The 72,089-nt window shown below is 32.8% G+C and overlaps 4 protein-coding genes, 4 long non-coding RNA genes and 1 pseudogene across 9 annotated transcripts; 6 read left to right on the top strand and 3 right to left on the bottom strand.

Annotated features, from left to right (window-relative positions):
• The first annotated feature begins 5,706 nt into the window (after positions 1 to 5,706).
• Positions 5,707 to 7,194, top strand: LOC146925569 (F-box/kelch-repeat protein At3g06240-like; annotated as a pseudogene).
• A 2,045-nt stretch (positions 7,195 to 9,239) lies between these two features.
• On the bottom strand, positions 9,240 to 10,134 carry LOC146925568 (ribonuclease MC-like). Its single transcript, XM_085711991.1, has 3 exons — positions 9,889 to 10,134; positions 9,384 to 9,785; positions 9,240 to 9,260 (listed from the first exon to the last, which is right to left on the bottom strand). The coding sequence occupies exons 1-3, from the start codon at positions 10,132 to 10,134 to the stop codon at positions 9,240 to 9,242; spliced, it is 669 nt and encodes a 222-aa protein (XP_085568117.1).
• Positions 10,135 to 16,995: 6,861 nt separating this feature from the next.
• LOC146925567 (uncharacterized) lies at positions 16,996 to 19,667 on the top strand. The gene is made up of 2 exons (XR_015010617.1): positions 16,996 to 17,440; positions 19,368 to 19,667. It is a non-coding gene; the product is annotated as an uncharacterized LOC146925567 (long non-coding RNA).
• A 4,314-nt stretch (positions 19,668 to 23,981) lies between these two features.
• On the top strand, positions 23,982 to 25,334 carry LOC146925566 (F-box/kelch-repeat protein At3g06240-like). Its single transcript, XM_085711024.1, has one exon. It carries the CDS (start codon positions 23,982 to 23,984, stop codon positions 25,245 to 25,247), a length of 1,266 nt encoding a protein of 421 aa, XP_085567150.1. The 3' UTR covers positions 25,248 to 25,334.
• Positions 25,335 to 32,249: 6,915 nt separating this feature from the next.
• LOC146925565 (uncharacterized) lies at positions 32,250 to 32,998 on the top strand. The gene is made up of 2 exons (XR_015011059.1): positions 32,250 to 32,337; positions 32,761 to 32,998. It is a non-coding gene; the product is annotated as an uncharacterized LOC146925565 (long non-coding RNA).
• Positions 32,999 to 38,575: 5,577 nt separating this feature from the next.
• LOC146925564 (uncharacterized) lies at positions 38,576 to 51,315 on the top strand. The gene is made up of 2 exons (XM_085711990.1): positions 38,576 to 40,402; positions 51,263 to 51,315. Exons 1-2 carry the CDS (start codon positions 38,803 to 38,805, stop codon positions 51,313 to 51,315), a joined length of 1,653 nt encoding a protein of 550 aa, XP_085568116.1. The 5' UTR covers positions 38,576 to 38,802.
• Positions 51,316 to 54,246: 2,931 nt separating this feature from the next.
• On the bottom strand, positions 54,247 to 59,067 carry LOC146925563 (uncharacterized). Of its 2 annotated transcripts, none has more exons than XR_015010615.1 (5): positions 58,748 to 59,065; positions 58,507 to 58,591; positions 57,596 to 57,682; positions 57,158 to 57,227; positions 54,247 to 54,563 (listed from the first exon to the last, which is right to left on the bottom strand). It is a non-coding gene; the product is annotated as an uncharacterized LOC146925563 (long non-coding RNA). The 2 variants fall into 2 exon arrangements; XR_015010616.1 differs by having other exon boundaries at positions 54,425 to 54,563; positions 57,596 to 57,675; positions 58,748 to 59,067.
• A 2,237-nt stretch (positions 59,068 to 61,304) lies between these two features.
• On the top strand, positions 61,305 to 62,634 carry LOC146925562 (F-box/kelch-repeat protein At3g23880-like). Its single transcript, XM_085710447.1, has one exon. The coding sequence runs from the start codon at positions 61,305 to 61,307 to the stop codon at positions 62,568 to 62,570; it is 1,266 nt and encodes a 421-aa protein (XP_085566573.1). The 3' UTR covers positions 62,571 to 62,634.
• A 5,246-nt stretch (positions 62,635 to 67,880) lies between these two features.
• On the bottom strand, positions 67,881 to 70,456 carry LOC146925561 (uncharacterized). The gene is made up of 2 exons (XR_015011058.1): positions 69,922 to 70,456; positions 67,881 to 68,157 (listed from the first exon to the last, which is right to left on the bottom strand). It is a non-coding gene; the product is annotated as an uncharacterized LOC146925561 (long non-coding RNA).
• Positions 70,457 to 72,089: the final 1,633 nt, after the last annotated feature.

The following is a 72,089-nucleotide window of genomic DNA, read 5'->3' as shown; positions in this document are numbered from 1 at the left end:
ATCTCCTCCATTGAAAAATTCATAATTTCCATTTCAAGATATCTATTCTTCATTGATTTCCTTTAGAATTCGGTTCTTATCACACCATAGAAATACACATCCATCCCTTTCTTTGATTTCAATTTTTTTTCCTTCTAAATTGTTGTCTTTTGTAACCATTTTTTTATTCTATTTTGTCGTGATCCAGTTTGATCCATGAGGAAGAAGCTTGATACTCACTAGAACCATGACCCGTGCTGACGCACTGGTCTTATTTTCATGTAGAAACTCACAATGTTACCTAAGCCAGTATTATACCATAGTAGAACAGCCCTCCTGATGCAACAACATACACGATTAGAACCATTACAGATAACATAATTTTTTTTGAAACATGTTAGACAAAATCTTCTTCACCTCTTCAAGATCATACTCAACTATGTATGTCCTAAACTTCACACAATACTTGTTGACAGCACTTTCAAAGGATGAAGTTGATTTTTTGAGCAAAGGACCTGCAACATCATAATAGGAAACGATATTAAAATACGCCGTAATTGTGAGAAAAAATAATCGTATTACCTGTCAAGCAGTGATAGGCCAGCAGAGTTTCAATACCACGGCCCTCCATTTGAATCAACGATAGAATAATGGAAGGAGAAAGGAGACTGATTTTAATATGCAAACCCTTTTTTTTTTTAACATGCAAACGGTGCTGTTTTTTTTTTTTTTTTTTATAATATGCAACCTTGTGGCCCTTTTTTTTAAAGAAATTTTCAACCGTGTGGTTTTAATGCTAGTTAATGTACAATTGATTGGGCGTTATTTTATTTCCATTATGTAAACCGTGTGGTTTTCTTTTAATATGCAAAAGGTACTGCTTTTTTTAATATGCAACCGTGTGGCCTCTTTTGTTTTTTTAATAAATTTAAACCTTGTGGTTTAAATGCTAATCAATATACAATTGATTGTGTCTTATTTTATTTCCATTATACAATGCAATCATGTGGCCTCTTTTGTTTTTTTTAAAAAAAAACGTTCAACCTTGTGGTTTAAATGCTAATCAATATACAATTGATTGTGTCTTATTTTATTTCCATTATACAATGCAACCGTGTGGTCTCTTTTCTTTTTAATTTTTTTTTCAACCTTGTGGTTTAAATGCTAATCATTATACAATTGAATGTGTCTTATTTTATTTCCATTATACAATGCAAGCAAGTGGCCTCTTTTGTTTTTAATTTTTTTTTCAACTAATGCTAATCAATATACAATTGATTGTGTCTTATTTTTTATTTTTTTTGAAGATACTAATTTTATTAGATCAAAGGTGGCATTATATCAAGAGCCACAACTGTTGAAATACATGAAGGGGTTTCTTCAACCCAAACAAAATTAATGTCAGATTTTAATGCAAATTTGGCCAAATAGTGAGCAACTTGATTCGCCTCTCGACGAATATGAAAGAAATTTAAACTATGAAAACTTGAGGCGAAACTCTTGCAGTCTTCCACAATTGATCCCAAATAGGATTGTTGGTGTTGAGTCTTATTGATGGAGCTGATCACATTAGATGAATCTGACTCTACAATCAACTTTAAAAACGACATATCCCTTGCAAATTCAAGTCCCTTAAGTACTGCCAAACCTTCTGCTACATCTGCCTCTTGCAACGCCAATATGCACCAACACTGAGCTGCAACAACCACGCCCTCTTGAATGTGTCTTATTTTATTTCCATTATACAATTTTGTACGTAATTCACAGGTCTAATTTGAGATGACAATTAATACAACAATCGTGTGTTATTCTATTTCAAAAATTAAAATAATATGCAATCGTGTTATAAATAGCAGTTACTACAACCTGTAATGAAATGACTTTATGGCATGTCTTTAAGGTGAGAAGGTCAAGCGTCGACATAAATGCTTTAGAATGAGCGGGAAAATGCTAGCTTTAGGGTTAGGGTTAGGGTTAGGGTTAGTTTGACCTAACAAGCTTTAGTAAGTAAGATTTCACTGTTCTAAGTCTTTTTTATAAAAAAGATATGTTCTAAGAAGCATTTTTTTTAAGCAAATGTTCTATGAAGTTTGATTAATGAGGATTCAGAATTATATTTTAGGAATGTTCAAAAAAGGAATACTAATGACACAACATAATTATATAATGATATCAATGATAAATGACTCATTTAGGAATGTTTTAATCTCAACCAATGTTTTTTAATCTCATGGCTCTTATTCATTCTCACTATTCTCATAAATGTTATACACACACACACACACACACACACACACACACACACACACACACACACACTCCCTATGGTCACATTTATAAGCAAAAAAACAACTTTTTAGGTAGATTGAATAATCAATGTATCTAACATACAAATGTGACCGGATACATTAATTATTCAATGAACCTAAAAATGTGTTTTTTGCTTATAAATATATGGGGAAAATACACTCACCTCCCCTCAAGTATGGGTAAATAACACAAACATCCCCTTTAGTTTTGAAAAAACAACAACCTCCCTTTGGGCTGTAACGGTGTTAAAAATCAGTTTGACACAGACCTCCTTGCTTTCATTTGCTTCTCTTTCCGAAATTAGGTTCAGCTGCTGTCAGTCACCATTTCTTAATAGTTGTTTCAAAAGCATAATTGTAAAATCGACAAAGCACTAAGTTGCTGCAAAATATAATCTAACAACCTTCTTTAGATTACAATTTCACTTTCCAATCCATACATTTATCTATCTAGAAAAACATGCACAATGCACAATTCTTTTTCATGAAGTTTCAGGAGTTTGCAATTATTTCATTCGATTACTTCAAAACAAATTTTCATTCTCGTCAATCTTAGATCCTTATAACCCTTCCCTTTGCTCTTCTATCATTCTAAGTTCTAAACTACCATTGGGTTAAACGTCTATCAGAAATACAAAAATGAAAACTCATTATTTTCTCCACTTTTATTTTTGCAAACAATGGTCTAATGCTGTTCTATCTCGTGAAATCCCTGGAGAAACCATGAATATGTAACAAAATTACCATTATAATTTTCTGTCAAAATAGACACCGTTAACTTGAGAGGGGGTAGTGAGTGTCTATTTTTTTAAGATACAAGGGTGGTTATTGTTTAATTAAAAACTAGAGGGGGGGTAAATGCTATTGAGTCAAACTTCGGGGGAGGTGAGTGTAATTTCCTCTAAATATATATATATATATAACGCGCATTGCTAAATTGTACGAATCAAATGACACAAGAATAGCAAGAATATAACTTGTGGTATTTAAAAAAAAAAAGGTAAAAGACTAATAAGTCCTACTTTGATGGAAATCATGGCTGGGTGATGATGAAATTCAACGGCCGTATCATTTCGTGTGTTTCGTTTGTCAAGTCTTCGTAATAAGGAGCATTATCCTTTTTTTTTTTGTCTCTTCTATTGGTTAAGTGGAGCTTGTTAGCTTTTTTAATACAATTTATTGAATTATAAAAAATTATAGGCATGAAAGAAAGACCACAAATAGATAGTGATCATTATTTTTCGAAAAAAAAAAATAGTGATCGTTATTAAAAAAAAGGGTCATGCTAACTTGTACTCTTATGACACATATTAAAGAGTTTATAAATGGTAAATATTTATTATAAAATATTAATTTTGAAGAATCAATTGACACAATTTCTTAGACAAAATTTCCATTTTAAGTTCCTTAACATGTACCCTAAGGACACAAGTTGGCATTTCTAAAAAAAATATCAATCAATCATGATGAATAGTGAGGGACACAAGCATCCATAAGTATGAGTTGTTATTTGTCTTTTTTGTCAAGTAGCCTAGTGGTTGTAACTCACACATTTTAAATGCGGAGAAGTGCGATGTCTGGGGTTCAAACCTCAGCCCCTGCATATATCATGCATTGTCCTACCAATTAAGTTAAGCTCACGGAGACAAATGTCATTTCGTCTATCACGCCTATAATTTTTTAAATGATAAAAGTTATAATTAAATTTTTTAAATGATAAAAAAATATATAGATTGTTTCTAATTTTTACACGAGCTATCAAATTTTGTACCCCAATTTTGCACGCATGGTCAGAACACCGCTTAAAAATTCCAAAATTTCATGATGGATGTTCTTATGTGTTTCAAACATGACTGTAAACTTGGAGAACAATATTTAACTAGTGACTATATACTTACTCAGAACAAAATGACTATTTTGCAAGTTATGATTGAAAAATAAAAAAAAATGGGGAATATTCTAATTATATGAAACTTTACAGATCTGTTATGTTTTTTTTTTATAAAATTCTCTGTAAAAAGAATCAACTAAGAATTTTATTTATAGGTCAATGTTTCCGCTGTTTTATTTTTTAGTTTTTAGTGCTTTAAAAATTCATAATTAATTCGTCTCTTTTAAGAAAATTCTAATTTTATGTGGGAGACTTTATGTTGACGTTCTAAATAAGTCTAAAAAAATCATGAAAAAGTTCGACCTCCAGGTCACTTTTATAAACTTTATGTCGACCTAGCAATTTTGACATTTTTTTAAGTTTAACTAGGAATTTTGGACATAGATCAAAGTTTTTTTTTTTTAAATATTTGATAACCTAAACGGGTATAATTTAAATTAAGATATTTAGGTGGGTGCGGTTATTCCGATACCGCAGACCATCTCATTGTTAGCTGTGATCATTTTGGTTTGGTGTGGCATCGCATTTACCAGTGGCTAGGCATCTCATTTATTGCTCCAGCATCCATTAGCGCCCATCTTCATTAGTTTGGTCACTTGGCAGGGTTACCTCGCTCTACTCACTATTTCCTCACAATAATCTGGATGGCTACTGTCTGGGCTATTTGGAAGGAAAGAAACAACAATATTTTTAACCAGCAGATCGACAACTTGGATCATATAACAGATAACGTCAATTTTTTGTCTTTTTCTTGGATAAAGGCGGATATGTCTACTTCTATTTTCAGTTACAACGAATGGTGGCGGCACCCTTTACCTTGTATGTATGGGTATTATTATGTAGATTTACTTTCTGTCTTTCTTACGGTGTGTTTTTGTTTCGCACCAGACTTATAACTTTGTTTGTTTTGGTGGGTGGTTCTCTGTTGCACGCCTTGTGCGAGATGAATCACGTTTTGTAATCTAATATATTCCATTTTGGCTTGTTTAAAAAAAAAAAGATATTATAAGATGACCATTAATATCAGCGTATTTTTTACTTATTAATAATAAAGTTTTTTTAGAGTAGTTATCAATAAAGTTGAGAAATACAATTTTATTTTTGAAAAGAAGAAATACAATTTAGTTGTATAAAAACTCTTTTGTAATTTTTATTTTTATTAATTAATTATAAATAATTGTACCAAGAATTACTTCTTTTTTTGAAAGACTTATCTATTGAGTTAAGAAATAATCTTTACTTTGTTGTGAAACTTATCTATTAAGTTGAAAGACTCAGAAAATTACTTTCAAGAATTACTTATCTATTAAGTTAAGAAATAATTTATTTTTTTAATGAAGAAATAATATGTTATAATACAAATAAGTTAAGAAATAATATGTTATAATACTAATTAATCATAATTATTATATTTGACTTTCACATAAATGCATATCCGGTTCTTGCATATCTCTTAAAAAATGAAAAATCAAAAAACCGTGGCACTCTAATCACTATTGCATATCTCTAGTCTCTTTGGAGTGGCAGATGGAGAAATCTATGGCAGTGGCTGCGACGATTGAAGAGTTAAAGTTAAAGGTAAGAAACAATTTTCATGTTCATGACGATCTTGCCCTTTTCATTTTATCAAAATTACCTCTCAAATCTTTGAAGCGGTTTGGATGCGTACGCAAATCATGGTCTCTATTGTTTCAAAACCCTCATTTCATGAACATGCTCCGCACTCATTTCTCATCTTGGAACAGTTCCGATCACGGCGGTGGTGATACGTTTCTTTTCCTACAGGAGCCTGAACTGCCTGTGACACCTGAATACCGTTACCACAGTCCGTTCTATTTGCTCCCCAATGAGAGGTTTGAAGATAGGATCAAATTAAATTTGCCACCTCAGTTTCAAGAGGATGACAGCAATGTTTATGTTTTAAGTTCCGTTAGTGTCAATGGTATTCTTTGTCTCGGTCAAGATCGGAGGAGAGGGATTGTAAATAGCTTCCGAGCTGTATTATGGAACCCGGCAACAGCGGAATCCAGAGTCATCCCTCCCAGTCCTGATGAATTTGTACCACCTTATCGGAACCCTTTTTTTTCATGGATTTGGTTATGACCGTGTTAGAGATGACTATAAAGTGATTCGATATATGTCATTTTACCCTACAACCGACGAAGATGAAGATGTGCCATGGGAAGATAGATCGTATGACCCCGTGTTGGAGATATATAGTCTTAGAAGTAACTCTTGGAGGATATTCGAGATCGAGAAGTGTGATATGCCCGATTGTGTTTATGATGAGCCGCGGACCAGTTCCGGAGTGTACATGAACGGAGCGTGTCATTGGTGGGGTAACAATGATTTTTATAGTTCAACAGGTTGTTTGGTGTCATTTGACCTGAGCAACGAGGTGTTGTCTACAACACCTATGCCCTCAGACAACGATGAAAGTTGTGAATTTGTAGTCATACAAAGACACTTGGTGGTGTTAAATGAGTCAATTGCATTGATCTCGAATTGTAACAATACTACTACTTTTCACATTTCAATTTTGGGCGAACTCGGCGTGAAGGAATCGTGGATCAAACTCTTTATTATTGGACCGATGCCTCCCATTGAGTGTCCCATTGGAGTTGGGAAGAAGGGCAGTATTTGCTTCAAAAGAAAAGATGATGAACTAGTGTGGATAGATTTAAGCACCCAGATAATTGAAGAGATTGGTGTTAAAGGAGAGCTATTTGGTTATCAGATGGGAATTTACAAAGAAAACCTTCTTCCGATTGGAGGAATTAAAAAGTAGTAGTTGTTTATCTTTGTTTTCCACCAAGAGCTTTGCCTTATCAATTTTATTTTGTTGGTCTACTCTCTGATTTTTTTTCCTTTCCTGTTTTACATAGAAGCTTATTATGTATGGGAGACTTGATAATCTAATGTGAAACATCATTACATTCTGTTTCAAATATCTATGCTACCATATAATACTGTGGTTTAGTTTTGCTTTAACAATCCAAATCAGTTAAATAGGCACGTTTAAGCTTGAGTTTCTTTATTTTCATTGCACTCCCTCCTTATTAATTGCTATGATATGTGAAATGGATTTTTTCTTATTTCATATGATTGAGGCTACATTTAGAAACTTTTTTAAAATTGCTGAAGGTTTGTGATGTTTTTAAAGTTGATGTTTTTGCTGAAATGGATTTTGTTTTTTCTACTAGAGAGTCTTAAAGCTAGCCTTTTTCTGTTTTGTACATAGAGCCATGTTATATTATTTTACATTTTCGATCACTGATAGGTTGATAATAGTTGTATGAACAATGGAGCCATGATATATATTACCCATTAAACTCATCCTGACACTATCAAGTGGTAATGGAAATATATTTGGCTAAAACAAATAATTAGCCTCTATATTTTAACTTGATTTAAACTTTAATCCATAATTTATCATCCAAGTCTCTGTACTTAAAATAATTTTATTGATATACCATTCAAGTATGTACATAAATGTACATCCTTGAGTATGTAAAAACCTTTATTTTGTTTCATGTTTTGAATCTAAAGAATGATGAGTTGTAGGAAATATACTTGCAATCCTTATCTCAAAAGAATATAGACGTGCAGGTCGTTTTTAAAAGCCAAATATTTATGTTTTACCTTGTTTGTTAAAAAGGACACTTTGGCACCTAAGTTGTTTGAGTGCATTAGAACAGCAACCAATATATAAGTATAAAAGAAACGAAAATTGCAAGATAATAAGACACGATCTTTGTTCACGCAGTTCGGTCAATGATGCCTACCTCCGCGACTATAGAGCAGCTATAATTCCATTTTATTTCTATGATGAATTAGTGTTTATAGTGTTACAACCAATATATACATGAGTATTACTCAACAGAGTAAAAATTAAGTTTGGATGATCCTGAAACCACTACAGCCTTGATGGGCTTTGAGCCTTTATTACATTGTCACATAATTCTCTTGATCATGCAGCGAGCCGCGAATCGATGCTTGCATACCGGTTTGCCGCACGCTAGTGGTGACAAACTAGAAGTTGTGAGCCGTCTAGACAATGCGTCAATGCCATAACTCTCAAAGTCGTCAACTTTCGTAGAGGCATATTGCTTGATGTCTTATATCATCGTACATGAACAAGATGCATGCCCAGTGGAAAAAGCTTAAGGCCAAAATAGCTTAGGCTGAAAGAGACGGTGTAAACGCCCTCAATTTTGATCCATGAGACTACATTTTTTTAATGACAAAATAAAATAGAGTTTCCTATCCCACTAATTTACTAAAAGATTGATTTTATTTTTACCAATAAATTGTTCTCTACAAAAATATTTATTGCTATGTTAACATAAAATAATTTAAGAGGAATTCTAAAAAATAAAATTAATTGAAACTTGGTGATAATTTAATTTAGGTCAAATGCATCTAAAGGTCCTTTAAGTTTTCGTTTTTCCCAAAGTGGATCCTTTATTTGACAAGCAGTTATTTTAATGAAGAGGTTGGTTTCAAATGTTCAAGACGTGGAGGAAAAGTAGTAAACTATGAGCTACCTAGGCCAACTCATTAAAATTAAAATATTAACAATCCAAAAAAAAAAAAATATTGAACATTATAAAAAATATTCCTAATATTAGTATCCCGTAAGTTTTTGATGAACATTTGTGGTTTTTTCTTAATTATTTATATGGATTAAAAGTAAATAGGTCCTAATATAATTCTCAACAAGCATCACACGGGTTCGTCCATGAGTGCAAGAATCGTTGGATGAGGTGGCACGCCAAGCAAACATGTAAAACATGTAAGGTGCAGTTGATTTGTTAAACATTATGTATTATGTATTAGACGGTACAACACAACACAATACAACACAACAACAACGAATGAAGTTGCCTAATAGAACTTTGTTGATTTGTTAGACCAGTAAGTAACTCTTGAAATCCAATGATTTACGTTTGCAACTCCATTTAGGAGTGATCTTGATAGTGGATTAAAACATTTAATTTCTATTCATGATTCTCTAACATCACCTAAAATGTTCAATTATAAGCAAAACAAGTCTTAAATCAAGCATTCTCTAACATCATCTAAATTTATGACACCAACAATAAAGATACATACTTAACACATAATTCATTTCCTTTATTTATAGAATATTGAAGGATTATTCATATATTAATTTTACTTGCGTACGTACGTAATACAAATACGATAATCCAATTAAATGAAGTTCCACAATTTCCCGTCCTTGTACAATTCACATATTGATTTCCAGCACGATTTCTACATAACCTGATCTCCAATAGCTCATTGGAGGGACAATGAAATTGAACTTTAAGGGTAAACCCAAGATGTTTACTGATGGCATTTTCAAAGTCTGCTCTTAGATGAGGTTTGGAGGAGGTACCAGGCGAAATACCTTGTGCTTTAAGTATATCAAAAAGGTTCAATTTCTTCCAAATATCATTGGCTACATCGAAATACTGGGTTTGGTTAAAAGTGGAGTAAGAACACGTTCCATGTTCGCTCCACTGTAGTCCCCAAAAGCGGATATCATTTCCTAATAAATCTGGCCATGATGTAGGGAGCTCGGCCGATGCTGTTGTAGAAAGCTGATGCAAAAAATAAATATAAGTTATTTAAAAGATATATATTATAAATAGAAGAAACAAATAAGAAAAGCTTTATCTTTATAGTTGAATTAAATCAACTCACCATGGGCTTGTCTAGGTTTGCCCCTTTATTTCGACCTGTGATGCACAGACGTGGCGAAGAACCAACATTTTTCTGAGGCCACATTCCATGGATCGTAAACCTGTTTGGTTTTTTAGTACATTTATTGTTATTTTGCCTACAGTATGCAGCTGGCCACTGCATCGCCATCAAAAAATAATCATACTGTGCAACCGAGCTCAATGCCAAAGATAAAAATACAAAAAAGCATAAAACAATTTTCTTCATGGTAACAATATGTAGTATATGTTTTTGATAAGAGATGAGATATTATGTATTTGATACACAACTATGGTACCATATATATAGTTGAAATAGGATACAAGTTTTTTTTTTTTTTTTTACTCAAAAGAAATGATACTCGTCCATCATTTAATCAACTTTCTATATATAATGATCATAGAATAAATAATATTAATTGTATTTTATTCCGAAAAAAATTAATTGTATTTTCTTTGTTAATCCCCTGGTTCTCGAGGTAAAGAGAGTCTTGTAACTCAGAGTTCAGTCAGGAGGTAAGTAAAATCTAACAAAAAAATTAAAATATAATAGGTAATTGTTTATATATGTATATCCAGGACAGTCCCAAGTTGGTTTTTACATATGGTCAATTGCATGTTGATGTATCAAGAGTAACGTCTCAAAATGGTCGTCAATATTAAATGAGAAGAATAAACTGTGTAATTAGACTATATATAAACATTGTTTAGTGTGAGGTTTTCCATAATTTGTGATTTTTTCTGGTACAATATGAAGAAATATTATTAATTCTTTTTCTTTTTTGAGAGGAGGAATTAAAAATTATAAGGCACAAAGAATCTATAAATTTCATATTTTTTTACATAAAAATTTGTTTCTTGAAAGTTTGACATAAAAAATTATGTATTTGTAGATTTTTCGTGCCTTATATATTTTTATTTGATAAAATTTGTATCTTCGTGCCTTATTCATCATACAACTTAAACACATTTTTATAGTATTTAAAGAACTAAAATACAAAAATAAAGATGTTTTTCTTGACCAACAAAAAAGATGTTTTTTCAAAAAAAAAAAAGAAGATGTTTGTTACTTATAAAATAAGGTTCGAGTCCTACCTCTATTTTTTGTAACAAAAAAAAATTACTACTTATAAAAGAAAGATATTTAACAAATTTCAATACCCCACTATAAATATCATTTAAACGGCAATTACTTATAGCCATAATAATATTTACAATAACCAATTAGAGCATCTTTGATTGTGCTTTTATTAAAAGACAACTTTATTGTTACAAAACTCTTGGAGTAAGAGAAATAAAGAAGAAGATAGATAATTTTATCATTCTTTTGTGATATACAATTATGTTGTATGTGAGCTCTCTTTACAATTTACAAAGAAGTACAGTAATATATGAATACAATTTCGGAGAGAAGCACAATGGTGTGACTTGGTAGAGAAGTACAATGATATGATTTAGCCTAATAGTTTAGGCCAATAACCCAATGCGCAATCAACACCCACTTATAATATTTATAACATTTATATTATTTTATTTTTTGAGGAATTTATATTATTTTAATGTTAACTAGTATGGATACCCGTGCCAAGCACGGGCTAGAATTCAACCATTCCTAAGTGAAAAAATGTTGTATGTATCAAGTGTTAGTTACATTTCAACATTGAATAAAAGAGTGGAGGTTGGACAACATATAAGTGGAAGATTCATATACTTAATACCTTAAATATTCAATGAAAATGTAATATCATTCTCACTTGGATGATTGCTCTAGCTCCAATGGATCGATCCACACCAACGTGAGTTCCCCCATAAATTTCAACGGTCGTAACAAAACTCGGTTCGACTTTATAGCGGGAGCGCGAGTGGGAGAGTTGTTATTGTGTCAAATGTGAGTAAAAGTTCAACATTGAATTCAAGAGTAGATATTGAGCAACATAATATATCTAATATCTTAAGATTTAAGGTGAAGATGTGGTGTCAATATCACTTATGTGGTTTCTTTTAGTCTAAAGTGATGATTAAACTAAATGTATGATCCCCGGTAGTAAGAAAATTATGAACTATTTTTTTTTTTAAAGTTTTTAGATGTCATGTATTTCTTTCAAATAATTCTTAATTCATTCTTTCAAACATTAATTTTAAATGAAACATGAATTAAATTTGTATGAATAAAAGCTCTCGCCAATTTGAGATTTTGAATGAGTCGCTTATACACATTACTCATTTATCTTTTAATAATAATAATAATGTAATTTCTTCAACAATTGAGTTCCACAAATAACTATATTGTTATATTCCAACAACACTTATTTATTTTAAAATAATTTATTTAATTAAATCTGTATAAAAGTGAAAAGAGTTGTTTCATAAACATTATTCTCTATTAGGCCCACCACTGTTTATTATGGTGCCAGCCCAATGGCTTTAAAGCTAAAGGGGTCCTAGTAATCTTAAGTTAAGTCGGGAGGGTAGTAAAGTTTGACCATTAACTGTTCCACCTAGAATCAAACTCATGTTCTCCATAGTAATTCGTCGTTGATGGAGCTAATTGACCACATGAACAAAACTTCTTGTTTTATTTATTTAATTTTTTAATTTAACATCATGGTGATTTTGTTTGAATCTACAACAATTACTAATCAACATTTATTTATCCTCTAAAAAAATTAACATTTATTTATTCAATATTGGTATTAGCATTTTCTTTCTATTTTCATAAACTCCTAAAACATACAACACTCATGACATTCATATTTAAAAATGGTTTTTATAATATATCGTTTTCATTTCTTTTTTTTTGGAGAGAATATCCTTTCCATTTATATAAATTAGAGCAATTAGAAAAATATACTCATAAGATATTTTATATTTTTTCTCTCAAGTACTCCAGCGGTTAAATTCACACAATGAGGGGTATAAGTTTGAACATTGACACATGCATATCAATATAAATGGAGCTTTCAACCGAGTTGCAATTATAGGACTGTAAAATTTATTTGAGCATTAATATGAATTATGAAATTAGAATTATTTGAAATATTTTTACTAAAAAAGCATTGATTGTAATGTGATTGAACTCAAGTAGTTAGTGAGTTCCAAATTAATCAGGAAACCCGAGTTTGATTTTTCAGTAGAACAATCTTTCGATCAAACTCCGGTATACAAAGAGTCCTTTACAACAAAAATATTTTTTTTCACAAAGAAAAAAATTCCTATTTTGAGAGGTAAAAAATTAATTACTTCACAAATGTTTATAATTTAAATTTAATTTCAATTGAATACCGGTATTAATTTTATTTATGTGGTTAAAGGTCACTGCATAAAATATATTAACAATACAAATATAAATTACATATTAATAAAAAATGGGAATACAATCTTGGTTTAATTTCAAAGTAACTTTTTAAAAATTAGCAACAAATTTGTTTTTTTTTTGTAGCAATTCTCATGGTCCAAGACAAAAAAATTGTAAATTATAATTAGTGATGATGGTGCTATGAATAAGAAATTTCTATAATAAGCTGAAAAAATTTAATGTAAATAGTATAATATTTAAGGCTTTAGTAAAAAAATTAAGACATTTTTTTACAAAAGTTTAAGGCATTGTTGTATACTTAGAAATATTTTATCACAAATTAATTTTAGCATATGTGGTCATATCAATGAACAAAGTTCATTTGATTAAATGTCATAATATTTTCAAATGAAATTCAAGATGATAAAAACAACAATTGGGACAAAGACTATCACTGAAATGAATAGAAAAGACCGTGTTGGCTCTTTTTTTGGATTTGATTTATGTCCCTAATTTTTTATCGGGTTAGATTTACGTCCCCAATTTTTTTCTCCATAAATTTTATTTTTATCTTAAAAAAACTTGTTAGTGTAGATCCTTAAAATGTCAATTATTTTCTATTTTTAATTTGCAAAATATCTTTTTTTTAGGGAATTAGCAAAATGTCTTGAATAAGATTTTATTGATTATCATAGTTTAAAAGTTATATATTTAATTAAGAAAAAAGATATCCTATAAAACAAATGCTTTTTTAATGTCAAATGTTAGTAGTTAGTTGTTAGATTTTTTTTCTTTCCCGAAACACAATTAATTGTTTTCTTCTTCATCCAATTTTGTACCAAAAACCTATAACATCATGGAAAAACACATTCAAACCAAACCAATAAATACATTGAATTAGACAATTGATATAACATTAAATTCTTGCATGGTTTTGCATCTTTTGTAGAAAAATAAATGAAAAAAATGTCATATCAACATGATATGTTATGGTTGAAAGTTGAGTGGAAAAACATACAATTTTCTTGTTATAAGAATTATATTTGTTGGAAAAAAAATTATATTTAGCTTATTGTTAAAAAATACGTGTATGATTGAAACCTTTCATGATTTTGTTAAATCTAATTGGTCAAAAATTAAGACAAAGGGTGGATGAATCCATTTGATTGGTTGAGAAATCAAACAATGATAATAATTCTATGGCCGTCATTGAAACATGTTTTTTTTTGAGGGGGCAAAGTGTCATTGAAAGATATTAATAAGAAATCAAAAATTCATTTAGTTTTGTCATTATAAGACTTTTACCACTTTCCACTTATAAATAAGGTAATTAATAAAAATATTTATGCAGTTTTAAAGCATATGTGATTATCAATTTTAATAATAGAATGAATGATGGATTCAAAAATATGACGTTGAATAAAACATAATATTTTTTTTTCACTTAAAAAACATAATAATTTAATAATCTTTAGTTAGGATATTAATTTTAAAAATAGTATAAACTCAGTTAAATATTTAATTAGGATGAAGGAAATAAAATATAAATTATTGTATGGTTTACTATTTTTTTGAAAATGCACTTAAAATTTTAGGGTAGCACCTCGCTCCCTTTTAGTTAAAGAAAAAGGAACTTTTTGACTCAAAAAACCAAAATCAAAGGTGCCATAAAATCGATTTTCTATTATGTATTTCTTATCTTTTTCACTCCAAAGTTATCGATTCAATCAATTTTTTGAAAATAGGATGCATTTCTTCTCATCTATTGATTGGTTTCCATCTCAAGTACAAAGTAGCAAAAAAAAAAAAATCAAAAACCAAAATAACATATAAAAGAGCAAGATATTAAAAGTAAAATAACAACATAAGAAACATAAGAAAAATTAAACAAAAAAGAATAGATAGATAGAAAAAGTTGTGAGTATTGTGGGATTAAAATAAAACAAAAGGGGGATGAAATGATTATATTTGAACGTGGTAATAGAAATCCTTCGTGTATATTCTAATTTATATGTGATGCATTTCTTCTTTTTTGTTGATTAGTTTCCATGTCCAAAATAAAGATCTGAACAAAAACAAAGAACATATAAACACCAAAAGAAAATTGAAAAGAGAATATGAATAAGAAACATCAACCTTAGAAATCACATAAAAAGGAACATAACAATAAGAAATGTTAAATAAACAATAAAACAATAAAAAATAAAAAAATAAAACAAAAAGATAATGAGGTTGAAAGCAGTGATCTTTTATGGGAGGAAGAGGTAGATGAAAATAATAAAAAAAATCAAATTGTTTATATATAGGGAAAAAATCATATCATGATCAATTTTGATTGGTTGGTGAAAAATAAGCGAGTCATGATTCAATTTTGATTGGCTAATAGAAAATGAATGAGTCAAGATCCATTTTGATTGGTTGATGGAAAAACATTAAATGAAATGGGGAGTATGAAGATGCCACGTGTACTTTTGTTCAAAGATGTATGCTTTTGTATTATATAAAGATACCTAATAAGCACCCATTCGCTCTTAAAAAAATATAAAATATATCTCACCAATAATTTTACATTATCATTTTAACATAATTAATTTGTTATATCGTTTTTTTACAAGAAATTTGATATATCATAATCATTTCATTTATGAAATAGGAAAATATATTGAATTTTATTTGCACAACATTCTTTTCAAACTTTTTAATAATTTTGCATAAAATTGAAGAACATGTTATTTTGGTTAGGATTCTTTTTTTTTTTTTTGTTACATTTTTTTTTTTTTGGTTAGGATTCCATCGATAGAAATCAATAAATTGTAATTTTGAGAGAAAGTATGAATAAATATAAAGAAATATTGATAACTTTCGATGATTATATGTGTGTGAGTGTGACACATATAGAATTTTTTTTATAAAAGAAAGTATCAAGCCACATTTGATTTGGTATTAAAATTTATTGAATTTGTCCTTGTGAGTTTAACTCAGTTGGTATAGACAATGTATAATACATGCAAGGTTTGGGGTTCGAATCTCGGCCACCACAAAAAAAAATATAGAATTTAAATAACCATCAATTTGTCTCGTGAGCTTAGCTCAGTTGACGGGGACATTGCATAATTTATGACCACTAATCTACTAGACAAAAAAAATAACCATCAATTTATTTCTAAAACAATTGAAAATTAAATTTTTTCAATAAATACATGTTAGTTTATGGAATTCTTAATCATAATACGTATACTTAAATTTATCCACTCATAATACCTACTATTTATTACACAAATAATTACAGCCTTAATCTGATTCAAAAGAATCAATTTTTTTTTAGCAACAAAAGAATCAATTTTTCCCTCAAAAAAACTATTACGGGTTACGACTATATAATATTAAAAAATGGTATAAAGTCCTCGTGAGCTTAGCTTAACTGGTAAGAACAGTGTATTATATATGTAAGGTCCGGGGCAAATCCCGACCACCACAAAAAAAATGTATAAAAGTGGACATCCATAATTTTTTTTTTTGAAAGAGATGGATGTAACGCCGTCTTAATTATTTAACTATTTTTATGAGTGTTAGGATATATTATGCGATTTATGAGGTTTACGTGATTCATATGATTTTTATGTGATTTAAGTGGTTTATATGATGTGTGTGAATTATATGATTTATTAAAGATGTTATGACTTATTTTATTATTTAATAAAATAAGATTTAAAAATAAAATAAATATTAAGTCGAAGGGTTATTTGGTAAATATTAGAAAGATTGGTGGTAGGAAGAAGAAATAAGTATTAATAAAAGACCACAAAGGTAGCAATTATATTATTATATTTTCTTAGGGGAAGTATATTATTATATATGTATTTATGATATTAAAAAGAAAAACGGAAGTCAATTTTGTGACTTGTTGCCACTCTCCACACCAATTGACTTCCCTATATATACATATGTACCTACGCCTACTTCTTTCTTCCTGGTAGCCGTAAAACAAAAACCCTAGATCATATAGGAGAGGAACAAACACTTGCGGCTGCAGCAACACATTAGAGAAATAAAAGAGATAATAGAATAACAAGTTTAAGGAGCAGCACAGTTACGGAAATCAAGAGTGAAAGAAGGATCAATAAAGGGAACCGATGCACTCTTTCATGAGTTTCTATGAAAAGAAAACACGACCTTTTAAGTTGCTTGGATGCGCTATTGCTGTAAAGTTCATTATGTTGTGCGAAAGCTTCATACCAAGGTAAGGGTGAGACTAATTTTCAATATTATTAAGGGTATAATTCTATAAAATGAATTTAGCATGATTAGGTTGAGTTTTGGTGAGAATTGAGAATTAGGGTTGTATGAACATGTGGGTAGTGAAGAGTTTTGATTCTATTATTCTTTTTCGTGATCTTTTAATGAATTCATATTAAATTCGTGCTATAATTTGCTACTGTGATTTTTAGTATGTGATTATTTGTGAATCTGTGACGTTGATGTGCTAAATTCATGATTGGAATATGATGATGTTGTGTATTAAACATATGAATAGAAGTGAATAAAAACCTTTTTCCACAATATAATATAGAACCTCGAGGACCTCTGTTACCGTTTTCTATTAAATTCCAATCCTTATTAATTTCCATTGCTGCTACATATATCTATTAGTTCTAATTACATGTTGCTGCGACTACTTTGCTTTAATCTCAGTTCTGAATTCATACTGCTACTGATTTGGCCGTGAGCCCTTGTACTTCCTGCGTGGCTTAGGTAGTACAATTTCAATGATAAAAACTGGTTTTTCAACTTGGGTCAATCTAGTCCTTTGGATATTCTTTTGTGACTTTATGCTACTTTGATTTTGTATTGATTTTAGATCAAATTAGTTCAATTCCAGTTCTATGATTTCGATTCATAATGATAGCCCTTAATAGTGTTTGTGATTACTGCTTTAGCCTTTCTAATTTATGCTCAAAAGTTTTAATGGTAGAAAAATAAAATAAACGTGTTCTTTTTATATTATTTTATCATTAAGATATTTTAGCTAAATAATTAATTATTATGGAAGTGTATAGCTGCTGCCTTAGTGTACTTAGCGGTTTATTTTATTTAATTTAAATTTGGCATGTGTGTCGTGACAATTTACTAGATATTAAATGATATATAATTGATGTGTTATTTATCAAAGTGTAATTGATGAATTATTTGACTATGTATAATTTATGAATTATTTGATGATGTGTAATTGATGTGTAATTTAACATTGTGTAAATGATAAAATATTTGAAGATGTGTTATTTGAAGATGTGTGATTTAAAGATGTTTCTTATAAAGATGTGCTATTTGATGATGTGTGATTTAAATATGTGTTATTTATGATGCTTATGTTGATGCGATGTTTAAGATGTTGATATTTATCGTTTGATGTTGTTGACCATTAATGTCATAAAGTTGTAAGTGTCGGACTAAGTTGTGAAGTCGTAAAAAGTTGTCCAAATTATTGGAATCATATAAGTTGTTTAAGAAGTTCAAGATGTCTAAGTTGTAGGAGTTGAGTCCATTGCATACTCATTAAAGTTGGGGGCTTTAGGCCCGGCAGCCTTTGTGCTCATTAAAGTTGGGGGCTTTAGGCCCGGTAGCCTTTGTGCTCATTAAAGTTGGGGGCTTTAGGCCCGGCAGCCTTTGTGCTCATTAAAGTTGGGGGCTTTAGGCCCGGCAGCCTTGTGCTCATTAAAGTTGGGGGCTTTAGGCCCGGCAGCCTTTGTGCTCACACGTTGAAGAGCCTATTATGCTCATTTTGTTGTTGATTGGTACCACATGCATTTGCATATCAAGAAGTTTCATGATGTTTAAGTTGTCAAGTTGTTGTTGAGTTGATAAAGTTGCATGGTCAAAGATGAGTTGTGTTGTCAAGTTGTTGTTGAGTTGATAGAGTTGCATGGTCAAAGATGAGTTGTGTCGTCAAGTTGAGTGTTAAGTTGATTATGATCTGTGATGAAAATTAGTAATGGTATTTGATGATTGTATTTGTTATGAAATGAAAAATATGCTAATTGTTAATTTGTTGATATGTTATTAATGTTTAAGTTGTTAAATGCATTTTATTGGATTATATGCTTAATGTATTGATTATGAAATCTCACCCCTTCTGCGTATATGTTGCCTCGACCGTGGGTAATGTGCAGGTAATAAAGATTAGAGGCGTTCATGAGTGGACTCTCAGTTGGTGTCTAGGTGCTCTGATACGTAACGGGATGGGGGCTTGCTTTTACTTTTATTCCTTACGTGTTTCTTTTATGAACTAATTTATGAGAATTTCCAATAAGGCCTGCGTGCCAAGACTTTAGTATGCTGAACTATTTTCCGCTGCATGATTTTAGATTTTGATGTTGAATTTGAGAGATAATTATTATTATCCATTTTATGTTTTAAAAGAAGTATGTGACATTCCGTTTGTGATTTAAATACTCTGATTTATGATGAAATTTTTATGTTGGGAAAACGGGGTGTTACAATGGACATCTATAACTTTTAGTAAAATATGAATTTCATAGTAGTAAAATATAGTTTGTCAAAAAAAAAAAGATAGTAGTAAAATATAAAGAATAAGTCGTGAGCTTAACTCAGGTGATAGGGACATTGCACAATATATGCAGAGATTTGTATTCGAACTCTAAACACCCTATTTATTCACTTTATGAACTGAATTTCTAACCACCATGTTTCTCAACAACAAAAAAATTATAGATAATCCAAATAAGGAAAATGTTAACATATGTCCATGTTAGTATACAAAGGATATAAATTATTTATTCAAAATTGTATGGAGAAAATTAAAATAAGCCATTTTACCAAAATATCTATTAATATTAATAGTAGTATGGGAGAGATAAATTATAAATAATTGAAAAAATATATAGTAATAAATATTAAGGGTATAATAGAAAAAAAAAATTAATGTTTCATTGATATTGTAAAATGACTTATAATTTAGAATAAACATATTTTACTAGAATGACATGATTTGCGACAGAGGGAGTATTTCATTCTAGTGAAGTAAATTTGTCCAAAATTATATGTCATTTTAAAATATCAAAGAACCATTAATATTTTTTTTCTCTTCTTCAAATTATGATTTATACTATCTTTATTTTTTTTCTTGAAGGGATGTCTAATCCTATATATTGTTTTATTTTTTGAAGGGACTATATTTTATTTTATCTTTTTCAAATTCTTTTAATTTACCTTTTTCATACCAATAAATGATATCTTTGGTAGTCTGCCTCTTAATTTCTCTTTTCTATACACCATTAAAACATTTCTTTCTTTATATTTTTTTGTCAAAAAAAACATTTTTTTTTTATTACGAACAGGTAGGGATGACAATTGGACCCAGTGCCGATGAGTACCCACAAAAAATATTTACAATGAGTAGGATAAAATCCTGCTTTCATGGGTTCGAGCTTGAGTCCAGGTAATTACAAGAAAATTTAAATGGGTATGGAGCGGGATAAGGGTACTATATTGCCCAGTCCCGCAACCCGCATATACATATTTATATAATACGATAAATAATTTATTTATTTTTGGTGTATAAATAATTAATTTTTTAGATATTTAAGCCTAAACCTAAGTCTAAAAACTACTTGATACACTAACCGCTCCCTCCTACTAGTGTACAATTTTCGAGGGATATTTTGGATGTTTTTATTTGGGTAAATACTATGATTCATATTATTTTATGAATTGATTTTAAAACTTTTGGACCATAATTTTATTACAATTGTGATATTTTTATTGTCTTTTCATAGTTTTTTTTTTTTTTTTAAGGAAGTGTCTTTTCATGTGGGTATGGACACTTAAGCTCCCATAGTATACGAGGATAGACACTAAAGTTGTTACCCACGAGTATATAAGCTCGGGTAAGAATATTTTTTTACAAACACAAATATGGGAAAGAGCACTGTAATAACCTACCCATAAAATACTCATTGTCATCCCTACAAAGTGGGTCGAAGCCCATCTTTGTAACACATTTTTTAATTTACGAGAAATTGTTAAATATATAATTTTCACTCAATATCAAAATCGTCGTAAATATATTAGATATGTATAATGCTCCTTATTTCGAAGACTTGACAAACGAAACACACGAAATGATAAGGGCCGTTGAATTTCATCATCACCCGGCCATGATTTCCATCAAAGTATGACTTATTAGTCTTTTACTTTTTTTTAAATACCACAAGTTATATTCTTGCTATTCTTGTGTCATTTGGTTCGTACAATTTAGCAATGCTCGTTAGATATATATGTAGATCAAATGAGTTCATGTTGTCAAAATTAGTTTGACACAAAATCTCATCTGTCTATTTCATTTAATTCAAAGGCTTAAAATTATCACCAAAATAATTATTATACACTAAATACTCTTCCTAGTTCCTACCACCTAATTAAAAATAATATTTATCATCATTAATTCAAAATCAATCATTCCTTTTTTTTTAAGAAAATATTTGGTATCAGAGCAGGTCGGTCCATTGGACTATTAGTCTTGAGTTTAGAAGTGATCCGGTCTAGGAAGTCAGTCAGTCGGGTTCTATAGTTTAATGTCATTACCCATTCTCTGCAAGACTCCATGAAGCGGCCTACTTCACTAAGTCGTACAGATAATATGGAAATGATATTAAACTATAGAACATGACTGACTGACTTCCTAGACCGGATCACTTCTAAACTCAAGACTAATAGTCCAATGGACCGAACTGCTCTGATACCAAACATTTTCTTAGATGTTACAATTGGTATTAGAGCAGGTCGGCCCATTGGACTATTAGTCTTGAGTTTAGAAGTGATCCGGTCTAGGAAGTCAGTTGATCGTGTTCTATAGTTTCCCATCAACATGACAAACTAAAAAGGAACGGAGGGAGTATAATTAATTCAAGAATCAATTGGGTTTTTTTTTTGTCTCTTCTATTGGTTAAGCGGAGCTTGTTAGCTTTTTTAATTCAATTTATTGAATTATAAAAAATTATAGGCATGAAAGAAAGACGACAAATAGTTAGTGATTATTATTTTTTGAAAAAAAAAAATAGCGATCGTTATTAAAAAAAAAGGTAATAGTGATCGTTATTTAAAAAAAACAGAGGTCGTGCTAACTTGTGCTCTTAAAACACATGTTAAGGATTCCATAAATGGTAAATATTTATTACAAAATATTAATTTTGTAAAATCAATTGACACAATTTCTTAGACAAAATTTCCATTTTAAGTTCATTAACATGTGCCCTAAGGGCACAAGTTGACGTTTAAAAAAAAAAATATCAATCATGATGAATAGTGAGAGACACAAGCATCCATAAGTATGAGCTGTCATTTTGTCTTTTTTGTCAAGTAGCCTAGTGGCTGTAGCTCACACATTTTAAATGCGGAGAAGTGGGATGTCTGGGGTTCGAACCTCAGCCCCTACATATATTATGCATTGTCCCTACCAATTGAGTTAAACTCACGGAGACAATTGTCATTTCGTCTATCACGCCTATAATTTTTTAAACGATAAAAGTTATAATTAAATTTTTTAAATGATAAAAAATATATCGATTGTTTCTAATTTTTACATGAGCTGTCAAATTTTGTACCCCAATTTCGCACGCATGTTAAAAATTCCAAACTTTCATGATGGATGTTCTTATGTGTTTCAAACATGACCGTAAACTTGGAGAACAATATTTAACTAGTGAGTATATACTTACCCAGAACAAAATGACTATTTTGCAAGTTATGATCGGAAAAAAAATAGGGAATATTCTAATTATATGAAACTTTAGAGATCCGTTATTTTTTTTTTATAAAATTCTTTGTAAAAAAGAATCAACTAAGAATTATATTTATAGGTCGATGTTTCCGCTGTTTTATTTTTTAGTTTTTAGTGCTTTAAAAAATCACAATTAATTCGTCTCTTTTCAGAAAATTCTAATTTTATGTGGGAGACCTTATGTTGACGTTCTAAATAAGTCTAAAAAATCATGAAAAAGTTCGACCTCTAGATCACTTTTATAAACTTTATGTCGACCTAGTAATTTTGACATTTTTATGAGTATAAATAGGAATTTTGGACATAGTTCAAAGTTTTTTTAAAAAAAATATTTGAGAACCTAAACGGGGATAATTTAAATTAAGATATTCATAAGATGACCATTAACATCGCCGTATTTTTTACTTATTAATGATAGAGTTTTTTTTTTAGAGTAGTTATCAATAAATTTGAGAAATATAATTTTATTTTTGAAAGGAAGAAATACAATTTAGTTGTATAAAAACTGTTTTGTAATTTTTTTTATTAATTAATTATAAATAATTGTACCAAGTATTACTTCTTTTTTTGAAAGACTTATCTATTAAGTTTAGAAGTAATCTTTACTTTGTTGTGAAACTTATCTATTAAGTTGAAAGACTCAGAAAATTACTTTCAAGAATTTACTTATCTATGAAGTTAAGAAATAAATCTATTTTTTTAAGGAAGAAATAATATGTTATAATACTTTTTGAAGGAATATGTTATAATACTAATAAGTTTTTAAGGAAGAAATAATATGTTTTTTTTTTAAAGAAGAGACCTTATATCATTTCACTAATCAATATGTTATAATACTAATAAGTTAAGAAATAATATGTTATAATACTAATTAATCATAATTATTATATTTGACTTTCACATAAATGCATATCCGGTTCTTGCATATCTCTTAAGAAATGAAAAATAAAAAAACCGTTGCACTCTAGTCTCTTTGGAGTGGGAGATGGAGAAATCTATGGCAGTGGCTGGGACAATTGAAGAGTTAAAGTTAAAGGTAAGAAACAATCTTCATGTTCATGACGATCTTGCCCTTTTCATTTTATCAAAACTATCTCTCAAATCTTTGAAGCGTTTTGGATGCGTACGCAAATCATGGTCTCTCTTGTTTCAAAACCCTCATTTCATGAACATGCTCCGCACTCATTTCTCATCTAGGAACAGTTCCTATCACGGCGGTGGTGATACGTTTCTTTTCATACACGAGCCTGAACTGACTGAGACACATGAATACCATTATCATGGCAGGTTCTATTTGCTCCCCGATGAGAGGTTTGAAAATAGGATCAAATTTGATTTGCCACCTCCATTTCATGAGGATGACATCTCTGTTTATCTTTTAGGTACACTTAGTATTAATGGTTTTTTCTGTATCGGGCAAGATAGGCGTAGAGGAATGGTAAATAGCTTTCAAGCTGTATTATGGAATCCAGCCACCGCGGAATCCGTGGTCATTCCTCCTAGCCCCGATGAGTCTGTGCCACCTTATCGGAACCCATATTTTAATTTTCATGGATTTGGTTATGACCATGTTAGAGATGATTATAAAGTGATTCGATATATATCATTTTACCCTACAACCGACGAAGATGAAGATGTCCCATCGGAAGATAGATCGTATGACCCCTTGTTGGAGATATATAGTCTTAGAAGTAACTCATGGAGGATACTCGAGATCGAGATGGTTGATATGCCGAATTGTGATTATGATGAGCCAGTGACCGGTTCCGGAGTGTACATGAACGGAGCGTGTCATTGGTGGGGTAACAATGATTTATATAATTCAACAGGTTGTTTGGTGTCATTTGACCTGAGCAACGAGGTGTTGTCTACAACACCTATGCTGTCAGACAACGATGTAAGTTGTGATTTTGTAGTCATACAAAGACAATTGGTGGTGTTAAATGAGTCAATTGCATTGATCTCAAATTGTTACAATACTACTACTTTTCACATTTCAATTTTGGGTGAACTCGGCGTGAAGGAATCGTGGATCAAACTCTTTATTATTGGACCGATGCCTCCCATTGAGTGTCCCATTGGAGTTGGGAAGAAAGGCAGTATTTGCTTCAAAAGAAAAGATGGTGAACTAGTTTGGATTGATTTAAGCTCCCAGATAATTGATGAGATTGGTGTTAAAGGAGAGAGATTTTGTTGTCAGATGGGAATTTACAAAGAAAACCTTCTTCCGATTGGAGGAATTAATAAGTAGTTGTTTATCTTGTTTTCCACCGAGAGATATATGACTATAATTGTTAGAAAGAATTTCATAACTACTATGTAGTATATGGCAAAAGAAGGATCCATTCTGTTTTCAAATATCTATGCTACCGTATAATGTTGTGATTTAGTTTTGCTTTATTTTCGTTGCACTCCCTCTTAATTAATTGCTATGATATTTGCATTGTTGTTTTCTTATTTGCAATCTTGTTTATGATAATTACTCGTTGTTTTTGAATTTCAACTGCTTATAAGGTTTTTCCTTTTCACTTGAGAGTCTAAAAGCTAGCTAGCCTTTTTCAATAGTGGGATAATGACTGTGAACATATTACTCATTTTGACACTATCAACAACAACAACAACCAAGTCTTATCACACTAAGTAAGGTCGGCTACATGGATCAAATGACGCCATAGTGTTCTATCAAAAACCATATTTGGATCCAACTCATTGACCTCTAAATCTTTTCTAATGGTTTCTCGAATGGTTTTCTTAGGTCTTCCTCTACCACTTTTAACCTGACTCTCCTCCATTTGATATACTCTTCTTACAACGGCATCTACGGGTCTTCTATTTACATGTCCAAACCATCTAAGCCTATTTTCTACCAATTTTTCTACTATAGGTGCTACCCCCACTCTCTCTCTAATGGTGTCATTCCTAATCCTATCCTGTCTAGTCTTACCACTCACCCAACGCAACATCCTCATCTCCGCTACACTTACTTTACTCTCGTGTTGGCTCTTAACCGCCCAACACTCCGTACCATACAACATTGCCGGTCTGACTGTTGTCCGATATAACTTTCCTTTCAGCTTAAGTGGTACTTTCTTATCGCACAAAACATCTGACGCTTTTCTCCATTTCAACCACCCAGCTTGAATACGATGATGTACATCAGCTTCTCTTTCTCCGTCATTTTGTACCATGGACCCAAGATATTTAAACCTTGTAACTTGAGGTATGATATGATCTCCAACTTTCACCTCCAAGGTAGACCCGCTTCTTCTTTTGCTGAAGTTACATTCCATATACTCCATCTTGCTTTTACTTAGGCGGAAGTCATACGCTTCTAAGGCTTGCCTCCAGGTCTCTAGCCTCACATTTAACTCCTCCCTCGACTCACCAAGCAAGACTACATCATCTTCAAAAAGCATACATCTCGGTGCTAACTCTTGGAAGTGTTCCGTCAGTACATCCAAAACTAAAGTAAAAAGATAACGACTTAGGGTTGACCTTTGGTGCAGTCCTATTGTTATGGGAAAATCTACGGTATCCCCATCCTGCGTCCTCACACTAGTCGAAGTTCCCTGATGACAGTCAGTCATGCACTATTTTTAGAGTCTTTTTCATGATATTTTTGAGTTCACAAGCAAGTTTAAGCAGCAAGAAGAGCAAGAAAAGCAAGAAAATTGGAAGACTTGGAATCCAGGTATCGCGGTACGATTTTCACCATCGTAATACGATTTTTGAAGTCAGAACGCATGTTTTTGAAGAAGCTTAATCGCAGTACGATTCAACCAATCGTGATACGATTTCAAGAAGGATCTGGAAGGAAATTAGGGTTTAATGGACTAATCGTGGTGCGATTTATGTAATCGTAGTACGATTTTGGGCGAGCAGAACTGCCTATTTAAGCTGAGGACAATCTCAAACATCAGAAAATATGATAATACATGGAGGTGTCACTAGCATTTAAACTAATTGGGCCTAAATTGAAGAATTACAAACATACTCACGTGGAGAAAATTGAAAAGGAAACAACTTGTGGAAAAAGAAAAGAAACTAGGTACATATGCTATAAAAGGAGGACGGTTGGTACAGCAACTCATTCACGGCTGGTATCATTCACGTTTTGGAAACAAGTGGATCACAATTTGGAAAAGAAAGTAGCCGCACGCATCACGAGAGAGAAGTGGATGGAAGCATAAGGTTTTGGCACATGGTGGAGATAAGCACATAGAGGAATCATCATCACAAGAGTGCATGAATCTTCTCCGGTTTATTTTCTTTACTATGTTGTTTATTCCTTTTATCATGTCTAGCTAATTCTCTAGAAATTAGGTCTGAGATGATTTTATGTAACCCTAATTGAACCATGTTGCTGTGAAACTCTATTTATTGTGAATGATTATTTAATCTTTATTCAATTCAATTGTTCTTAATGCTTTTTATATCCTGATCAAATATAAATATGATTTAGTGAGAATGAATGACTACTGACCATAGCTTTCTACTTAGACCTAATTGAATTGTTCTAATAAACATGGTTAGTCTAGGAATAGATAATCGTTTGTTAGTGATATTAAGTTAGCGTGCTTCAAACCTTCAAAGATTATTAGACCACCTAAGGAATTAGGGGCTGTAGTTTAAGAGGAGGGTCCTAACTCAAGGGATTGATTAGGACTATTTTGTTAACTATCGTGGGACTAGAAAATCATTCATAAGAATAGGTGCAGCATACCAATTAGGGGAACATAGATGATTCGAAAGACCTAATCTCATCTCTCTTTATCTTTTCCAAAACTATATCTATTTTCTGTTTGTTTACTTTTTATGCAAATCAAATCTACTGCCTAGTGGCAAACAAAATATTTTACACATCCTAAATATTAACCTTATTGCTGAATTGAGATTAACACAGTCCTCGTGGGATCGATATTTTTACTACTTCGATGCATTTTTAGTACACTTGCTAAAAGTCTATCATTCCCTCATACATATCCTGGATAGCTCTAATATAGGCAATCCTCACCTCTTTCTTCTCCAGGGCTTTCCACAAAATCTCTCTAGGTACTCTATCACACGCCTTCTCCAAATCAATGAAAACTAAGTGTAAGTCTTTTTTATCCGTCTGATGTCGCTCCATCACGCGTCGAAGTAAGTAGATCGCTTCCATAGTCGACCTCCCAGGCATAAAACCAAATTGGTTATCCGTAACGTGAGTCTCTTTTCTTAGTCTTTGCTCAATTACCCTTTCCCATAACTTCATGGTATGACTCATTAGCTTAATTCCCCTATAGTTCGCGCAATGTTGTATATCACCCTTGTTCTTATAGATTGGAATTAAGGTGCTTCTTCTCCACTCGTCTGGCATTTTCTTCGTCCTCATAATCTCGTTGAAAAGTTTTGTGAGCCACACAATTCCTCTATCGCCAAGACTTTTCCACACTTCGATAGGTATGTTGTCCGGCCCAACTGCCTTGCCATTACTCATCCTTTTCAACGCTTCTTTCACCTCGTGCTCCTGAATCCGATGATAATAGTTATAGTTCCGGTCCTCTTCTCTGATGTCTAACCTGTTAGAGTCTGATAAGATCTCATATCCTTCATTAAATAAGTTGTGGAAATACTTCTTCCATCTATCATTAATAGCTCTTTCTTGAACCAAAACTCTACCCTCGTTATCCTTAATACACTTCAAGTGGTAATATTTTAACTTGATTTAAACATTAATCCATATTTTAAAATAATTTTATTGATATGCCATTCAAGTATGTAAATAAATGTATATATAGCCCTTGAGTATGTAAAAACCTTTGTGCTGTGAAAGCGATGTGCTGTCATAAAAGCAGAGATTTCTGTTGTCCATTCTCATACATAGTCCTCGACATTATTGTCTATAAGTGAGTATACGTAGAAACCTTTAATTTTAAAATTGTGTGAGGAATCAATTCTAATGGAAGCATAAGCACGTGAATATAATACAATGATTCCAAATAGCAAGAAGCAACATAATCAATTAGCAGAACCTTGGTTGAAACAATCTTCAGCTATGTTGAAAAGCAGCAACAAGCACATCTCTCTTATTTGAAAACCTCATTTTATGAACATGTTCCGCACCCATTTCTTATCTAACAACTGTTCCGATGACAGTTGTGGTGATACGTTACTCCTTCTAGACAAGGCTGTACCGCCTGTGCCAGCGACAAATGAAAAACGTTGCCACGACACACTCTATTTCCATCAAACAGGATGGCAGTAATCCTTATATTTTAAGTTCAGTTTGTATTACTGGTATTTTCTGTCTCAGTCAAGATAGGCATAAAGGGATCGTAAATACGATCCGAGCTGTATTATGGAACCTGACTACCGCTGAATTCATGGTCATTCCTCCCGGTGTGTACCATCTTATCGGTGCCCTTTTTTAAATTTATTGGATTTGGTTATGACCATGTTAGAAATGACTATAAAGTGATTTGGTATATACATTATTTTTCTATCTAACCGACCAAAATGAAGAGGTTCCATTTGAAGATAGATCTTATGACCCCTTATTGGAGATAATATAGTATTAGAAGCAACTATTGGAGATAATATAGATCTTATGGTCAATATGTGTTATATTGCTGATTTTTTGTATGATTCACCGTTGTCAGGTGCCTAATTGTATAGTGATTGAGTGTGTCATTAGTGGGGTAACAGTGACCTACATTCAATGGTGAGTGAATATATTCACGATTCACACAATAATCAACTTTACATTCTTTTGACGAAAACATAACGACATGCATTCAAATTGATAGAGTACACTAAATATTTGTACCAAAAAAAAGACTGTTTTCATATGGTTGGTGGAGTGGGGAAGTACTATAATGATAATATAGACTTGACAATGGGTATGAAACCACCTACTCCTCTTAGAGTTGACGATTTCTTGGATTCCAATTATTTTTAATAATGAGTACATTAAATATTATAACATGTTCACCTTCGTTAAAATCGTAAATGGTAAATCTGCTAACGAACTCACAACACCTAAGTTACAACAGCAAAATACCCATGCTTCTATATCAGCAATGTTGACACTACAATATTTGATTTGTAATTGACTAAAATCGATCTTTTAATAGGAACCAAACAAACACCGCAACAAAACGCGAAATAAAAAACACAACTCAATACAACGAACAACACAACGCCGCATTCAGATGACAAAATCATGCAAAAATACAAAGGAAAACACTTATACATGTAAAAACCACTTATTTAGACAACAGCAAAATACCCATGCTTCTATATCAGCAACGTTGACACTAAAATATTTGATTTTTTTGACCCAAAAAAATCAAATATTTTAATAAGAACCAAACAAACACCGCAACAAAACGCGAAATAAAAAACACAACTCAATACAACGAACAACACAACGCCGCATTCAGATGACAAAATCATGCAAAAATACAAAGGAAAACACTTATACATGTAAAAACCACTTATTTAGATTAAAAGAAAATGGAAAAAAAATGTAGAGTGATGATTTTAGATTAAAAAAATCTTTTGAAAGTGGAACCAAACCTACGCTTTATTATTTTCTTTCAATCTGTACTTGAAGGATTCATGTGATTATATAGGTTGGAGTTCTTTTTGTTATGGAGATTGAAACGAGTCTTAGTTAAAATCGTTGATTTTGGGATGGACACTTGTTCATTTATGTTAGTTGTGTTTGTTTTTTGAGACTAATGAATGTATTCCCCATGAGAATATTGAGTTAAACCAAATTAATTTTTTCTTTAATTGCTGATAAATAGTGTTATCATTGTTACAGTTAATTGTTTGTAACAATATCACATTTAATAGTGATTAGTGTTTTTGTTATCATGGTACACATTCCTTTTTAATCTTGATGAAATATTCAACATGCAAAATACTATATTTGATTGCAAAGTTGAGAAAGAGAGAAAAAGATAAAGATACATGGGAATCCATGTGAGTTACACAGCGAAGTTATATATATAGGACTTGCCAGAGTTACTCATGGAACAAGTTGGATAATTTTGGCAAGTGTTAGCCAATTTTTGTAACTTTTCAAGGCGAGAGATACTCATTAACTATATATACATAAAAATGTAAATAGATGGACGAAATATTTCGTATTTTGCTAGAAATAATACCATTTACCCTTTATCTGTTGATCTGTTCCTGATGATTTATCGGCCCGTATTAGGCGTTTTTCAGGTCTAAGATTGGTTCTTTACTTTGCAGGTTGGATTATAATCCTACAGTCAAGGAGTCAAGTGACCCATGTGCAACTGAGGTTGGTTGGATTTATTTTATCTACATTATCCCCCCCTCTTGCAATTTACTTAAAATTCTATGATTCTCAAACAAATCAATATGGGGGTCGCAACACTAATGATAGATTTTTGGTTAATAATTAATCAACAATCCTCTGGTGTCCAGGCAGAGAATCTGTTCCCTTAAATAAAAATTAGCAACGTGTATCCATGTGCATTTATTTGTCTATGTTCATCTGTGGTAAGTCTCTTATTTCTTTGTACGTTTTCGTTGGCTTCAGGACAGAGATGACCTTGAGGCAGCCATACAGCAGAAGGATAAGACCGACCACACGAGTGGAACTGGACACCTTAAGGTTTGTTTGTTTTGATGTATAGGTTTGGCCTTGTCCCTAAACTCAAATATTTTTTGTTGCCTATTTAATTCTACATGCATGGCACTTCAGGATAGCACTATGGAAGACAGAAATATTCTTGCTCTTCTTGATGGTCAAAGTGCTGTTCAACCAAAGGAGAAATTGTCAAGCCATATTGCAAACAGATGCAAGTCTGACTCCTCTAGGTTGGTTGAGTATTGGGTTCCTGCACAGATATCTCATGTGCAGCTTGAGCAGTATTGTGCTACTTTACTTTCAAATGCTTCGTTCCTTTGCTCTTCGCCAAAGATTGATAGTGCTGGGGCCATTCGTGATGTCCTTATTTCAATCCGGAAGGTTAGTTTGCGCTTTTTGAATTATTTGCTTAGATTGACGAAGATCAAATATTAGCTGTTTTATTCCGCAATATTTGGCTTTTACAAAATATTGATTAATTTTCATTTATTATTATTGTTATTAGATTAGATGATTATTGATAAATTGATCATCATTCTCTTGTAGTATCAAGTTAAAAATTTAAAATTTTATCCTTTCAATTTTTTTTTTAATAATTTCTAACATTACATAGCAGTTTTAACCAATCTGATATGCGCATGATTCATTGTTGCACTGAAAGTGAGCAAAAATAATGTTGATCAGCCTTCATCAAAATTTGAAGGTGAAAACTTACCCACTGGAATCATGGCAGGTTAGTGTCTGTTATGATATTTTATTGTTAGATCGATGTGTTTTAGCTTATTTTGTGAAAAATATCACCTATTTTAAAGGAAGAATGTGTTCGAAGTTATTAATAATATTCACATTAGAATAAAAAATATACTTAGAATTGTCATTAAAACCTGTTGTATTAAAAGAATACCAAAATTGTAATTTTTCTTGAAATGCTTTTTCTGTCATTTAGTGTAGTTTTGTAGAAAATAAGCACTTCTATGTTATTGTATCCAAACATGTTAAAAATAATTTTTAAAAAATAATTTTTATTATTTGTGAACAAACATAAATCAGCCTTTTCTTAAAGTCACTCAATTCTTTCCTAATTCAAATATTTGTGTCGGTGTAGCTAATGTGAATTACAGTCCTTACTCACTTTTTTTGCTTGATCCAATGCCAGATAAAACTCAGGATAATGATGTTGATTCTGAGAAAAACGGCAGAGTGCATGATGAGCAGAGGAGCTTACATCTTTCACTAAAGCCACAGATCACAAAGCTTTGTGAAGTTCTTCGTCTTCCAGTATGCCACATGTTTTTCTCTTTACTAAGTTTTACATATATTAATGACCCTTGACAAGATTGCATTCTAATGACCAGATTGTTTGTGCTAATGAAATCTGAGCTCTATTGTAAGAATTTGATGTTATGGTGACATATTCAGGGCCGGCCCTAGGCATAGGCCGGGAGTGCGACGGCCTAGGTCCCATGCTGATAGGGGACCCTAAAATTTTTTTACGATGGGGGGTGTAAATAGAAATATTTGGTTTGTGGGGGGTGCGTATATTAAAGTTTACTGAAAGGCCCAAACATGTTGAAAGGCAGTGCTGAAGCCTGTTAATGTTTATGGCCCTTTTGTTTCGATTTGCTATATATACCCCCATATATATAAATATTTCTATATACACCCTTCCTATAAATTTTTTAGTTTTTCTTAATAATATGCCAAAAAAATTATTATCGAATAAATTTGTGATATTTTTTTGGGCCCTTTGTTTCTAATAATGTGCCTCACTAATATTAAATATATTGGTCATATTTATTATCCAAGAAATTGGAAATTTTATAACAAAATAAATTATATTTTAGTTGAAAATAAGCCTATTAGAAAAATTAATCTTAATGTTGTCTTTCAAAGGTTCCAAAAAATTAAATTATATCATTATGCTAAATCATGTGAGACAAATTTAGGATCATGTGGTCCACTCATCTTTATTTTTTTTGTTCTTTTTTGGTAGTAAATGCGGGGAAAAAACGAAAAGAAGACCTGATAAAATCAAAGCTAAAAAAAGTTATGATATATTGTGTAAGGGGCCCTTTTCTCATATTATGCCTAAGGCCTGTAAAACTCTAGGAACGGCCCTGGACATATTTTGTAACACAGGATGTGGTTGAAAGATTTTTTTATTATGTTATGAACAAGCACCACTTCAACAAGGAACCTGTGTCAATACAGTCTTTTCCATTAACTCTGGTCAGAATATTTCTTGCATTTTTTTATTTATTACATCATTTTCCTCAACCACCCCTTCTCTCTCACATCCTTCTTTCTTAGCTTATGATTTTTTGAATTAAATTAGACTTTTGTTTGTTTGTTTCTTTATTATTGATTTTTTCCATATAATGTGTCATATGTGATTCTCGTTAGAATTTGGGCTACCTTTTCCTTTCAAGCAGTAGTATTTTCTGGAATTTGATTTCATTGTATCCTCTATCTAGCCTTCCTAATTTTCTGTACTGTGTGCATACTTTATTTATTTATTTATTTATTTGTAATAATCAATTTTTTTATTCATATAGTTGGCATTTTTCTCTTGCAAACCAACCATCAAAGCCATTTTTTGTTCAGATCATAATGAATAATATCTTCTGATTTCACTTTCCTTCTCTCTTTCTCTCTCCTCTAACCTCTTCTAAATCATTTATTTCTAAAACAATTGAAAATTAAATCTTTTCAATAAATACATGTTAGTTATGGAATTCTTAATCATAATACGTATACCTACTATTTATTACACAAATAATTACAGCCTTAATCTGATTCAAAAGAATCAATTTTTTTTATCAACAAAATAATCAATTTTTCCCTCAAAGAAACTATTACGGGTTACGACTATATAATATTAAAAAGGGTAAATACAGACTTTGGTCCCTTAACTTATTTTTGCGTTTCATTTTGGTCCCTTAATTTTAAATTGTTTCAATTTGGCCCCATAAATATCCCACCGTTTGCCAAAGTGGTCCCTTCCGTTAGTTTTTTTAAAAAAACGTTAACTTTGGGCCTGGTCAGCAACATCAACAGAGAAGCAAGAACATTTATCTATCATTCATCACCCAATTGCAACACTTATCCCCAATATATTCCATCAATTTTATTTCTTGTTGCCACCATCATCATCTTTCATCACCCAATCTCATTCTCTTCTATTCTCTCCCACACAAATAAACACAGATTCCCACCCTTTTCTTTTTCCAAAACCATTTTAATACATTAATTTATTTTTAAACACAGATGAAAGGGGTTGTCTTTTTGATCTGCTATATTGGTTTATGTGGCTCAGCTACCTCTGTTTCTTTGTGCAGGTGTTTTGGTTGGTTAGCCTATAGGATTGGTCTCTGTCCTTTCTGTTTTTTGGATTTTTAACCCTTTTTGTGGTTTTTTTTCCTGCTGCAATAGCTCTGTTAGCAGCTGCTCTTTTTTATCAGTTTGTTTGTTTGTATGTTTCTTTGAAACCACTTTGCACTACTGGTGCGTAGAAAATCCAAACAAATAAATAAAGAGAAAATCCCTCTTTTCACATTCTTCGTTCCTTTCTTCTCAATTTCCATTTGTGCAACCGAAGCTCATTTGCAAAATCAAAGTGATTGGGATTCTGGTGCGAAGACAGTGACGAGACTGGTGCGAAGTCGACAGACAGTGATGAGACTGGTGTGAAGTCGACAGAGATGGAGGAGGGAGGAGACTGGTGCGAAGTCGACGGAGATGGAGGAGGGAGGGGATTCTGGCGAGGAGACAGTGTTAGTGAAGAGGTGGAAGACGACCGTCTGTGATGGAGGAATCGTTTAAGAAGAGAGAAACGGTGTTGGTGGTGCGCTACCTCTATATGCCGGCGGCGGTGGGATCATTTCTGGAAAATGGATTCCCAGGACAATCTTTTCCTTTCCTGATACAGATCTGAATTAAAATTTGGTTAAAAAAAATTAAAGAGCAGGACACGTGGCGTAATCAGATGCATGTAATTGATCGGACGGAACGGATTGAGCCCACGTGGAAGCTTACCTGGCCAAAGTTAACGTTTTTTGAAAAAAACTAACGGAAGGGACCACTTTGGTAAACGGAGAGATACTTATGGGACCAAATTGAGACAGTTAAAAGTTAAGGGACCAAAATGAAACGCAAAAATAAGTTAAGGGACCAAAGTCTGTATTTACCCTATTAAAAAAAGGGTATAAAAGTGGACATCTATCACTTTTTTTTTTGGAGAGATTGACATCTAACACTTTTAGTAAAATATGAATTTCATAGTAGTAAAATATAATTTGTCAAAAAAAAAAAAAAAGATAGTAGTAAAATATAAAGAATAAGTCGTGAGCTTAACTCGGGTGATAGGGACATTGCATAATATATGCAGAGATCTGTATTCGAACTCTAGACACCCTATTTATTCACTTTATGAACTGAATTCCTAACCACAAAAAATTATAGATAATCCAAATAAGGAAAATGTTAACATATGTCCATGTTAGTATACAAAGGATATAAATTATTTATTAAAAATTGTATGGAGAAAATTAAAATAAATCATTTTACAAAAATATCTTTTAATATTAATAGTAGTATGGGAGAGAAAAATTATAAATAATTGAAAAAAATATATAGTAATAAATATTAAGGGTATAATAGAAAAAAACATTAATGTTTCATTGATATTGTAAAATGACTTATAATTTAAAACAAACATATTTTACTAGAACAAACATATTCATTTGATTTCCATCATTACCCGGCCATGATTTCCATCAAAGTAGGACTTATTAGTGTAACGCCCCATTTTTATTCTATTATTTTTAATATATGTGTGAATATTTTTATATGACTTTATTTGTTATATATATATGATTTTATGTGAAATATATATTTTATATGATTTTTATGTGATAAATGTTATGATGCTATTTTATTATATGATTTATGGAGTTGTATTTTATTTGAATGAATGTTGTTATTATTTGATAGAAATAATATGAGAAATAGAAATATTATAGAAATAGTATTTATTTTTGGTTAATGGGAATTAAGTGGAAATTAATAGAAATTAAGGGAGTTGGGTGAGAAAAGAAAAGAGAGATATTTTTGAAGTAAAAGAAAGAAAAGGGAGAGAAACATTTTTCACGTAAAAACATTAGAAGAAAACTGGTTTTGGAGAGAAAACCTAGAAGAGGCCAAGAGAGAGCTAGGAAGGAATCGATTGCGGTAGCTTGTCGTTTGGTGTTGCTGAATTAAGGTAAGGGTGGGATTCCTTTCAATAATCATGGTATATAATTCTGATTTTTGATGATTGTGGTGTTTTGGGCATTAGGGTTAGAAAGTTTTAGGTTAATTGCTTAATATGATGAATTGTGTTGTTGATGCATGTTTCTATGTTATTTGATTGCTATATTGTCTAATTGAGCCTGAAAACTACTGTTGAAACGTATTTTGGGTAATCAGGGATTGAAAATTGGGATTTTGATTGAAACGTCGGTGTCTGAATGTTCTAAAGACAAGTGATTATGTGAGGTTGGGAAAACGATTTTTTGAGTGGTTTAAACTTGAATTTTCCTGTAGAATATGATAGAGCTTAGTGTCAGGAGCGCATGAGCGAAAACGGCATCGAAAACGGATTAACGGTTTAGGTTTTACGCACGAAAACGTGAGAGGTAGAAAATCTGATGTTGTCTGTCGAACTATGAACGTGCCACGATGGCATCCCAACGTGCCACGATTTTTTCAGGAACGAAACCATTTTTAGGCTGTCCAAACGTGCCACGATGGTACCTTAACGTGCCACGATGAAGTATTGACTTAGACTATTTTTGACCTATTTCTATGCCTCTAAAGGGGTCCTAAGATGTATAGTAAGACCCCAAATCCATAAAATTAAGTGTTAGGGATTTAGTTGAGGTGTTTTATGGATATCTGACTTATGTTCTATTGATCAAAACTTAATTGCTTTTGGGGGATGTTTTAGACTTTGAGATGAATGTAATTGATTTATAAATATATAATATGTTGTTGATTCCCGTTGTTGACGTTGTTGTAACGTCTAATGTCAAAGTTGGGGAGTGTGTCATAATTGTCGTAGGCACATATGTTGTTGTTGTAGTCGTTGTTGAAGTTGTATGTTGATATACACAAGTCGAGTCCATATGCATACTCATGTTCTGTTGGGGGCTTATGCCCTGGAATGTTTATCATTCAAATTGTTGGGGGCTTATGCCCTGGAATGTTATCATTCACCTGTTGGGGGCTTATGCCCTGGGATGCTTTAACCATCCAAATCGTTGGGGGCTTATGCCCTGGAATGCTTAGCATTCAACGCGCGTAGATTGGTACCACCTGCATGATGCATTAGTTGTTGTTGTCATAGCATTGTCGAGTTGTTGTTGTCGTTGTAGCATTGTCGAGTTGTTGTCGTTGTCGCATGGTCGAGTTGTCGGTGTCGTGGTTGATAATGAAATTGTTGTTGTTGCTGTACCTTGTTGCTGAAAATAATTATGTCGTTGCTATGTGTTTATTTATATACAATATTAATGATGTCTGTTGTGATATGCTTGTTTGTTTTCATTAATTTGATGAATTATATATATTATTATTGGATAAGTTTCTCACCCCTTCTGCGTATATGTTGCCTCGACCGTGGGTAATGTGCAGGTAATGATGACTTGTAGGTTGATTGGCTCAAGTGTCTAGGGCTCTGATACATATTAGGATGGGGATCGCCGCGAGTGTCTTCTCATTTCTCTTATGTATCACATATTTTGGAAAAGACTTGCTATTAGAATAAAGCTGAATTATGTTGTGGCCTTTGTGCCAAGATTTTTATTGATGTTGAATTTGGTTGAATTTATATTTTAAAGAATTATTCCGCTGCGGTTTGTAAGATAATTTAAATGTTGGCATTTAAATAAATAGACAATTTTCTATTATGAAATTTTGATTAGCAGTGTGACACTCCGTTGTGTGATTACTCTGATTATAATAATTAATATTACGTTGTTGGGAGAACGGGGTGTTACAATTGGTATCAGAGCAGGTCGGTCCGTCCGGCCAATTAGTAGAGTCGTGTCGAGCCATGTAGAGTTGTTTGACAATTTATATTGTCTTAGTTGTGCTGATTTTTGTTGTTATGTAGAGTAAAGACCTGGAGGCTGCGAATATTATCTGTTACAAGAGAAATAGAATGGCTGGAAGAAACGATGCTGCGGTGGCTGCTGCGTTGGAAGCTGTAGCCCAAGCTATAGGACAACAACAGAATGTTGGTGCTGGTGTTAATGCTGATGTAAGAATGTTGGAGGCCTTTCTGAGGAATCATCCTCCTACTTTCAAAGGAAGGTACGACCCTGATGGAGCACAGACATGGCTCAAAGAAGTTGAAGGAGTTTTCAGGGTTATGCAATGTACTGATGACCAGAAGGTGCGTTTTGGTACGCACATGCTAGCTGAGGAAGCTGATGACTGGTGGGTGAGTCTCTTACCTGAATTAGAGCAAGGTGATGCAGTTGTGACTTGGGCTGTGTTTAGGAGAGAGTTCCTAAACAAATATTTCCCTGAGGATGTTCGCGGAAGAAAAGAGATTGAGTTCCTTGAGCTGAAGCAAGGAAACATGTCGGTGACAGAGTATGCAGCCAAGTTTGTGGAGCTGGCTCAGTTCTATCCACACTATACTGGAGATAATGCTGAGTTTTCCAAGTGCATAAAGTTTGAGAATGGTCTGCGTGCTGATATTAAGCGGGCCATTGGTTACCAACAGATCCGTGACTTTTCTGCTTTGGTGAGCAGATGCAGAATCTATGAAGATGATACTAAAGCTCACTACAAGGTGATGAGTGACCGTAGGGGTAAGGGACAGCAGAGTCGTCCGAAGCCTTACAGTACCCCTTCTGACAAGGGCAAACAGAGGATGCCTGAGGAAAGGAGACCCAAGGGAAGAGATGTTCAAGCTGAGATAGTTTGCTACAAGTGTGGTGAGAAAGGCCACAAGAGTAATGCATGTACTCAACGGGATGAGAAGAAGTGTCATCGTTGTGGCAAGAAAGGGCATATCATGGCTGAGTGCAAGCGTGGTGACATGGTTTGCTTCAATTGTGATGAAGAGGGTCATCTTAGTTCTCAGTGCAAGAAGCCTAAGAAGACTCAGACTAGTGGGAAGGTGTTTGCATTGGTCGGTACACAAACGGCTAATGAAGATCGACTTATCAGAGGTACTTGTTTCTTTAATGGTACTCCTTTAATTGCTATTATTGATACTGGTGCTACACATTGTTTCATTGCTGTTGATTGTGCAAATAAGTTGGGTTTAGTTATGTCAAGTATGCCTGTGGAAATGGTTGTTGAAACTCCAACTAAGGGTTCAGTAACCACATCGTTTGTTTGTCAGAGTTGCCCTATATCCATGTATGGTAGAGATTTTGAATTTGATCTTGTATGTTTGCCATTGACGGGTATGGATGTGATCCTTGGTATGAACTGGTTGGAATACAACCATGTGCATATTAATTGTTTTAGAAAGACGGTGTACTTTTCTTCTGCTGAAGAAGAGAGTGGAGCAGAATTTTTATCTACCAAGCAGCTGAAGCGGTTAGAGCATGATGGAAACTTAATGTTTTCCTTGATGGCGTATTTGTCTGTAGAGAGTCAGTCGATAATTGATAGATTGCCCGTGGTGAATGAATTTCCTGAAGTTTTTCCTGATGAGATTCCAGATGTGCCACCAGAGAGGGAGGTTGAATTTTCGATTGATCTTGTACCGGGTATGAAGCCTGTGTCGATGGCTCCTTACCGTATGTCAGCCTCCGAGTTGGCAGAATTGAAGAAGCAGTTGGAAGAATTGCTTGATAAGAAGTTTATAAGACCGAGTGTCTCACCTTGGGGAGCGCCGGTATTGTTGGTGAAGAAGAAGGATGGTAGCATGAGATTGTGCATAGATTACCGTCAGCTTAATAAAGTGACGATAAAGAACAGGTATCCACTTCCGAGAATTGACGACTTGATGGATCAATTAGTGGGTGCTCGCGTGTTTAGTAAAATTGATTTGAGGTCAGGTTACCATCAGATTAAGGTGAAGGATGAAGATATGCAGAAGACGGCCTTTAGGACACGGTATGGCCATTATGAATATAAAGTGATGCCTTTCGGTGTTACTAATGCGCCTGGTGTGTTCATGGAGTATATGAACAGAATTTTTCATGCTTTTCTGGATAAGTTTGTTGTTGTATTTATTGATGATATCTTGATTTATTCTAAGACTGAAGAAGAGCATGCAGAACATTTGAAGATTGTGTTGCAGGTGCTGAAAGAAAAGAAGTTGTATGCAAAGTTGTCAAAGTGCGAGTTCTGGTTAAGGGAAGTAAGTTTCCTTGGCCATATTATTTCTGGTAGTGGTATTGCAGTGGACCCGTCGAAAGTTGAAGCGGTATCGCAATGGGAGACCCCTCAGTCAGTTACGGAGATTAGAAGTTTTCTTGGTTTGGCTGGTTATTACAGAAGATTTATCGAAGGATTTTCGAAGTTGGCACTTCCATTGACTCAGTTGACCTGTAAAGGTAAAGCTTTTGTGTGGGATGCTCAGTGTGAGAATAATTTCAATGAGTTGAAGCGAAGATTGACGACGGCTCCAATTTTGATTTTACCAGAGCCGGATAAACCTTTTGTGGTATATTGTGATGCGTCTAAGTTGGGTTTAGGTGGTGTGCTTATGCAAGATGGCAAAGTAGTGGCTTATGCGTCGATACAATTGAGAATACATGAGAAGAATTATCCTACACACGATTTAGAGTTGGCTGCTGTGGTTTTTGTGTTGAAAATTTGGAGACACTATTTGTACGGTTCCAGATTTGAAGTGTTTAGTGATCATAAGAGTCTGAAATATTTATTTGATCAAAAAGAGTTGAATATGAGGCAGAGAAGGTGGCTAGAGTTGTTGAAGGATTATGATTTTGGTTTGAATTATCATCCGGGTAAAGCCAATGTAGTTGCAGATGCCTTGAGTAGGAAAACGTTGCACATGTCGGCAATGATGGTGAAAGAATTTGAATTACTGGAACAGTTTAGAGACTTGAGTCTTGTTTGTGATTTGGCACCTCAGAGTGTGCAGTTGGGAATGCTGAAAATTAATAATGATTTCTTGAAGAGTATCAAAGAAGCCCAGGAGGTTGATGTGAAATTTGTAGACTTGATGGTTGCTAGTAATCAGAATGCAGATGGTGATTTTCAGGTTGATAATCAAGGAGTGTTGAGATTCCGAGGTAGGATTTGTATTCCTGATAATAATGAATTGAAAAAGTTGATTTTAGAAGAAAGTCACAGAAGCAACTTGAGTATCCATCCGGGAGCTACAAAGATGTACCACGACTTGAAGAAACTGTTTTGGTGGTCTGGGTTGAAGCGAGATGTCGCACAATTTGTATATGCTTGTTTGACTTGTCAGAAATCGAAAGTTGAACATCAGAAGCTTGCTGGTTTGTTGACGCCTTTAGATGTGCCTGAATGGAAATGGGATAGCATCTCCATGGATTTTGTGACTAGTTTACCAAACACTCAAAGAGGGCATGATGCCATTTGGGTTGTTGTCGATAGATTGACGAAGTCGGCGCATTTTATTCCAATTAATATCACTTATTCGGTAGCTCAGTTGGCGGAGATTTATATTCATAATATTGTGAAGTTGCATGGTGTCCCGTCGAGTATTGTGTCGGATAGAGATCCGAGGTTCGCTTCGAGATTTTGGAAGGGCTTGCAAGAAGCTTTGGGCTCTCAGCTGAAGTTGAGTTCAGCGTATCATCCGCAAACAGATGGTCAGTCAGAAAGGTCGATTCAATCATTAGAAGATTTGTTGAGGGTGTGTGTACTTGAGCAAGGTGGAGCTTGGGACAGTCACCTACCATTGATAGAGTTCACGTACAACAATAGTTACCATTCGAGTATTGGTATGGCACCTTTTGAAGCTTTATATGGTCGGAGGTGTAGAACTCCTTTATGTTGGTTTGAGTCGGGTGAAAGTGTTGTGTTGGGACCTGAAATAGTTCAGCAGACTACGGAGAAGGTCAAGATGATAAGAGAGCATATGAAAGCGTCACAGAATCGACAAAAGAGTTATAATGACAAGCGTAGGAAAGACCTTGAGTTTCAAGAGGGTGACCATGTGTTCTTGAGAGTCACTCCTATGACCGGTGTGGGTCGTGCTTTGAAGTCCAAGAAGTTGACTCCAAAGTTTATTGGTCCTTATCAGATATCTGAGAGAATTGGCACAGTGGCTTATAGAGTTGGTTTGCCACCACATCTTTCGAACTTGCATGATGTGTTTCATGTGTCGCAACTTCGGAAGTATGTAGCGGATCCTTCACATGTTATTCCTAGAGATGATGTGCAAGTTAGAGACAACCTTACGGTGGAGACTTTACCTTTGAGGATTGATGATCGCAAGGTGAAGACGTTGAGAGGCAAAGAGATACCTCTAGTGAGAGTTGTTTGGGGAGGAGCAACTGGTGAAAGTCTTACTTGGGAGTTGGAGAGTAAGATGCAGGAGTCATATCCTGAGTTGTTTACTTGAGGTAATATTTCGAGGACGAAATTCTATAAGTTGGGGAGAGTTGTAACGCCCCATTTTTATTCTATTATTTTTAATAGATGTTTGAATATTTTTATATGACTTTATTTGTTATATATATATGATTTTATGTGAAATATATATTTTATATGATTTTTGTGTGATAAATGTTATGATGCTATTTTATTATATGATTTATGGAGTTGTATTTTATTTGAATGAATGTTGTTATTATTTGATAGAAATAATATGAGAAATAGAAATATTATAGAAATAGTATTTATTTTTGGTTAATGGGAATTAAGTGGAAATTAATAGAAATTAAGGGAGTTGGGTGAGAAAAGAAAAGAGAGATATTTTTGAAGTAAAAGAAAGAAAAGGGAGAGAAACATTTTTCACGTAAAAACATTAGAAGAAAACTGGTTTTGGAGAGAAAACCTAGAAGAGGCCAAGAGAGAGCTAGGAAGGAATCGATTACGGTAGCTTGTCGTTTGGTGTTGCTGAACTAAGGTAAGGGTGGGATTCCTTTCAATAATCATGGTATATAATTCTGATTTTTGATGATTGTGGTGTTTTGGGCATTAGGGTTAGAAAGTTTTAGGTTAATTGTTTAATATGATGAATTGTGTTGTTGATGCATGTTTCTATGTTATTTGATTGCTATATTGTCTAATTGAGCCTGAAAACTACTGTTGAAACGTATTTTGGGTAATCAGGGATTGAAAATTGGGATTTTGATTGAAACGTCGGTGTCTGAATGTTCCACAGACAAGTGATTATGTGAGGTTGGGAAAACGATTTTTTGAGTGGTTTAAACTTGAATTTTCCTGTAGAATATGATAGAGCTTAGTGTCAGGAGCGCATGAGCGAAAACGGCATCGAAAACGGATTAACGGTTTAGGTTTTACGCACGAAAACATGAGAGGTAGAAAATCTGATGTTGTTTGTCGAACTATGAACGTGCCACGATGGCATCCCAACGTGCCACGATTTTTCCAGGAACGAAACCATTTTTAGGCTGTCCAAACGTGCCATGATGGTACCTTAACGTGCCACGATGAAGTATTGACTTAGACTATTTTTGACCTATTTCTATGCCTTTAAAGGGGTCCTAAGATGTATAGTAAGACCCCAAATCCATAAACTTAAGTGTTAGGGATTTAGTTGAGGTGTTTTATGGATATCTGACTTATGTTCTATTGATCAAAACTTAATTGCTTTTGGGGGATGTTTTAGACTTTGAGATGAATGTAATTGATTTATAAATATATACTATGTTGTTGATTCCCGTTGTTGACGTTGTTGTAACGTCTAATGTCAAAGTTGGGGAGTGTGTCATAATTGTCGTAGGCACATTTGTTGTTGTTGTAGTCGTTGTTTAAGTTGTATGTTGATATACACAAGTCGAGTCCATATGCATACTCATGTTCTGTTGGGGGCTTATGCCCTGGAATGTTTATCATTCAAATTGTTGGGGGCTTATGCCCTGGGATGCTTTAACCATCCAAATCGTTGGGGGCTTATGCCCTGGAATGCTTAGCATTCAACGCGCGTAGATTGGTACCACCTGCATGATGCATTAGTTGTTGTTGTCGTAGCATTGTCGAGTTGTTGTTGTCGTTGTAGCATTGTCGAGTTGTTGTCGTTGTCGCATGGTCGAGTTGTCGGTGTCGTGGTTGATAATGAAATTGTTGTTGTTGCTGTACCTTGTTGCTGAAAATAATTATGTCGTTGCTATGTGTTTATTTATATACAATATTAATGATGTCTGTTGTGATGTGCTTGTTTGTTTTCATTAATTTGATGAATTATATATATTATTATTGGATAAGTTTCTCACCCCTTCTGCGTATATGTTGCCTCGACCGTGGGTAATGTGCAGGTAATGATGACTTGTAGGTTGATTGGCTCAAGTGTCTAGGGCTCTGATACATATTAGGATGGGGATCGTCGCGAGTGTCTTCTCATTTCTCTTATGTATCACATATTTTGGAAAAGACTTGCTATTAGAATAAAGCTGAATTATGTTGTGACCTTTGTGCCAAGATTTTTATTGATGTTGAATTTGGTTGAATTTATATTTTAAAGAATTATTCCGCTGCGGTTTGTAAGATAATTTAAATGTTGGCATTTAAATAAATAGACAATTTTCTATTATGAAATTTTGATTAGCAGTGTGATACTCCGATGTGTGATTACTCTGATTATAATAATTAATATTACGTTGTTGGGAGAACGGGGTGTTACAATTAGTCTTTTACCTTTTTTTTTAAATACCACAAGTTATATTCTTGCTATTCTTGTGTCATCTGGTTCGTACAATTTAGCAAGAATTCTGCTCTTTACCCAAACCGTTTCGCTCATACCCAAAGTAAATGTCCAAAATACCCCTACGCATGTTAACTCACGCTAGTGTTAAATTTACGCATGTTAACTCGCGCTGCGTGACTTAAGTTACGCGGCGTGACTTAAGTTACGCAAAAAAAAAATACACTGAAACCCAACGTGAGTTAACTCACGCTAGTTATAAGTTTGCAAAAATCACATTGAATCCCAACGTGAGTTAACTCACGTTGGTTTCTTTCATTGCTACTAGTACATCCATTCATGGTAGTGGTAGTTGTAACACCCTATTTCTATTAAGCGGTAAAACGCGCGAATACATCAGAAATATTGTAGAAATAGATGCTACGTCTCAAAATAAAACCAATTAAAGTCATGCATATATATAATATTTCAACGATCACAGCGGAATTCAAATCATAAACTTCAACATATACATGCCATGGTCAACTATATCCTCATATGAAAATACTCCAAGTCCGACAAGTGGACAATAGCAACAACATAGCAACAGAATCCAAAAACAACAAATAGACACTAAGCCTAATCAGAGCCTAGATACTAAGACACTGACACGACAACGGAGAAAGCTCCCGTCGTCCAAACATCCAACAAGCAAACTCACCAAGCATCTAGTCCTGCACAACGTCTACCCATCCATACAGACAGGTAGGCGGTCGAAACCACTGGGGGTAAGTATTACATTAATCATAATTCACGAAATAAACATTTATCATGAACATTGGAAATGAAAGAATATATTCAAGAATAAAAATCCATACATATATTCATAAGTAATCACAACATATGCATATTATCATTCCAAGTTCATCTCCACAAGTGTATCATACACGTATCACATATACATAACCCTTCCTCCTAGAACACTAGCATCACATGATCATTATTATCCCCCCATCACTTAAATTTCAAGCTATCACATTAATATCATAGCATAGCATGCATATTCAACCTCTAATCAAGTCATCAACAAAAGCTCATCATTTATCAACATCAATCAATGAAAACATTACTCACTTCATTACTCATCTAGCATGCTTATCTTAACAAGTACAATTCATCATATCGAAGTTATAAGCAAGCCATCGTCATTATCAAAGAACATCACCACCTCATATATGTATATATATATATACATATACAAATCTCACCTCATCATTATTATTAAATAACCATCATCAATTGATTCACCAAGTGTATAAGCACAAACAATTAAGGCATGCAATTAGAGCATAATACAATTATTCACAACCATCCACAAAATTCACCAATGTATTATTCACAACCATCCACAAAATTCACCAATGTACATATACACCAATCCACATCATCACAACATTCACCAATTTCACCAATACACAAATTCACCAAGTCATATATTCAATTATGACACAACTCATCAATTATTCAAATGCATGCAATGTTCTAGACTCTTCTCTAGATGCATGTGGTACCAAAACACCTCAAGGTCGTCACCTTCGATGCAACAAAAACATCGTATGTAAGAGTACACCTCCTCTTACTATGTAAAAGTACACCTCCTTTTACATTTCAACAACAACAACATGGTATGATGCATGGGCATATAGCAATGACTCGATAATGCACAACCCCAACATAACAACTATCAAAAACAATGTAAAAGTACACCTCCTTTTACATTTCAACAACTCAACAACATTGCATTATCAAGAATCATGCCCATACATTCAACAATCACATCTCACAAAAAAATTCATCAACATTCATCAACATTCATCAACATCGATTTACAATTCATTTCCATTTACATCACATAAATCAAGTAAAATGGAATAACACAACAATTTATGATAAACATCATTCTCAACCTTCCACAATCATTCAAACATAATTACTTAGTCATATGTGACCTATTCACAAAAGATTCATAAGACTTTAGTTCATCAAGGTTCATTTCTACTAAGTTCGTCTCCAAAAGTCACCATTTAAAAATAATAGAAGTTATGAACCCAAACCAACTCTACAAGCTCAATTGCCTATGCCATGTATTCTCACAAGTCACTTATAGGTGCAGTAGAGGTTACATAAGCATTTCATCGGCCAAATACGATGAATTCATGAAAACACAAAGTTCGTCTCACTTTATCGTTCTACAAAAGAATTCAATTTTCAAGGCAAAATAAGTTAACTCGTTAAACCCTTTAAACAAAGTTATTTCTTTCATAAAAACACCCCTAGATGGTTAGGATAAGGCCCCTACACTTTGGAACAAGTTTGGCAGCAATTAGATTGAAGAAAAATGCATTTTTAAGGTTTCTTGTCAGACATGATCGTGGCACGTGGGTCTTCCATCGTGGCACGATTTTTCCAGAGTAAAAACACTTAAATTTCTGGGTAGAATCGTGGCACGATGGCCCCGCATCGTGGCACGTTCATAGTTTGACAGACAGCACCAGATTTTTGACCTTCACGTTTTCGCGCATAAAAATCAAACCGTTAATCCGTTTTCGATGCCGTTTTTGCCTACATTCTCCTAACACTTAGCTCTATCATAATGTACAGAAAAATTCAAGTTTTAACCATCCCAAAATCATTTTCCAAAACCTCACATCACACTCACTTTTCAAAACGGTTAACACTCGAATTTTCATACGAAAATCCCGTTTTCTCCCAAACGACTCGACTAACACAATCACAACATGAAAACAGAAATTCTACCAAGTTCAATTCATCCAACAACATCAAAAACTCAGTCAACAACTTCATATTTCAAAAGTTCATTTTGGTCCTTCACATGAAAAACTTAACACAACTTCACAATTTTGAACTACAACCACAAATCACATCATAATTCACCAAATTCATGATACCCAATACATCAATTCATCAACAACACATCTAACAACAACAATAACATCTAATCATGAAATCATCCACAATTTAACAACCACAACTTCATTCTTCATCAATTTCACACCAAAACATCTCATATTCATATATACCCATTTTGACATACAATTTCAACAACAACAACACAATTATCATTCAATTCATGTACATAATCATGTCAACAAAATTAGGCACGAAATTCAACAACTAAAATCAAATTAAGCACTTAACCACAATTATGTAAAGAATTAGGGTATAATTGAACAAAAAGGATTATGATTAAAACCTAACCCCCTTACCTCTAACACCAAGAATCTTTAATTCAAGCCTCAATTTAGCTCCTAGGTGTTGAATCCCCTCTTCTAGCTCTAGCCCTTGCTCTTGTTGTTGTCTCTAGTCTCTATCTCTTCTCTTCCCAAATGAAATGAAATGAATGATGTTGTGAAACCTAATTTTCACCAACAACTAGAGTTTATATATGTGCTCTATTCAATTGGGCTTATCTCTCAACCTTAATGGGCCTAACCCATTTCTATTCTAACACCCCGAAATGTCACTACTCACTTAATGGTAAATTACAACACTAACGGTTACTTACCGGTAAATAAAATAATTACTACATTCTCTCTAGTAACTTGGTAAAATAACATTCTTACTAAGCACTAAAATAATTCTCATCCAAAATTACAAAATTACCCCTACTCTCAAAATGACCAAAATGCCCCTAAGTCCAAAATGACTAAAATACCTTTCTACACCGAATTCTACAATTCCCAACCAAAAATGCACACAGATGCAAATAATCACATATTAGCACACACAACACACATAAATAAATAATAAAATAAAAACTAGCGAAAATCGGGCTGTTACAGTAGTAGTAGTACATTCATTCATGGTAGGGACCGCATGATTGAATCATTTGATAAAATCATGTCATGGTTAGTGGGCAACAGATGTCATGGGTAGTGGGCAACAGCAAGATATACTCCTATTCGGCCATACACTTTCATTGGTAGTAGTTTGTCATAACAATATATAATAATATTCGGCCATACACTTTATCAAAATCCATTTAAGATAATTAACATATATAAGATAAGATGTAAACCTACCCCTCTAGCACAGCCAGAAGACAGTGATTGCAAGACTGAATCATGTAAGAAAATTAAGGGATTCAAAATGTTAATCTAATTGTGCCACTTAATGCAATATCACTGTCTTATATTTGTTGCCCACTAGCCATGAAAACCAACGTGAGTTAACTCACGTTGGGATTTCAATGTGATTTTTGCAGACTTATAACTAGCGTGAGTTAACTCACGTTGGGTTTTAGTGTATTTTTTTTTGCGTAACTTAAGTCACGCAACGTGAATTAACTCACGCAAATTTAACACTAGCGCAAGTTAACTTATGCTGCGTGAGTTAACATGCGTAGGGGTATTTTGGACATTTACTTTGGGAATGAGCGAAATGGTTTGGGTAAAGAGCAGAATTCATTTAGCAATGCTCGACAAAACACCCAATTGATTCTTGAATTGTTACTGCTAATTATACTCACTCCGTTCCTTTTTAGGGAAATGCTAACCGGTGCCCCCGGGCACTGTTTAAGGATATGAAAAAGGAAATTATATAGTGTAGTTAATGCATTGAAATTGTGTAATTAATTTATAATAAAGTCAAAAACAGTTTCCTTTTATGGTAATAATTCCTTTTTATGGTATGCTTAACCAGTGTCCGGGGCACCAGTTAGCAGGACCCTATTTTTAATTAGGTGGTAGGAACTAGGAAGAGTATTTGGTGTATAAAAATTATTTTGTTGATATTTTAAGCCTTTGGATTAAATGAAATAGATAGATGGGATTTTGTGTCAAATTAATTTTGATAACATGAACTCATTTGTGTCAAATTATTCTGTTCCAAGAACTATATACTCCCTCCGATCACATTTATAAGCAAAAAACACCTTTTTAGGTTCATTGAATAATTAATGTATCTGGTCACATTTATATGTTAGATAAATTGGTTATTCAATGTACCTAAAAAGTTGTTTTTTTGCTTATAAATATGACAAGAGGGAGTGTATATATATATATATATATATATATATATATTTAGAGTGTATATATATATATATATATATATATATATATATATTTAGAGAGAGAGAGAGAGAGAGAGAAGATATACTATGAGAATGACATTTTTATATGAGAATAATGAGAATGAATAAGAGCCATGAGATTAAAAAACATTGGTTGAGATTAAAACATTCCTAAATGAGTCATTTGTCATTAACATCATGATATAATTGTGTTTTTTTTATTGTATCAATAATATTCTTTTTTTAAAAAGGGTGTCATTATTATTCATTTATTTCAGTCATCATCTCTCTCCATGGTCTTCATCTCCTCCATTGAAAAATTCATAATTTCCATTTCAAGATATCTTTTCTTCATTGGTTTCCTTTAGAATTCGGTTCTTATCACACCATAGAAATACACATCCATCCATTTCTTTGATTTCAATTTTTTTCCTTCTAAATTGTTGTCTTTTGTAACCATTTTTTTATTCTATTTTGTCTTGATCCTGTTTGATCCATGAGGAAGAAGCTTGATACTCACTAGAACCATGACCCATGCTGACGCACTGGTCTTATTTTCATGTAGAAACTCACAATGTTACCTAAGCATATATTATACCATAGTAGAACAGCCCTCCTGATGCAACAACATACACGATTAGAACCATTACAGATAACATAATTTTTTTTGAAACATGTTAGACAAAATCATCTTCACCTCTTCAAGATCATACTCGAATATGTATGTCCTAAACTTCACACAATACTTGTTGACAGCACTTTCAAAGGATGAAGTTGAATTTTTGAGCAAAGGACCTGCAACATCATAAAGATTTAAAAAATAGGAAAAGATATTAAAATACGCCGTAATTGTGAGAAAAAATAACCGTATTACCTGTCAAGCAGTGATAGGACAGCAGAGTTTCAATACCACGACCCTCCATTTGAATCAACGATAGAATAATGGAAGGAGAAAGGAGACTGATTTTATAGACTGATTTTAATATGCAAACCGTGCTTTTTTTAACTTGCAAACGGTGCTGTTTTTTTTATTTTTTATAATATGCAACCTTGTGGCCCTTTTTTTTAAAGAAATTTTCAACCGTGTGGTTTTAATGCTAGTTAATTTACAATTGATTGGGTGTTATTTTATTTCCATTATGCAAACCGTGTGGTTTTCTTTTAATATGCAAAAGGGACTGCTTTTTTTAATATGCAACCGTGTGGCCTCTTTTTTTTTAAAAAAAATTTCAACCTTGTGGTTTAAATGTTAATCAATAAATCAATTGATTGTGTCTTATTTTATTTCCATTATACAATGCAACCATGTGGCCTCTTTTGTTTTAAAAAAAAAAAATGTTCAACCTTGTGGTTTAAATGCTAATCAATATATTGATTGTGTCTTATTTTATTTACATTATACAATGCAACCGTGTGGCCTCTTTTGTTTTTAATTTTTTTTTTCAACCTTGTGGTTTAAATGCTAATCATTATACAATTGAATGTGTCTTATTTTATTTCCATTATACAATGCAAGCGTGTGACCTCTTTTGTTTTTAATTTTTTTTTCAACCGTGTGGTTTTAATGCTAATCAATATACAATTGTTTGTGTCTTATTTTATTTCCATTATACAATTTTATACGTAATTCACGGGTCTAATTTGCGATGACAATTAATACAACAATCGTGTGTTATTCTATTTCAAAAATTAAAATAATATGCAATCGTGTTATAAATAGCAGTTACTACAACCTGTAATGAAATGACTTTATGGCATGTCTTAAAGGTGAGGAGGTCAAGCGTCGACATAAATGCTTTAAAATGAGCGGGAAAATGCTAGCTTTAGGGTTAGGGTTAGGGTTAGCTTGACCTAACAAGCTTTAGTAAGTAAGATTTCATTGTTCTAAGTCTTTTTTATAAAAAATATATGTTCTAAGAAGCGTTTTTTCTTTTAAGCAAATGTTCTATGAAGTTTGATTAATGAGGATTCAGAATTATATTTTAGGAATGTTCAAAAAAGGAATACTAATGACACAACATAATTATATAATGATATCAATGATAAATGACTCATTTAGGAATGTTTTAATCTCAACCAATGTTTTTTAATCTCATGGCTCTTATTCATTCTCACTATTCTCATATAAAAATGTCATTCTCATAGTATATGTTCTATATATATATATATATATATATATATATATATATATATATATATATATATATATATATATACTAGTATTTGCCCCGTGCAACGCACGGGCAAAAAGCGATTAATGTAGTAAATTGAATTTGGGTTCTTAAGAAAATAACAAAGTGAATAAGCTAAATTGTCGTTCATATAAATTAAATTATATAGTTACTCTACAACAACTAATAAAAAAAAAAAACAACTTTCATATCCATCTCAACTTTTAGCCTATGTCCTACAATGTTGTATTTTAATCATGAAATGACCACAATGAATCTCAAAACAATTAAATAACTTATTAGCAAAGATAACAATCAAAAGATGTTGTTGTGGACAACGAACATGGTAAGATGATAGAGGAAATGATTGAAATAAAAAAACATAATAACTAATTAAAGACATAAACTAAATACATATACCCCCATGGTAAGATGAGAGAGAAAATGATGAAAATAAAAAACATAAACTAAATACCTTTTTTTTTTGAAGGAATAAACTAAATACCTATAACCCCATGTTTGAAGAACATGAAAATTTAGACTTAAATGAAATACTTATATCCCCCCATGTTTAGGGAATATAAATTTTTTAACTACCATCAAATACTTATAGCCCCCCATGTATAAGAAATATTGATTTGTTTGAGGTTAGCATTGAAATATATATATGATTTATGTCATATTGAGAGAGAGAGAGAGAGAGAGAGAGAGAGAGAGAGAGAGAGAGAGAGAGAGAGATTTAAAGTGTGGATATTTGAATTTGAGTTTTAATTGTGGGTGAAGTTTGTCATGTAATTTAATTGAATTATGAACAAAAGACATGTTTACAACTACTATCTTGTTGGATTAATGGACTAACAAAATAGAGAGTGCTTGTATCTTATTGAGAGAGTGGAAAACTGAAAATACACTATTCAGAGGAAAATTTTGTAAGTCTCCCATGTAGTATTTTGCATATTTTCTTCAATATTTAATTAACTCAATCATATAACTGAAGAAGAGACTTATAGATTTACAGAATATGAAACACAGACAATTATACAGTTCTAAGGAAGATGATTCCTTAAGCCTCTTGTGTTCTTTGGAGACATATTTTTGAAACTATCCAAACAAATGGGTAAACAAAAAATTGAGTCTTAAGATTTTGTCTACGTTTATAAAGATAAATTATAATAAAATAATTTTGTCCAAGTTTACAAAGATAAATTAAAACAAATGAAGTAAATGTTTACTCAAATTGAGGCCACTCTAATATTGTTTTCATAATAGTTGTTTCTCTATTATTACCAACTGATTAGAAGATATTATTAAAAAATATTAAGTAAATTGTGCATAAAAAATAATAGTGATACTAATTTTTCTAAGAAGAAACTGTATATTATTTTACAGAGAATGATCGATATAAAAAATAAAATCAAAATTCAAAAACAAACTTAGCACCTTTCAAAAAAGGCTCATCATCTTTCCAAAAAAAAAAAAAAAAGACTTTTTAAAAAATAAGTAAGCATGTGTTTATTTCCCACAAATCATAATCCATTATGTCACTTTTATTTATAAACGTGAAAAAAATTGTCATGAACATGTTCCAACATTTAATATGACATATAAGTTAAAATAGTGTTCACATATAAGTCAATGTTACAGAGCCTTACCTAATAAATTAAGTAAGGAATAATGATATAAATCTTGAAATAAAAATCATTTCCAAAAATCAACTCCGTATGCTATCTGATGTGTCATATGCTCTTAGTAACGGCCTTTTATGTAATCACTAACATCGCCATTTTCAAGATGAAGTATCTTTTATGTGATCACTACCATCTCCATTCTATGGTTGTAGTAGGATTATCTTTCATTTGTAAGAAAAATGGTGTTAGCTTCCTTTGCTGCACCAGAAAAGACATAACTCAGTATATTGCAAAGACATTATATACTAATTCATACTTGATACACCCATCATCCTTTTTCATTTCTCACCAATTACATTCTATAATTTTGGTTTCAACATACCATACAGAATGGTATTCTATTATTCACCTTACTACATTCTCTGGCTACACCACATTGCAAACACAAAGTTCAACTGATAAAGGTGTATTCTATGATTTGATAAGGATGCTTGTCAAATATGATGTAGCTGTTGTCAACAACAACAACAACAACAACGCCTTATCCCACTAAGTGGGGTCGGCTACATGGATCAAATGCCGCCATAATGTTCTATCAAAGACCATATTTGGATCCAAATCATTGACCTCTAAATCTTTTCTAATGGTTTCTCTAATAGTTTTCTTAGGTCTTCCTCTACCTCTTTTAACCTGGCTCTCCTCCATTTGATCTACTCTTCTTACCACGGCGTCTACGGGTCTTCTCTCTACATGTCCAAACCATCTAAGCCTATTTTCTACCAACTTTTCTACTATAGGTGCTACCCCCACTCTCTCTCTAATGATGTCATTCCTAATCCTATCATGTCTAGTCTTACCACTCATCCAACGCAACATCCTCATCTCCGCTACGCTTACTTTACTCTCGTGTTGGCTCTTAACCGCCCAACACTCCGTACCATACAACATTGCCGGTCTGACTGCTGTCCGATAGAACTTTCCTTTCAGCTTAAGTGGTACTTTCTTATCGCACAAAACACCTGAGGCTCTTCTCCATTTCAACCACCCAGCTTGAATACGATGATGTACATCAGCTTCTATTTCTCCGTCATTTTGTACTATGGACCCAAGATATCTAAACCGTGTAACTTGGGGTATGATATGATCTCCAACTTTCACCTCTAAGGTAGACCCACTTCTCCTTTTACTGAAGTTACATTCCATATATTCCGTCTTGTTTCTACTCAGGCGGAAACCGTACGCTTCTAAGGCTTGCCTCCAAGTCTCTAGCCTCCCGTTTAACTCCTCCCTCGACTCACCAAGCAAGACTACATCATCTGCAAAAAGCATACATTAATTTAAACATTGTGTAGGCTTAATAACATTAGAAAAACCAGTTGGTGAAGGAGATGTAATACCTTAAAATAGAGTAGCCATGCATTTTGTTACCAAAGAAATTTGATACCCATAACCATTCAACAATAAGAATAGTGATACTAATTACCCAAAGGAGGAACCTTATATTAGTAGGCTGATAATGATCAATATAAAAAGTGTAAATTTTGACTATTAAGTAGTAGTTACTTCAAGAAAACTAACATCAATAATAAAAACCATTAAACCAAAGTTTTCTTATTGGTTGGTTTCATCCCAATCATACTACAAATCTCCCATGTTGTGCTATGAAACTTGGCTCCCAAAGAAAGAGGAGAATCACTAATAACTAAAAACAGCTGATCACCACATTAAGCGGATAAAGAGTGAATCTAGCTTTCTGAAAAGAAATGTGGTCTAGCTTTTTGAAAATAAAGAGTAAACAGCTGATCTTCAAAAAAGATAATATGTCTCACTTTTTTTTTTCAATCCATGTCGTAAAATATTTCTAACCTAAAATATTTCAAGCAAGTGATCAGAAAATAGAACAATAAGAGTACATATTCAGCAAACGGTTAATCTAAAAAATAACGAAATGACATAATTAACAAAAGACTAATGTAAAAAGCGGGGCATATATGCAAATAGGGTGTACTTGCATTTCTGCCCCGTGTTTTTGGAGGAGGGACTCAAACTAATAATGAATGAGGAAAAAGTTGTATTTATAAGGATCTTACATCTCAAGTTAAGTTTACAAATGTAAATATTTATCTAAGGATCATGATTGCATCACTGATTTGCCACATGATATGCAGATTGTTAATTTTGTAAAAGAAGAATATCAAATAGGAAAATATCATTCATAAAATGACTACTATTTGTGGTGAAGTCATATTTAATTGTTAATACATATTGATAACAATTGGTCTCTCAAATTAATATACTAAAAACAATTAAGCTCAAAGTAAATACATATTGAGAAGCATGCATTTGTTTCATGACTTTGAACATGTTTGTGCACTAAAAAATTCACTGGAAAGGGTCAAAAGATAAAAATTGAAGCATGGATTATGAAATACGTTAAAGGAAACTTTAGTCATGACAGCCAACTTTAGATAACAATTGATTAATAAGCTAAAGAAAACTGACAAGTGTCTCATCTACAATCTAATTTACATTAGTTTCTAGAAAATTGTTAACTCATAATTTATGAATTGTTGTCTTCTGTGAGAAATAAAGCTATTAAGCTACTGATGACTATAGTAACAACATCACAATGTTATTTAAATCCATATATTTGATTGAAGTATTCTTTCACAATTGAGAAAACCAATCAAACTAACAAATCAATCACAAATATTGTGTTCAGGACAACTGCGCAGACTTGCAGTTCTGGATTTGGTGAACAAAAAGGGTCAAAATAACCAAGAAACCAGCAAAGAATAAAAAAAAATTAACGGATTTGATACCACACAGTGATCAGCGCAGAATCAAATTACCTACGAAACTGTTCGGACTGAGTCCCATTTTCGCTCGCCAACCTTCAATATCCAAAAGATAGAGCTCCACCTTGAATTGAAAGTGATATAAATTAGTTAGAGGCTATGCCACTATTCTGGGTTTTAATAGAGAAAAAAGGCCATGAAATCCAATGTAGATTTTAATTATATTCCTCTCAAGATAAAATTCCTTTCATATAAGCAAATGAAATCTTGGTTCCTCAACAAACAAAACACAAACAAAATATGTAGGACCATGTAAAACTAACAATATCATCCATTTTCTTATTGATAACAAAATATGTAGGACCATGTAATTTATGATTGCACATGAAGGGAAAAAAACAATTTGAGTAGAGCAAGAAGCGCAACAAACAGATTGAAGGAACAAACAGAATGGATCTACAAATCAGAAAATGAAAATGGATGAATCCTTACCTCCGCCGCCAAAGTGTGAGCTGCTTCCATCGTTCTTTCAGTCGTTGGTTTTGTCAAAAGAGAGGATGGAATGAATAAATCTGAAAACTTATGTGGAGATGAAGATAAAGAACATAGAGTTAGATTAATTATATGTTTTTATCAATATGTTCAGACTTTCAGAGTAATCCAAATGACTAAAAATGAAAACCATATTACAAAAATTTCTTTAATCATCTCATAATCCTTCATAATTATAATTATAATAAAGGAAAAACCAAGGTAACATCGCATAAAATTCAGGTCACAGCAAACTCTATTGTGTGTGACAATTTAGACAGTGACTGTTTGATTTATAGCTATACCAACATGAATATTTGAATAGAGAAGGGACATACCAAGTTAACTAACTGAAAAAATATATGCTCGCAAAATGAGCACAATTCAATGAGTATACAAAGTTTCGATTCATATTGAGCATATCAATGTTTGGTTTCATATTCACACACTTTTTAGATTAACGGAACTCATCAAACTATAAACATAAAAACCAGAAAATCAGAACACAAAAATTAACAAAACAACAAAAAATGAATTGTTGCTAGCAAAAATCTTTTTTTTTTTAAATAGTTGCTCACAAAAATCTATGAAGTATGAACCTTACAACCCCAACACTTCACCTCTAGTTCTAAATTAACAAAACACCCATAATTGTTTCTTCAAAAGATTCAAAACTTCAACAAAATCAAATAAAGACTTAAAAAGGATGTTGGTTTCTGACATACTCTTAAGCTGAGAAGCATGTTTTATGTGCTTCTCCCTACACATGCAACCAAAAAAAGGCATTTCTAAACTAAGTATGTATTTCACCTTGAACTTATTTTTATTCTGCAATTCAAAGCAAAAAAAAGAAAATGAAGAAAACATATTACCTGTAAATGTATGATTAACAAAAAGTAATCATAGCCATTGTTTTGTACCAAAACATTCATAGCCCAGAACTCCATCGTATTATCCCTGGAAAAAGAATCCAGAAATTCAATAATTAACTATAAACTATCATTCAAAAACTACAAAATTAATCGATTCATAACTACCAATTTCAGAAATTATTTATCAGAAAAGAAAAAAACAGAAATTATGAGAGGATAAAAAGTTGTCTAAATTTATCACCTGATTTAGACGCGATTCGAACTTCGAATGCAAGTTGTGTCGCTCAGTCTCCATGTAGTCGTCTTCTTCAGATTTAGGATTAATTCGTGTTGTTGATTGAAAAAGATGTGAGGATGAGAAGAATGGAGCGAGAGTGAGAGATTGAATTGGTGTTTTAGACGCAGAGAGAGAAGAAGAAAGAAGTGGTGAGAGATTTGAATTGTGGTGTTTGAATTTGAATTTGAATTGGTGCAGAGGTGGAGTTAAAGAATTTGTCTCATAGCTTAATTTTTTTTTCCACAAAGAGGCTGTCGTGATTACAGGGAAAGCGTTCCCTTTCTGCTTCATGCATTCATGTTTTTTCCGGAAAAGCTGTAATAGTGCATAATTAGAGTATTGGGCTTGTCATAAGTGGGCCTCCATTTCAAAATGGGTTTTGTTTGTTTCTCAAAATTAGGCAAGAAACACCCCTTTTGGAGGGAAATTTAGAAATTCAAATTTTGATGGTTAAAATTGAACATTGAAGATTTTAAAATTGTGAAAAAAATGTGGATTACATGTTTTTCTGCTCCAACTTACTAAATTTGATGATAAAATGAGCTTTTAAGAAGTGATGATTTGGCATTGATAGCTTAAGAATTTGACACATTGGATTGGAGGTCTAAAAATTGTTCCCCATTTGTATATTATTAAGATAAGATATATATATATATATATATATATATATATATATATATATATATATATATATATATATATAACGAGCATTGCTAAATTGTACGAACCAAATGACACAAGAATAGCAAGAATATAACTTGTGGTATTTAAAAAAAAAAGGCAAAAGACTAATAAGTCCTACTTTGATGGAAATCATGGCTGGGTGATGATGAAATTCAACTTGGTTGAAATAATTAATTTTTTTAAGGAAGAAATAATATTCCAAAATTTTGCACGCAAGGTCAGAACATCGCTTAAAAATTCCAAAATTTCATGATGGATGTTCTTATGTGTTTCAAACATGACTGTAAACTTGGAGAACAATATTTAACTAGTGAGTATATACTTACTCAGAACAAAATGACTATTTTGCAAGTTATGATTGAAAAAAAATGGGGAATATTCTAATTATATGAAACTTTACAGATCTGTTATGTTTTTTTTTTTATAAAATTCTCTGTAAAAAGAATCAACCAAGAATTTTATTTATAGGTCAATGTTTCCGCTGTTTTATTTTTTAGTTTTTAGTGCTTTAAAAATTCACAATTAATTCATCTCTTTTAAGAAAATTCTAATTTTATGTGGGAGACTTTATGTTGACGTTCTAAATAAGTCTAAAAAAATCATGAAAAAGTTCGACCTCCAGGTCACTTTTATAAACTTTATGTCGACCTAGCAATTTTGACATTTTTATCAGTTTAACTAGGAATTTTGGACATAGATCAAAGTTTTTTTAAAATATTTGATAACCTAAACGGGTATAATTTAAATTAAGATATTTAGGTGGGTGCGGTTATTCCGAGACCGCGTAGACCATCTCATTGTTAGCTGTGATCATTTTGGTTTGGTGTGGCATCGCATTTACTAGTGGCTAGGCATCTCATTTATTGCTCCAGCATCCATTAGCGCTCATCTTCACTAGTTTGGTCACTTGGCAGGGTTACCTCGCTCTACTCACTATTTCCTCACAATAATCTGGATGGCTGCTGTCTGGGCTATTTGGAAGGAAAGAAACAACAAGATTTTTAACCAGCAGATCGACAACTTGGATCATATAACAGATAACGTCAATTTTTTGTCTTTTTCTTGGATAAAGGCGGATATGTCTACTTCTATTTTCAGTTACAACGACTGGTGGCGGCACCCTTTACCTTGTATGTATGGGTATTATTATGTAGATTTACTTTCTGTCTTTCTTACGGTGTGTTTTTGTTTCGCACCAGACTTATAACTTTGTTTGTTTTGGTGGGTGGTTCTCTGTTGCACACCTTGTGCGAGATGAATCACTTTTTGTAATCTAATATATTCCATTTTGGCTTGTTTAAAAAAAAAAGATATTATAAGATGACCATTAATATCAGCGTATTTTTTACTTATTAATAATAAAGTTTTTTTAGAGTAGTTATCAATAAATTTGAGAAATACAATTTTATTTTTGAAAAGAAGAAATACAATTTAGTTGTATAAAAACTCTTTTGTAATTTTTATTTTTATTAATTAATTATAAATAATTGTACCAAGAATTACTTCTTTTTTTGAAAGACTTATCTATTGAGTTAAGAAATAATCTTTACTTTGTTGTGAAACTTATCTTTTAAGTTGAAAAACTCAGAAAATTACTTTCAAGAATTACTTATCTATTAAGTTAAGAAATAATTTATTTTTTTAATGAAGAAATAATATGTTATAATACAAATAAGTTAAGAAATAATATGTTATAATACTAATTAATCATGATTATTATATTTGACTTTCACATAAATGCATATCCGGTTCTTGCATATCTCTTAAAAAATGAAAAATCAAAAAACCGTGGCACTCTAATCACTATTGCATATCTCTAGTCTCTTTGGAGTGGCAGATGGAGAAATCTATGGCAGTGGCTGCGACGATTGAAGAGTTAAAGTTAAAGGTAAGAAACAATCTTCATGTTCATGACGATCTTGCCCTTTTCATTTTATCAAAATTACCTCTCAAATCTTTGAAGCGGTTTGGATGCGTACGCAAGTCATGGTCTCTCTTGTTTCAAAACCCTCATTTCATGAACATGCTCCGTACTCATTTCTCATCTTGGAACAGTTCTGATCACGGCGGTGGTGATACGTTTCTTTTCCTACAGGAGCCTGAACTGCCTGTGACACATGAATACCGTTACCACGATGCGTTCTATTTGCTTCCCAATGAGAGGTTTGAAGATAGGATCAAATTAGATTTGCCACCTCCGTTTCAAGAGGATGACAGTAATATTTATGTTTTATGTTCCGTTAGTGTCAATGGTATTCTCTGTCTCGGTCAAGATAGGAGGAGAGGGATTGTAAATAGCTTCCGAGCTGTATTATGGAACCCGGCTACCACGGAATCCGTGGCCATTCCTCCTAGCCCTGACGAGTTTGTACCACCTTATCGTGACCCATTCATTCATTTCCATGGATTTGGTTATGACCATGTTAGAGATGACTATAAAGTTATTCGATATATGTCATTTTTCGATGTAACCGACGAAGATGAAGACGTGCCATGGGAAGATAGATCGTATGACCCCCTGTTGGAGATATATAGTCTTAGAAGTAACTCTTGGAGGACATTCGAGATCGAGAAGTGTGATATGCCCGATTGTGTTTATGATGAGCCGCGGACCAGTTCTGGAGTGTACATGAACGGAGCGTGTCATTGGTGGGGTAACAATGATTTTTATAGTTCAACAGGTTGTTTGGTGTCATTTGACCTAAGCAACGAGGTGTTGTCTACAACACCTATGCCCTCAGACAACGATGAAAGTTGTGAATTTGTAGTCATACAAAGACACTTGGTGGTGTTAAATGAGTCAATTGCATTGATCTCGAATTGTAACAATACTACTACTTTTCACATTTCAATTTTGGGCGAACTCGACGTGAAGGAATCGTGGATCAAACTCTTTATTATTGGACCGATGCCTCCCATTGAGTGTCCCATTGGAGTTGGGAAGAAGGGCAGTATTTGCTTCAAAAGAAAAGATGATGAACTAGTGTGGATAGATTTAAGCACCCAGATAATTGAAGAGATTGGTGTTAAAGGAGAGCTATTTGGTTATCAGATGGGAATTTACAAAGAAAACCTTCTTCCGATTGGAGGAATTAAAAAGTAGCTTTTATCTTTGTTTTCCACCAAGAGCTTTGCCTTATCAATTTTATTTTGTTGGTCTACTCTCTGATTTTTTTTTCTTTTCCTGTTTTACATAGAAGCTTATTATGTATGGGAGACTTGATAATCTATTGTGAAACATCATTACATTCTGTTTCAAATATCTATGCTACCATATAATACTGTGGTTTAGTTTTGCTTTAACAATCCAAATCAGTTAAATAGGCACGTTTAAGCTTGAGTTTCTTTATTTTCATTGCACTCCCTCCTTATTAATTGCTATGATATGTGAAATGGATTTTTTTTCTTATTTCATATGAATGAGGCTACATTTAGAAACTTTTTTAAAATTGCTGAAGGTTTGTGATGTTTTTGAAGTTGATGTTTTTGCTGAAATGGATTTTGTTTTTTCTACTAGAGAGTCTTAAAGCTAGCCTTTTTCTGTTTTGTACATAGAGCCATGTTATATTATTTTACAGTTTCGATTACTGACAGGTTGATAATAGTTTTGTGAAGTGTGAAGTATGAGTAGTGGGATAAGGACATTGCTCTTTAGGAATCCAGGTGATTGTTCTCAGGCACCTTTCACAACTTGCGACGCTTTTTAAATCAATTTACCCGATTTAAAAAGTTCGGTTTTCCTAGGTGCCTAAAGAGCAATTGTCGTGGAATAATGACCGTGGAGATGGCTGCCTCTTTCAGTGTCTATGGAAATCGGAATATATTACCCATAAATAGTGAACATTGTAATTGTATTTGCCCATTAAACTCATTCTGACACTATCAAGTGGTAATGGAAATATATTTGGCTAAAACAATAGAGTTTCCTATCCCACTAATTTACTAAAAGCCCTCAATTTTGATCCATGAGACTACATTTTTTTAATGACAAAATAAAATAGAGTTTCCTATCCCACTAATTTACTAAAAGATTGATTTTATTTTTACCAATAAATTGTTCTCTACAAAAATATTTATTGCTATGTTAACATAAAATAATTTAAGAGGAATTCTAAAAAATAAAATTAATTGAAACTTGGTGATAATTTAATTTATTTCTAGCAGAACAAATGTCAACCTCCTTATTTGTAATATCCCGCTTAACAACACTGTCATTTGTCATTTATCTATGTCAGCTATTTTTCAAATTGTCTATGAGATTTTTTTAAGCAAGGGCAAAATGGGTATTTGCCAAACCAAAGATATTTTTAAAGAAGAAAATTATTAAGTTTTCTACACTTTTCCTTTCACTTCTTTCACTAACACATTTCACAATTTCTTCCCCCTTCTCTCTCAAAGCCATCGGCCTCCCTCTCTTCTTCCTCAATCTTCTCCAAAAAAATTTCAAATCCTTAAGAATCCATAAGAAAACCATGCTCAAGGGTTTATAGTAGTGCCATAACTAGTGTTTAACAAGCAAAGATCATTCCTTCCTCTACTAGCAACCAAACCGCCCCCTTCCTTCAATTTTTCAATCTTCCATTTTGTCTCTAAATTCATGGGAAATTGCTAGAAATCATGTTGTTGGAGGTACCCATAATGTTTTAAGAGCAAGGTAAGTAACAAAAATACTTTCCCTTCCATTCCTTCATGTTGGCCGCTCCTTAACTCTTCATTTTGGGGAAAATTAGTTTGTGGAAAATTCTCCATTCTCTTATGCTTTTATATGTGTTCATGTGTTATGGGTGTTGTGATTTTTAGCATGTTTGATGATTGTAGGAACAATTGGTGTAAGAAAGAGTTTAGCTAGTAGCTTGGTTTATGAAATGAGATAATTATAGAATTGTTGTTGAAGATCATTGTTAATGGTTTGTTGTTGATGTAAGAAAGATGAGTTGGTGATCAAAATGATGTATTATTGTTAAAGATGAATGTACTTGAACCTTATAAGAATTGTTAGGTACTACCCATATCAACAAGATGCATTTTCTTTTCGGTAGCCCATTCCATAAGAACTCCACAGTTAAGCGTGCTTGGCTTGGAGTAGTACTAGGATGGGTGACCTACCGGGAAGTTTCCCGGTAAGCATGTGAGTGAGGACAAAGCATGCTGAAAAGACTCGTGTTGGTTTGTGGGGTTAGTCGACAATCTTGAAAGCAGTCTGGGATGTTACATTATTTCTTAATGAAATCAGAGTCCATCACTTCTTATCCTATTCTTTTTAATATTGATATTAATTTGATACAATTTTTCATTTTGCGAAATTTTACCATGGAATTTTAGAAATCAATAAAATTGTGTTCACTTCTCGTAGGTGATCAGTTTATTATTTGTTCATCCTTGGCAATTTGTAATAGTTCGACAGTTATTCATTTTGCAAATGGATCTTGACATATAATAGTGTGATGTTTTTTTTCTTTTTGTTGTTGTTAACCTTTGGGTTCTTAGAGGAAAGGGGTCTTGATAATCTGGAATTTAAGCGGAAGGTAAATACAGTTTGATCAAGAATTTTTTCTACTTAGGAATCAAACTCAATTTCTCCTGAACAATTCGATCTTGATGTTGGACCATATTTTATCTTGTGTGTTTCGACAGGTAAAAAAGGGGTCAAAGCTGCAAAATTCTCCAAATCCATGATTGGAAGTTACTGGGTTCGACTTGTACTAAGACCATTTCGACAGAAGCCACAATTTGACAAGCAGTTATTTTAATGAAGAGGTTGGTTTCAAATGTTCAAGACGTGGAGGAAAAGTAGTAAACTATGAGCTACCTAGGCCATAGTGAGCAAAACTCACTGTCGAAGTTTCCCAGCTTCCTATCTATCTGATTGATACATCTTCCCATGCTCTGGGGAGATCTAGGGAAACATGCTGGAGGCAAAGCTCACCAGCAAAAACGACTACATGAAGTAAAGGTTATGTGTCGTAAATTTAAGGTACGAGGTTAAAATTGTAATTTTGATAGTAATAAAAATTAGATTATTTAAAACAAAATAAGATATTTTTTAGATAAAGAAGGCCATGCGTCATAAATTTAAGGCATGAGGTTAAAATTGTAAGTTTATAGTATATATTTTTTAAAGTCTCATTAAAAAGTATATGTTTTCTAAATTTAAGCCATGCGTCATAAATCTCATTAAAATTAAAATATTAACAATCCAAAAAAAAAAATATTGAACATTATAAAAAATATTCCTAATATTAGTATCCCGTAAGTTTTTGATGAACATTTGTAGTTTTTTCTTAATTATTTACTAGACTCTAACCCGTACGATGTACGGGTTTTGTAGAGTTTCTTATATAAGCATCAAAGTGACTATATTATTAATTTTAGAGTTACATTCAAAGTAATAGAAACAATGAAACTAAGTGATGTTTGAGAGTGATCGACATGCAAAATCTCAAAAAAGAAAATTATAACATTAGTTTGCATCAACAAAAATGAACATGGAATAAAAGTCATAAATTAAATTATGTGAAATTAATCAAACATGAAAATAAACACAATAAAAATGAGTGTTAGTGGCTTAAAAAAAAGGCCTTTAAGATTACATATCCATTTTAGAAGCAACTATATTTCAATAAAAATGTTAGTGGTCTAGTGGTAAAAGCTCTAAGGTGTTGTTATGGGTAGTTGGTTCAATTCCTTGCAAAACAATTTTTAAAAAAAATATATTTAATATATTTAGACCCGCCAAAAAGGGCGGGATTAGGGTTAATTAAGGTTGATTGGAGAATATCTAACATATATATATATATATATATATATATATATATATATATATATATATATATTAAGATATTCGTTCGTTCCTTTATTGCAAAACAATTTTTAAAAAAAAATATATTTAGACCCGCCAAAAAGGGCGGGATTAGGGTTAATTAAGGTTGATTGGAGAATATCTAACATTTATATATATATATATATATATATATATATATATATATATATATATATTAAGATATTCGTTCCTTTATAAAAATGAAAAAGATTCGTTAGGATTTTTATAGAATTTTTCAAGCATGTGATAGTTTTTTTTTTTTTGTTTTTTTAAGGAATGTGATAGTTTTTTGTTTCTTTTGTTTTTAGGGAGGTATGTGATAGTTTCATTTTCACGGGATATACCACGTAATAATTTGATTTATTTTTAATTTAGAAAAATATTGATTTACATTATGTCAACGTGTGGAAAGACGGGCATTCACATAGCCGTCTTTTCGTTTTTTTTATTACGCTAACACATATAGATTATGAACGATATTTTATATAAAAAAGTTTATATAGATTAAAATTATAAGCATAAATATTTATGAATTTCAAATGTAACAAACAAAATTGTTTAAGGTATAGTTTGAATAACAAAAGTCAGCCTAAAATCCTCTATTGTTTATAAATATAGTACAAATATATCATAAATAATTGTAACAAAAAAAAATCATTAATAAGTGTACAACAACTTGTCAAAAAAAAAGTCAAAAGAAACAATAGATATATAAAAACAATGACACAACAGGATATGAATAAAAAGCTTATCAGCGAGGAGAAATATTAGGGATTGCTGCATTTTAGAAGGAATTTGTTAGTTTAAATTGGTGCGCTGCATTTTAGATGGAATTTGTTAGGTTAAATTGCTGCTAATCTAATGCAGAATTTTAGAGGGAAATTATTAGGTTAAGTTGCTGCAGACCTAATAAAATTAATAAATAAGGATAAATAAGGATAAAAAAGGCATGAAATTGGTGGGCATGAAATTGGTGCGATGCATTTTTTTAGATGGAATTTGTTATGTTAAATAATTGCAAACATAAAAGTGTAGAAAATATTTGATTCAAAAAAAAAAGGAGGATATGAATGAAATTTGTTAGGTTAAAAAATAAGGATTCGGCTGGCCAAAATTATAGCAAACTTGATAAAAAAAATTCGGCTGGCATTAAGGAAGATGATCAATGGCTAAAATTGAATGGCGCCTAAATGTGCAAGATCCAATGGCTCAGAAAAGTGGAGGGAAAAATGGGGGGAAAATATTAGGGCAACAATAGCTTGAGGGGTTAAGCTTTAGTAAGTTGGGGTAGAAAATATTTGCTTCATAAAAAAAAGGCAAGAGGATAGGAATAAAATTGGTGCGATGCATTTTTTTAGATGGAATTTGTTATGTTAAATAATTGCAAACCTAAAAGTGTAGAAAATATTTGATTAAAAAAAAAGGAGGATAGGAATGAAATTTGTTAGGTTAAAAAATAAGGATTCGGCTGGCCAAAATTATAGCAAACTTGATAACAAAATTCGGCTGACATTAAGTAAGATGATCAATGGCTAAAATTGAATGGCGCCTAAATGTGCAAGATCCAATGGCTCAGAAAAGTGGAGGGAGAAATGGGGGAAAATATTAGGGTTATGTAACACCCATACTAGACGTATCTAGAAAGTCTAGCATGTGTATTAGTTTAGTACTGGATACATTAAAAATTTACAACATAAAAACTTCGAATGAATATTATATACAACAAATGCGTTCGTACAATAAATTACAACTCAATTTTCTAAAATATGTCATATGCATCCTTGAACATCCATGCCATGCTGCAGCTGGTACGAACGAACACTTGCTGAAACATCCATCCGGCTACTAGCTTGCTAAACCATCCTGATATCTGAAACAAATAAGGATTGGGATGAGACATAATGTCTCAGTGAGTTCCACCTAACCCTAGGCTATAGGCAACCACGGGGGAAACCTACGGTCACCACGTGTCTACAATACAACCTGCCGGTTGATTATACGTGTGTGGGGACTTGCTTTCTCAGACGACGGAGCTTGCTAGGGCCGTCTTAATGTTCTTAACTTGTTATAGGCTTCTCTGCTATACGTGTCATGGCGGTGAAGGGGGAACTAAAACCGCATTGCCAAGAGTACACTCTAAGCATCAAGGCTCTCTTATATCTCTATCATGACACGATTCTAAACCGGACGATTAGGGGTAACCTAAGATCGTCGTTGGCATATCTTTCTTTAATTGCTTATACTTGCTTAATATGTTGTATCTACAACATATCATCTCTTATCACCTAAGTGATTCTTGCTATTTTACTACTTCTTGACGAACTACGCCAAGTCTCTACTTGTTCTTGACGATCTACGTCAAGGCTCTATGACATAACATAAACATGTATAATAGATATGCATAGTTAGCTTCATCGGTTATGTTAGCGTGTAACAAACAACTTATCTGAGTTCATTTTACGGATTAGTCCCGAGTGGAGTAACCCCGGAAGATAATCCCTTACTACCGGTGATATGCTTAGCAAGAGCGCACCGAACTCCCTTAGTGAACGTGCGGGTCCCTTACGGCTTACCCCATTCCCCTTGGAGAACCTTTTGTACCCAACCTTGGAAGGAATACAAAAGACACGACACCTTAACTTAGTGAAATGCGGCTCCCTTGCGGCTTAACCATTCCCCTTGGGGAACCCCTTGAATCCAATTTGGATAACAAGAGACATGACACTCTTTCTTTCTTAAAAGTCTTAGTCTTATGCATGAAAATTAACTTAAACATGCTAACTCTTTACCTCGGATCCCTAGACGATCCCACTAGAGGTAACTATATGCTTGCTCAACTTACTTTGTGAATGGATATAAAATCAATTCACGTCTTGCCATACTCGTATGGCAATTACTTCTATGCGAAGATAATACTCTCATTACCTCGCGTCTATCAAGCATATTACTAATGCAAAGCATTCTATTCTTTCTAACTATTCTAGTTCTCGATAACTATACCGAGGCTCTAGTTCTTCCCTTTCCTTAAAGATTATCTTGCTACCCGAATCAACCTTCATACTCTCGCTTACCATGCTTTACCATACTTGCCAAACACTTGGTTCATTTAAAAGAAAGTCTCCTTTCAAAGCTTAACAATTATGACCTTGGTTTGAGGGGTTTATTTCTCTTAAAAAGACTGCACAAGAAAAAAACCGCTCGCGAAACGCCGAAACGACCTGAGGCGAACAAACAATGGGTTTCCCCACTGTGTAGCTCGCCTAGGCGAGTAAATTGGTGTGGGAGGCGAGCTCCTACTCGCCATGGCGAGTTGGGGGCGAGCAGGACCCCCTGTTCGGCCTCCTAGCTCGCCTCGCGAGCCATTTGCTCGCCGTGGCGAGCTGTGACAGTCCTGCAACTTCAAAATTGATATTTTTTGACTTAAAAACCTCAAACCAAGCATCTCCAAGTGCTATGTGACTCTTAGGATGATTAGAAACCTATAAAAACAGTCATGGAACAAGTGTATACAAGTATGACAAGCATGGTAAGAAAAGGGGCAACTAACTTATACTTTAAGCCCTAGAATTCATATAGTTTCCTTACATGAATGAAACACATAAACCAAGGGTGGTAAGCTATCTAAGGAACTCACCTAATGAAGTTCTTGAAGCATCATCAAATCCCAAGCTCAACCAAGCCCAAAACCCTAGCTTTAACCCACTTGATTCCTTTGCTCAAACCACTCAAACTTGTTGTTCTTCCATGAAACCTAATCATCTTGATCCTTGACCATTAAGAAGCCATACTTGAATCATCTTTTACCTCACCAAGAACCAAACCTTAACTCTTGCTTCCAAGTCAACTCAAACTTCCATTCCAATCCATTCTTGTTATTGCTTAGTTCACCAATTCCATGAAACATATTCAACATAAGTTCCATCCAACAATCTAAAACCATAACTTCTTAATAATAACCAAACCCTAGATTGAATCTTTTCTTGAGAGGGGAAATAAAGAGAGAGATCAAACAAAATCCAAGTCTTCTTAAGCTCAAAAGATCATGAGGGAACCTAACTTAGAAACTTGCCATGAAAGGAAGAAGCTTTGGAAAGATTTATGGTAGAAAAGAGAGAAGGATGGCGTGAGAAAGAAGAGAGAAGGAATAGAGAGTTGTTTCCCAAACCTAGAGAGAGAAAAGGATAAGAATTATGAAAATATCTTGCCCAAAAACACTTAAATATCCTTTCTCGAGAAATTACCATTATGCCCTTGCCTTTAAACGTGTTAAATCCGACACGGATACTTAATCCATAATAAGCTGACATCTCATAATAAATATTTCCCATTACACTTACTTTCCTTAAACTTTAATCCTCTGGCACGATCGTCTGGTTAAAATATCGATACTGACAGGAGGGATATTACAGGTTAGAAATAGCTTTAGGGGTTAAGCTTTATTATTTAGGGTAGAAAATATTTGCTTCATAAAAAAAAAAGGCAAGAGGATAAGAATAAAATTGGTGCGATGCATTTTTTTAGATGGAATTTGTTATGTTAAATAATTGCAAACCTAAGAGTGTAGAAAATATTTGCTTAAAAAAAAGGAGGATAGGAATTAAAAAAAAAGGAGGATAGGAATTCAAAAAAATAATAATAAGGATTCGGCTGGCCAAAAGGAGGATAGGAATAAAAAAAAAAGGAGGATAGGAATTAAAAAAAAATAAGGATTCAAAAAAAAAGGAGGATAGGAATAAAAAAAAAAGGAGGATAGGAATTCAAAAAAAAAATAATAAGGATTCGGCTGGCCAAAATTATAGCAAACTTGATAACAAAATTCGGCTGGCATTAATTAAGTAAGATGATCAATGGCTAAAATTGAGTGGCGCCTAAATGTGCAAGATCCAATGTCTCAGAAAAGTGGAGGGAGAAATGGGGGGAAAATATTAGGGTTAGAAATAGCTTTAGGGGTTAAGCTTTATTATTTAGGGTAGAAAATATTTGCTTCATAAAAAAAAAGGCAAGAGGATAGGAATAAAATTGGTGCGATGCATTTTTTTAGATGAAATTTGTTATGTTAAATAATTGCAAACCTAAGAGTGTAGAAAATATTTGCTTAAAAAAAAAGGAGGATAGGAATAAAAAAAAAAAGAGGATAGGAATTCAAAAAAAAAAAATAAGGATTCGAAAAAAAAAAGGAGGATAGGAATAAAAAAAAAGGAGGATAGGAATTCAAAAAAATAATAATAAGGATTCGGCTGGCCAAAATTATAGCAAACTTGATAACAAAATTCGGCTGGCATTAATTAAGTAAGATGATCAATGGCTAAAATTGAATGACGTCTAAATGTGCAAGATCCAATGGCTCAGAAAAGTGGAGGGAGAAATGGGGGAAAATATTAGGGTTAGAAATAGCTTTAGGGGTTAAGCTTTATTATTTAGGGTAGAAAATATTTGCTTCATAAAAAAAAATGCAAGAGGATAGGAATAAAATTGGTGCGATGCATTTTTTAAGATGGAATTTGTTATGTTAAATAATTGCAAACCTAAGAGTGTAGAAAATATTTGCTTAAAAAAAAAGGAGGATAGGAATAAAAAAAAAAGAGGATAGGAATTCAAAAAAAATAATAATAAGGATTCGGCTGGCCAAAAGGAGGATAGGAATAAAAAAAAGGAGGATAGGAATTAAAAAAAAAATAAGGATTCGAAAAAAAAAAGGAGGATAGGAATTCAAAAAAAAAATAATAAGGATTCGGCTGGCCAAAATTATAGCAAAGTTGATAACAAAATTTGGCTGGCATTAATTAAGTAAGATGATCAATG

Source organism: Medicago sativa, chromosome 5 (genome assembly GCF_051527215.1).
Source record: "Medicago sativa cultivar Bolivia chromosome 5, Bolivia_mono, whole genome shotgun sequence".
NCBI classification, from domain to species: Eukaryota; Viridiplantae; Streptophyta; class Magnoliopsida; order Fabales; family Fabaceae; genus Medicago; species Medicago sativa.
Note: the sequence above shows the minus strand (reverse complement) of the source record. Positions and strands in the feature narration are given on the sequence as shown.

What these genes read in the sequence shown, in the direction of transcription:
- LOC146925568 (XM_085711991.1), bottom strand. Translation starts at nt 10,134, where the DNA reads ATGAAGAAAATTGTTTTATGCTTTTTTGTATTTTTATCTTTGGCATTG. An exon ending in CAAACCTAGACAAGCCCATG is followed by an intron (nt 9,786 to 9,888) that starts GTGAGTTGATTT and finishes TTTTTGCATCAG; the next exon opens with CTTTCTACAACAGCATCGGC. An exon ending in CTTCATTTAATTGGATTATC is followed by an intron (nt 9,261 to 9,383) that starts GTATTTGTATTA and finishes TCATAAATTTAG; the next exon opens with ATGATGTTAGAGAATGCTTG.
- LOC146925566 (XM_085711024.1), top strand. Translation starts at nt 23,982, where the DNA reads ATGGAGAAATCTATGGCAGTGGCTGGGACAATTGAAGAGTTAAAGTTA.
- LOC146925564 (XM_085711990.1), top strand. Translation starts at nt 38,803, where the DNA reads ATGGCTGGAAGAAACGATGCTGCGGTGGCTGCTGCGTTGGAAGCTGTA. An exon ending in TGTGTCGATGGCTCCTTACC is followed by an intron (nt 40,403 to 51,262) that starts GTATGTCAGCCT and finishes ACTTGTTGACAG; the next exon opens with CACTTTCAAAGGATGAAGTT.
- LOC146925562 (XM_085710447.1), top strand. Translation starts at nt 61,305, where the DNA reads ATGGAGAAATCTATGGCAGTGGCTGCGACGATTGAAGAGTTAAAGTTA.